This window comes from Meriones unguiculatus, chromosome X (genome assembly GCF_030254825.1).
Source record: "Meriones unguiculatus strain TT.TT164.6M chromosome X, Bangor_MerUng_6.1, whole genome shotgun sequence".
NCBI lineage: Eukaryota > Metazoa > Chordata > Mammalia > Rodentia > Muridae > Meriones > Meriones unguiculatus.
The window spans coordinates 17,416,186-17,477,133 of record NC_083369.1 but is presented as its reverse complement, the minus strand read 5'-3'; the positions used below and the strand labels follow the sequence as shown (position 1 = coordinate 17,477,133).

Below are 60,948 nucleotides of genomic sequence, written 5' to 3'. Positions count from 1 at the left end.
TGTTGCTTTGTCTTGTCCAACTTCTATGTTATAGTTTTTTGTTTATTTTATTGTATTTTGTTTTGTTACACTTTTTGAAAAAAAAATGAATGAATGAGAGAATGAATGAATGAATGAAAACCTAGCCATTAAGGCAAAGGCTAACAACTGAACTGTCACTTATACTTGCTGGGAGAGGCTAAATCAGTTTTCTTCAATAGAGTGACATTGGTTATATCAACCATGCCAGGACAGGCCTCATGTTCAACATATAGTGGACATGACAAGGGTTTTTATTGTTTTTCTTTGTGTGTGTGTGTGCACGCATGTGTGCATGCACATGTGTGTGTATACACACTTTTATTTTGTTACAGGGCTTTTTCCTTTTTAAGCATGGTTTTATGTTGTTTTCTCAGTTTTGGGGGGTTGTTGTTATATTGGGGCTTTGCTTTGTTTTTTGAGAAAGAACTTTAAGTTGGATGGGTAAAGAGGAGGAGAAGTCTGGAAAGACTTGGAGGAAGAGAAGAATATGATTAAAATATATTCAAATTTAAAATGTTTTAAATAATAAACATAAATAATAAAGCATAAACTAAAAATAGATCTTTTGTTTGTTTGTTTTTGTTTTTTTAAATTAATCACAGGTTATTTACTTTGTATCCCAGCCATAGCCCCCTCCTTCATTTCCTCCCAATCCCTCATCTCCTTTTTATATTCTGATTATAGTCCTTACCTTACCTTCTATCCAGATCAACCCATTTCTTTCATTAGAAAATAAACATGAATTTAAGGGATAATAGTAAAACATATGATAAATAATAAGCCAACAAATTTGAATAAGACAAAACAAACAGAAGGAAAAGGGTCCAAGAAAAGGCAAAAGAAAGAAATGCACAAACACACTCTGAAATCCCATAGAAACACAAAAGTGGAGTTAGGCAGTGGTGGTGGATGCCTTTCTCTATTCCCAGCACTTGAGAGGCAGAGGCAGGTAGATCTCTGAGTTTGAGACCGACCTGGTCTATGGAATAAGTTCCAGGACAGACAGGTCTATGCAGAGAAACACTGTCTCTAATAAGACAGACAGACAGACAGACAGACAGACAGATAGATAGATAGACAGACAGACAAACAGACAGATAGATAGAAAATAGATGCCCACAAAGCTGGAAGCCATAATATAAAATTAAAACAACAACAACAACAAAAAAGCCTTGACACATCATTATGAGACAAGAACCCCCAAATGAGACAAGGAACCTCCAAAGACTACATTGAGTTCGTTTTCTGTTGGCCGTTTACTGCTAAGTATGCAGCCTATCCTTGAGAGTAGTTTGTTTTCCCAGTGAGACTTCCTTGGAGAAAACTAAAGTTTCATTTGCAAGTGGCTATTATCAATTAGAGATAATGTCTGGGTTAGAGCATGTGTGTGCTGCCTCAGTCTCAATTCATATGAGCGTTAATCATGTTGATTTAGAGGGTCTTATTTTCTTGGAATCTACTATCCTCTCTGTCTCTTAGTTCCCTGAGCTCTGAGGGGAGGCATTTGATGGAAATACCCTCTTTAGAGCTCAGTGTTCCAAGGTCTCTCACTCTCTACATAATATCTGACCGTGGGTCTCCATATTTGTTCCCATCTGCTACGGGAGGGAGCTTCTCTGATGATGGCTAAGCAAGGCACTCATCTATGGGTATAGCAGAATGTCATTAGGAATCATTTCATCACACATTTTTTTTCTTTTTTATACCATCATTATTTGGTTTAACTGGGCTATCTAGGGGATCCACATGGAGACTGAGCTGCCTATCTGTTACATCTGAGCAGGGAAATGGTTTAGGTCCTCTCCATGCATGGTCCTGGCTGGTGCATCAGTCTCTGCAGGACTCTCTGGGCACAGATTTGTTGGCTCTGTTGGTCTCCTTGTGGAGCTCCTGTCCCCTGATGGTCCTTCTATACACACACACACACACTTCCATAATATTCCCTGCTCTCTGCCCAAAGTTTGGCTGTGATTCTTAGCATCTGCTTCAATATTCTGCTGGGTGGAGTCTTTCAGAGGACATCTATAGTAGGCTCCTGTCCTGTGTTTTTTTTTTTTTGTTTGTTTGTTTGTTTTTTGTTTTTTCTTCATCTGCTTCTGGTGTCTATTCTATTTGCCCTTCTGAAGGAGAATTAAGCATCCTCCCTAGGGTCCTCCTTGTTATTTAGATCTGTGGATTGTAATATGGCTTCTCTGTATTATATGGCTAATATCGCTCATCTTTTCTAGTTCCATTCATTTGCCTGCAAATTTCATATTTTCCTTGTTTTTAATTGCTCAGTAGTATTCCATTGTGTAAATGTACCACAATTTCTGAATCCATTCTTTGGTTGAGGAATATCTAGGTTGTTTCCTGATTCTGGCTATTACAAATAAAGTTGCTATGAACCTCAATGAGCAAATGTCCTTGTTGTACAGTGGATAATCTTTCAGATATATGCCCAGGAGTGGTATAGCTGTGTCTTGGAGTAGCATTATTCCTAATTTTCTGAAAAAGCACCAGATTGAGTTCCAGAAAGGGAAACACTCCTCCATTGCTGGTGAGAGTGCTAACTTGTACAACCACTATGGAAAAGTCCATAAAATTTAACTTCTTCCACTCCCAGAAAAAAAAAAAAGAAAAAGAAAAAGAAAACATCTCTCTTAAAATAGAAGAGCATGTTCTATTTAGGTAGCTCCAGATCTGCTATTTCTTCTTCTAAGTGTGACAAAATCTCCTGCTGGTGTCCTCTGTAAAGATAACTGGCCCCCTTTTGACCTTTTGTTGGAATGGCAACTGGGTCCTTAAAGACTTTAACCACAGGACATTAGTAGCAATTTAGCTGTAACTATCTTCTCAGTAACTTCTGCAACAAAGCTCTACCTGAATGGAAGGAAACCATCTCCAAACTCCATTTTTTTTTTTTTGTTTAATGCCTTCTACAGTGTCCTATAAAAAGTATTAATATCCACTGCATCTCCTTGAATCACTCTAGGATAAAGTGGCAGCAACCTGTAGCCTTTTGAATTCCCCGTAAGAAGAAACTTTTTACCTAAAATATCAGAGACCTTTAATACGGTGTCAAGAGAATGTCCAGAATCAGGTCTAATTATTAGTGGTTCCTCTGTACTTTTGATACTATTAAATATCTCAGGTCTTTACCCCATATTTTCTCACACTTTTATAATTGTCATAACTTTGCTGACCACAGACACAGGCTGTGTTGCTATGTGTTCAAAAGCATCTTTTTCAAAATCATTCCCCTTAGCTAGAACAGAATATTCTGGAACAGATCTTATGTTTCATAGTATTGGAGCAATTCCTAGTACTGTAACTGTTCCTTTGAAGTTAACCATATAAGCAGTCTTTTGAAAAGAGACTCCTCTGAAGCCAAAATCATGTAACTTGTATTCCAGACAATTTAAATTAGCAAAAGTTTCTAGCAAATATTTGGCCAGTATTTTCTTCTGCTGTCTAGCAATTGTGGCCACTATGATTGAATACCAGGACTGAACAGGAATAGTCTCAATTCAATGTATAAGCACACAGCATCCTGCGACTGTAAAGAGGTTTCTTTGGGATGACAGACCACTCAGGAACTTTCATGGGATATGACCGATATAGTTCTAATGAACAAAGAAATGTTTGGCTGTCTTTCCATCTGCATCTTGGCATCTTGGCTGCATCTCTTTCCATCAGTTGCTGGGGGAAGCCTTTCTGATGAAGATTGGGTTAGGCACTGATCTATGAACATAATAATATCTTTAAGAATCATGATAAACTGTAATTAATATATAAAAAATAAAATTTTAATTAAAAATAAAATGAAAGAAAGAAAGAAAGAAAGAAAGAAAGAAAGAAAGAAAGAAAGAAAGAAAAAAAAAAAAAAAGAAAATATCCAAAAAAAAAAAAAGAATCATTGTTGATTTTTTTTCTATGCAGTGTCTCTGGGCTCTCCAACCCAGCAGTGTGGGGCATTGGCTCCCTCTTGTGGTGTGGGCCTCAAATTGGTTGGTCATTCTCACAAATTCTGGGCCACCTTTTACCCCAGCACATCTTGCAGGCAAGACACATTGTGAATCATAGATTGAGTTGGTATCTCATTCCCACTGCTGCGAGCCTAGCCTAGTTACAGAAGATGGCTGCTTTAGGCTCCATAGCATCCAAGTTCAACCAGGTTCCAAGAAGTTTCCACTGTGCTAGGTTTCCATATAATCCCCTAAATGCTCTCCAATTCCAGTCATTTCATCCAGTACTCTCTCCCTCAATTCCATTCCTCACCACCTGATCCCTCTTGTTTCCATTTCCACCTGCCCACAGTCCACCCACAAAATCTATTCTATTTCTCCTTCCTAGGGAGTTCCATGGGCTCCCCCTCCCCCGAGACCTCCTTGTTATTTAGCCTCTCTGGATCTGTGTATTGTAGCATGGGTATCTTTCACTTTACATATAATACCCTCTTATAAGCTATATTTGTTTTTCTGGGGCTGGGTAGCCCCACTTAGGATTATTTTTAGTTCCATCCATTTGCCTGCACATTTCATGATGCCATTTTTTTTAAACAGCTGCACAATACTCCATTGTGTGAATGTACCACATTTTCTTTATCCATGCTTCATTTGAGGGACATCTAGGCTCTTTCCAGTTTTTGGCTATTACAATAAGGCCGCAATGATTATAGCTAAACAAATGTCTTTTATGGTAGGATGGAGCATTCTTTAGGTATATGCCCAAGAGTGGTCTTGAGGTAGATCAATTCCCAGTGTTCTGAGGAACTGCTGTATCGACTTCAACAGTAGTAGTTACATGTTTGCACTCACACCAGCAAGAGTGTGAGCTGTTGCTTGTTGTTATGATCTTAGCCATTCAACAAGTGGAATCTCAGAGTCATTTTTATTTGCACCTCCCTGATGGCTAAGGATGTTGAACATTTCTTTTAAGTGTCCATTTGAGATTCTTCTATTGAGAGTTCTCTATATCTGTACCTTATTTTAAAATCAAATTGTTCTGTTTGTTGATGTCTAGTTTCTTAAGTTCTTTATTTATTTTAGGTATTTGCCCTCTATAGGATGAGGAGTTGATGAAAATCTTTTCTCATTCTGTAAGCTGTTGTTTTGACATACTGATGGTATACTTTGCCTTGCAGAAGCCTTTCCGTTTCATGAGGTCCCATTTATTAATTATTATTTTTAGGGCCTGTGCTATCAGTGTTCTGTTCAGGAAGTTGTCTCCTGTGATCAATGTGATCAAGGCTCTTCCCCACTATCTCTATTACCAGGTTCAGTGTATCTGGTGTTATGCTGAGGGCTTTGGTCCACTTGGAGTTGAACTTTGTGAGGGGTGATATATATGGATCTCTTTGCGTTTTTCTACATGCAGATATCCAGTTACACCAGCAGCATTTGTTGAAGATGTTTTCTGTTTTCCACTGCTTCTTTATCAACAATCAGGTGCCCATAGGTGTGTAGATTTATATCTGGGTCTTCAGTTTGATTCTGTTGATCCACCAGTCTGTTTCTATGCCAGTACCATGCCATTTTTATTATTGTTGCTTTATAGTACAGCTTGAAATCATGGATGATGATACCTCCACATGATCTTTTATTGTACAGGGTTTTTTAAATTTATCCTGGGTTTTTTATTTTACCATATGAAGTTGAGGATTGCTGTTTCAAGGTCTGTAAAGAACTGTGTTAGAATTTTGATGGGAATTGCACTTAATCTATAGTTTGCTTTTGGTAGGATGGCATATTTACCATTAATCCTATCAATCCATGAGCATGGGAGATCTTTCTACCTTCTGATAGCTTCTTCTATTTCTTTCTTCAGAGACTTTATGATACTGGTCTTTCACTTGCTTGGTTAGAGTTACCACAAGATATTTTACATTATTGGGGTGGGGATTGCTTTTGTATACTATCATACCATCTGCGAATAAAGATACTTTGGCTTCTTCCTTTGTATCCCCTTGATGTACTTCAGTTGCCGGGTTTCTACAGCAAGAACTTCAAGTACAATGTTGAATAGGTATGGAGAGCCTTCTCTTCTTCCTGATTTTAGTGGAGTTGCTTTCAATTTGCTGGGTATAGTCTTCTGGGCTGGTATATGTGGTCTCAGAGTATGAAAGATATCTGTCCAGGACCTTCTGGCTTTTAGAGTGTCCATTGAGAAGTCAAGCACAATTGTGATGGGTTTGCTTTTATATGTCACTTGGTCTTTTTCCCTTGCAGCATTTTAATATTTTTTCTTTGTTATGTGTGTTTAGTTTTTAAATTATTGTGTAGCAAGGGGACTTTCTTTCTGAACCAATCTACTGGTGCTCTGTAAGCTTCTTGTACCTTCATAGGTATGTATGTCCACCTTTAGGTTAGGATTTTTTTTTCTATGATTTTGCTGAAAATATTTTCTAGGTCTTTGATCTGGAATTTTTTTCCTTCTTCTATTTCTATTATTCTTAGGTTTGGTCTTTTTATGGTGTCCCAGATTTCCTGGATGCTTTGTGTCAGGAATTTTTTATGTCTAACATTATCTTTAACCAATGTATCTATTTCTTCTACTGTTTTCTTCAATGCTGGAGATTCTCTCTTTTATCTCTTGTATTCTCTTGGTGTTGCATGCGTCTGTAGTTTCTGTTTGCTTATCTAGATCTTCCATTTCCAGAATTTATGCATTTTTGTGCTTTCTTTATTGCTTCTATTCTATTTTCAAGTCTTGAACAGTTTTATTCCTTTCCTTCAACTGTTTGGTCTCTCCCACCCCCCTTTCTTTGAGGTATTTTTTTCATTTCCTCCATTTTTTGTTTGCATTTTTCTCAATTTCTTTAAGGGGTTTATTTATTTGCTCTTAAAGGATGCCTATCATCTTTATAAAGTTGGTTTTAAGATAATTTCCTTGTGCTTCACTGTGGTTCTCCTCCTCCCTGGGGAGCTGTTCTCAACCAGCCCAAGAAGGTAGGAAGAGACAGTTCAACTTTAATTCCAGAGAACAAAGGTTATATACCCCTTGGGGAGTGGATGGGGGGGCTCCAAGGATAGGTGTACATAATTGGTTAAAACTAGGCACTTTAAGGATGCTTGATTTACGTTAAACAGCACGCTCCTATCATGTGAATGGAAACACTGTACCTAGTTATTCTATAGGCACAGGGAGGGGAGAGCTAGCAGTGAGCTGTATCAAAGGCCAAAGCTGTGTCAAATGTAGTCAGGGGCATCTATGTCCGAAAACATTCTCCAGATGAAGTCAGGCAGAGAGTAGGAGGGATAGCTGGGGAGATGGTGTCCTGCATCTTAACGCTAAGCTCAAAATGGCTATCCAGACTGGGAGGACTGCAACCTCAAACAGCAGGGTCCTCCCAACATTTCGGGTGTGTTAAAATATTCAGGGCCTGCTGTGGTAGCTTAGCTGGGTTCTGGTGGTGAAATAATGCCTTGGTTGTTGTTGATTGTATTCCTACACTGGCATCTAGGCATGCGGATTTGTGGCGATTATAGGTCCAGGTGCTGGTTTCTGAGTTTGTCTCTGTTGGATAGGTATTTTGTTCCTGGGTTCGGTTTCCTCTCTGGTCTTCTGGCCTTTGTGCCCTGTGGTTGAGCAGGGGGTTGCCACCCAATTTGTGAGATGAATTTCTGGTAGCCGATGCAGCCTCTGGTCCAGCAAGGGTCTCTGCCTGAATGGCCGTTTGGGCATGGCTATGAAGAGGGTGGGGAAATTAGGAATTAGGTGGGGGCACCGAAAGTATGAGGGTTTCCTTGGGCAAGTGGCTTAACTGGAGTTCTGGTGACCAGAGTGGCCTCTGGTTAAGCATCAGGCCTTTGTTGGCGACTGGGCCACTGATAGGAGGAGGAGGAAAGGAAAGATTGTGGGTAGAGTAGGCAGGCACTGAAAGAGTTAGGAAGGTTCTGTGGAAGGGCTGCCTATGCCTACCTAGAGCTCTGGCAGGTAGTGTGCCCTCTGATTGAGCAGGCATTCTCTGTCTACCTTGAACACAGACAATTTATTGACTGCCCTAGTGACACTAACCAACTAACAGAAAAATACAAAGTAAAAGAGAGACAATCGACAAATCTTTCAGTCTGTGGATTAGGTTTATGCTTAGGTACCTTTTTACCACTTTCTTTGCTTTGTTTTGGAGTTTTATGTAGATAGATAGATAGATAGAGCAATAGATAGATAGATACATATATATATTTGGAGCAGTGTTCAATGATGAATGTGACAAAGAAGGGCCTATTGAGAATCAGGTTTAATTTTCTCTGGTGAAAAAAAAATGTTTAGATTTCTCTGCCTAAGTGTGTGTATGTGTGATATGTTTTGGGGGGTGGATATAGGTGAATACATTGAGAAACAGAGATAGAGAGACAGAGAGAAGTAGAAATACAGAAACAAAGAGAGAAAGACCTGGGAGATAAGGTCTTGGAATGGCATGTCTGAGACTTTAATCACTTTTGTCTTTTTCACTTATTAGTGGAAAAATGCTCAAAATAAAATGAAGTATTAGTTTTGTCTTCAGGCGACTTTCTTTAACAAACTAGCATGAAATTTTCCAACAAATTAAAAGGTATCATTAAGTTTTTATATATCTTAGTACTTCACTGAATCTGTGTCAATGCACTTGCATTGGCTTTTTACATTCCTCCAGCCTATAGGTTGAATTCTCTTTTTCAACAAATTCGTATGTTGCAGTTCTGACCCCAATTATGAGTTTATTTGGAGACAAGGTCTTTGTGAGGCAATTTCAATTAAACAAATTCTTAAGAGTAAGGCCTCAATTATATATGACTATGGCCTTATAAAAATAGGAAAATCTTTTCTGAAAGATCCCACCATTTGCCTGCAAATTTCATGATCTCCTTGTTTTTTATTGCTGAGTAATATTCCATTGTGTAGATGTACCACAATCTCTGTATCCATTCCTCTGTTGAGGGATATGTGGGTTGTTTCTAGGTTCTGGCTATTATGAATAAAGCTGCTACAAACATGGTTGAGCAAATGTCCTTGTTGTGTATTTGAAAGATCATTCTGAGTGAGGTTTCCCAGAAGCAGAAAGACACATATGGTATATACTCACTTATAAGTGGATACTAAACCTATAAGATAGGATAAACATACTAAAATCTGTACACCTAAAGAAGCTGAGCAAGAAGGAGGACCCTGGGGAAGATGATCAATTCTCACTCAGAAAGACAAATGGGATGGACATTGGAAGAAGGAGAAAAAGGAAACAGGACAGGAGCCTACCACAGAGGGCCTCTGGAAGACTCTATGCAGCAGTGTATCAAAGCAGATGCTGAGACTCATAGCCAAACTTTGGGTAGAATACAGGCAATCTTAGGAAAGAAGGGAGAGATAGAAAGACCTGGGAGAGGACAGGCACTCCACAAGAAGAGCAACAGAACCAAAACATCTGGGCACAGGGGTCTTTTCTGAGACTGATACTCCAACCAAGGACCATTCATGGATATAACCTAGAACCCCTGCTCAGATGTAGACCATGGCCGCTCAGTGTCCAAGTGGGTTCCCTAATAAGGGGAACATGGACTGTCTCTGACATGAACTCAGTGGCTAGCTCTTTGACCTCCCTCACCCAGAGTAGGGAGCAGCCTTGCCAGGCCACAGAGGATGACAATGCAGCCAGTCCTGATGAGACCTGATAAGCTAGAGTCAGATGGAAGGGGAAGAGGACCTCCCCTATCAGTGGACTTAGAGAGGGACATGGGCAGCGATGAGGGAGAGAGGGTGGGATTGGGAGGGAATAAGGGAGGGGGCTACAGCTGGAATACAAAGTGAATAAACTTTAATTAATATAAAAAATAAAAAATTAATTAAAAAAAGAAAAAATAGGAAAATCTCTCTCACACTTTCTCTCCTTTCTCCCTCCCTCCTTCCCACATGTGAGCATAGCATGAAAACAACTATCTATAAGATATAACAAGCACTCTCACCAGAACTCAACAATGTTGGCACCCAAATCTCAGACTTGCAGCTCCTATCAAATACGTTTTTATTGTTTAAGCAATATTCCCAACAAGTTTCAGGTGGCCATTTATGTCTTTCTTCAAAACTTTGCTCCAGCTGTCTGTGGGACTGTAATCATATTATTTAACTTTTAATATTTACTGCTTCTAATATCTGCATCCCTAATTATACAAAACATAAATTGGCTCCTTATTTTAATTTCAGGCATTGCCTTGGTAGTTAACTCAGTAATCTAATAATGAGATCCACTCTGCTTCTTCCAGTTTATAGTGGTGGCGGTGGGGGGGAAACGACAGGAATTAGGCTGCTGTTTTACAACCCAAAAGTCATTGCTATTCTGTGGAGGGAATCGGGTAGGGGCACAGAAAGAATTCTGTAATACAGGCTTGCTGTTTTGATAATGGTTTTTATTGATTTTTTTTTTGTTATTTCAAACATTTGATTATTTCCTGCAGCTCCAACATAATTGTTTCAGAGAGATTCTGATTATTTTTGACACATTTGTAGGTGAAGATGAGCCAGTGTTTCCTGTTCTTCCATTTTGCTTATGTTACTCTTAAGCTGCCTTGTCTCTGTCTTCTTCATTGGATTATTGTCATTGTAAACATGGAATGATATTATGAGCTTGATTCTCAAGCTCAGAACCCACATGGTCTAAGGAAAGACTCCCACAAATTGCCCTCTGATCTGCATATACATGCAGTGCATGGGAGCCCACATACACATAAAATAAACAAACAAATGCATACATAAATGTAATTTTAAAAATTAAAAATAAATGCAGACAACAACAGAAAGCACAACATTCAGGAAGCCGAAGCAGTAAGACATCCATCCCCAGGTCGAATTGTGTGGGAGAGTTTGTACCCCAAACTGAAAGAAGGATGGTGACTTAAGCAACCAAGCACAGGGAAGCCCATTTTTCTTCTTTCTCACCGCTGCACAGGGCAGCTCACACTATGGAGCCTCTGCTGGTCCACAGTTTGTGCTGAATCATGGTGGCAAGTGAGGCATTAGGGCAGTCTCTCCCAGTGGTCAGTGTTACCACAATCTATGTGGAGTAATTGTGGCTATAACCCATCATCATCCTGGAGATTTGGGGGTGGGTGGAGGTCACTTCTTGGAGCTGGAATCTCTGTCTATCATAGTGAGCTTAAACATCTTAAATGCCATATTCAGCAAATCTCTAACAAGTTTGGGGAATCATTATATATTAAGTATATATGAGTTGTTAGTGAGGGAAGCAGGGGCTTCCTCTGTCATGAACTCAGTTGACTGCTATCTGATCACTCACCCCTGATGATGCAGCCTTGCTAAGCCACAGAGGGAGAGGATCCAAGCAGTCCTGATGAGACTTAACAAGCTATGGGCAGATGGCAATAGTGGAGAACTCCCCCTTTCAGTGGACTAGGGGAAGGGAATGTGGAGAAAATGGAGGGAAGGTGAGACTGGGGTAGTTGAGGGAGAGGGCTTCAGTTGGGATATATAATGAATAAATTGTGGAAAAAGTATATATGAGCTAAACAATCCTTGCTTGGTTTTTACTTTCTTTAGGCTGTATCTTGAAAACATATACAGGAGGCTAAATAAAGGTTTTTTTTCTGTAATTAATTACATTAGTACTTAGCATGACTGAAAGTATAGTTCCGAACATATTAAAGAATTGATCCTTTATGAGATGACTGACATTAACATGTATGTCTTAATTATCTTTGACAGCTTACAATAAGTTAATAGTATTTTATAAGATTAGGATTTTATAGCTTTATTCCTGTTAACTTTAGTCTTAAAAAATAAATGAAATGCTCAACGTCATTAGTCATAAGGGAAATGCAAATCAAAACGACCCTGAGATTTCACCTTACACCCATCAGAATGGCTAAGATCAAAAACTCAAGTGACAACATATGCTAGAGAGGTTGTAGAGAAAGGGGAACCCTTCTCCACTGCTGGTGAGAATGTAAACTTATACAACCACTCTGGAAATCAATCTGGCACTTTCTCAGACAATTAAGAATAGTGCTTCCTCAAGATCCATCTATACCACTCCTAGGCATATATCCAAAAGATGTTCAAGTACACAACAAGGAGATTTGCTCAACCATGTTCATAGCAGCTTTATTCGTAATAGCCAGAAGCTGGAAACAACCCAGATATCCCTCAACGGAGGAATGGATACAGAAATTGTGGTACACTTACACAATGGAATACTACTCAGCAATTAAAAACAAGGAGATCATGAAATTTGCAGGCAAATGTGGGATCTAGAAAAGATCATCCTGAGTGATGTAATCCAGAAGCAGAAAGACATGGTATATACTCACTTATAAGTGGGTAATAGACCTATAAGATAGGATAAACATACTGAAATCTGTACACCTAAAGAAGCTAAACAAGAAAGAGGACCCTGGGGAAGATGATCAACCCTCACTTAGAAAGACAAATGAGATGGACATTGGATGTAGGAGAAAACAAGTAACAGGACAGGAGCCTACCACAGAGGGCCTCTGAAAGGCTCTGCCCTGCAGGGTATCAAAGCAGATGCTGAGACTTATGGCCAACCTTTGGGCAGAGTGCAGGAAATCTTATGAAAGAAGTGAGAAATAGTAAGATCTGGAGAAGACAGGAACTCCACAAGGAGAGCAACAGAATAAAAAATCTGGGCATAGGGGTCTTTTCTGAGACTGATACTCCAACCAAAGACCACTCATGGAGATAACCTAGAACCCCTGCACAGATATAGCCCATGGCAATTCAGTGTCCAAATGGGTTCCATAGTAATGGGAACAGGGACTGTCTCGGACATGAACTAATTGACCTGCTCTTTAATCACTTTCCCTTGAAGGGGGAGCAACCTTACCAGGCCACAGAAGAAGACAATGCAGCCACTCCTGATGAGACCTAACAGACTAGGATCAGAAGGAAGGAAAGGAAGACCTCCCTTACCAGTGGATGTGGGGAGGGACATGTCTGGAGAAGGGAGAGGGAGGGAGGGATTGGAAGAGGAGGGAGGGAGCTACAGGGAGGATACAAAGTGAATAAAGTGTAATTAATAAAATAATAATAATACCAATTTCTCAATTTAAACTCTTTTAGCATCAAGATAAGCCTTTTAACTAATAAACACAGTCCACAGAGAGACTGGCAACTTTCCTGATCCTTTTATGGTACACCATTACAGAGGATAACAGTTTCTTACATGGCTCAATTTATCAAAATAGCTAAAGCTTAACAACGTTCACAAAGACAAGGAAGGTAGACATACATTTTAAGCCTAAATAGACATTAGATGTGGAGAGACATTATCTAAGCTAGTGGTTTTCAACTTTCACAATGCTGCGACCCTTCAATAAAGTTCCCCATGTTGTGGTGACCCCTAACCATAAAATCTTTCTCATCGCTATGTCATACCTGCAATTTTCCACTGTTTTGAATTTCAGTGCAAATGTCCAACATGCAGGTGGATGTAAGCTACTCCTGTGAAAGGTTCTTTTGACTCCTAAAGGGTCTAGACTTATAGGTTGAGAAACATGACTCCAAACCCTTTGGCAGACTGCTTAAGTCTTGATATATCATAGGAATAATTCAGTCTCTGGTGTTTAATATTTGATGCTCATAGCTGTGACCCTAATTTTTAGCCTCTATCTATCTAACTATATCACATATTAATAAATATATTATAATAAAACATCTTATAAACTTTAAACTTTCATTTAAAGTTAATAATTATTTAAAGTTTATAATTATTATAAAGATGTTTCTTTAAAATATACAGTTTTTCCTTTTACATTTTCTGTAAAAGCCCAAAATTTCTTTTTAAAGAAATTTAAAATTTCTCAACTGTATGTTCATGTAATATCAAAATAAAGTATTTAAAAAACTACTTTAAAAAAGTAATTTCAAAAGTGAAGACACAAGGCACAACTATAATCTGCACAAGGCAAAATGAAGCTCCAATGATGCAAACAGTTCAATGTCTCTAAAATCAATACCACTTGGGTGACTCTTATGTTACAAAGCTTGGCTACCGGCAAGGTACACTCTGGTATATGGACACATGAAGATGCAACTTCAATATCTTACTAAAGAAGGACTGTTTTTCACATCCTGTCTTTTATAAAGCTTGTTTTCAGGATGGGCCAGGAATTATCATACAAAAATCTGTCCTAATCCAAAATATCTTGAGGACCTGTTGTTCTCTCATTTGTTAGCTCACACCATGTGGTTGTCCTTAATCAAATAGGTGGTGAAGACATAGGACATCCTTTCCAAACTTGTCAAAGATGGCTTCCAGCCATGTGGCTGCCTAAGGATGGCAGCAGGACACAGCTTGCTTAAAAATACCATATAGTTCCTTTAGGATTACTTATGCACAGACTTTTAATTATCAACGCCGTGTTGCGAATTTTAGGCTAATTTTTTGTTACAAATAATCCAGATTTTTAACCAGACCCAAATAATGTTTCCATCCCTATTACATTAGATCTATAGGCTAGAAAAGACAAGAGATAAATTCTGAGCCCAGGCAGTGAAACAGTAAGCTTATACATTAAAGAAAGACTAGTCATACAAAACAGGCAGCAAAATTAAACAGTAAGTTCATACATTCAGAGAACACACCATATATTCATACATTTAAAATCAGATCGACAAAACCAACCTTTTGATGTGGTGGGGAGCTGTAAGATTGGCAAGGGAGTGATCTCAAGAGCTGTCTGTGTAAGGGGCTACAGGGTGTGGCTCTGGGGTTGAAGTTTGAGCCAAACAGTAGCATCAGTATGGCAACTGCACTTGATTCAGCCCAGTGGCCTGAGTGGCCACAGTCACGCTCACCCACAGGGTTTGGCATTGAGTTGGAGGATTTTCTTAAAGCTGCTGAGCAATTTTTGAACTTTTGCTTCTATGTTATTGTTTTCAGTTTTGTGTTTTAACGGGATTTCTTTGTGTGTCAATGAGTGTCTCTGTGTCTATATGTATTTCTTGTGCTTTTTTGGATCTTTTACTCTGTTTTTCGTATTCTGGTATGTTTTATTTTAACTTATTGTATTATTGCTTTTCTTTTTTAAAATATCTGTTTTGTTTTTTAAATTTTTATTTTTTATATTAATTACAGTTTATTTACTTTGTATCCCAGCTTATCCCCTTCTCTCATTCCCTCCCAATCCTACCCTCCCTCATCTCCTCCCTGCCTCACTAACTCCACTGATAGGTGAGGTCCTCCTCCCCTATCTGAACCTACCTTATCAGGTCTCATCAGGACTGGCTGCAATGGCCTCCTCTGTGGCCTGGCAAGGCTGCTCCTCCTTTTGTTTCTTGAACTGCTCTGGAACCTGTGGGCAAAGCCTGATTTAATCTTGAAGTTTCCTACCTTGCTTAAATTCAGATTGAGGCAGCTAAGAGTGACCTAGAAAGGAAAGTTTTGTCTCTGTGTAGGAAATCTTCCTTGGGTGCTAGCATCCCCTGAGTGGCTATGACTGTCCAGAACCTACTGTCTATTTATTGGTGATTTGTCCTTGCTTTACCTTGTAGCTCTCAAAAGAGGTATGAATGTACTGCTTCAAAGAATTGTCACCACATATATGAACTCAGGCAGGGTTTTAGGGTGGCAAGAGCAGGGTCTCTGTAGATGGACTGTGGAGTGAATGAGAAATATACCCCCCACATACATACTTTTTCTCCACCCCAGGCTCCCCCGTGTTCTTGCTGTGTATCCTCTCTGCTGCCCTTGAAGGAAACACTGGGTTCTGGAAGTCCTCAGGGCTAATAGGAGAGCTGAAAAGAACATTACTGGAGCACTGGTTACAGGGCTTTGAGTAGAGCTCAGTAGTAAAATGAAGCAAGCACTAGGCTCAGGGTTCCACAAAGTAGCAAACAGCAGCTACAAATATCTTCTTCAAGAGTGAAAAAAAACAAAACAAAACAAAACAAAAAACAGGGCACAATTACAAACTGAACCAAGCAAAACTAAATTCACACATGATCCACACATGATCTTGTGGGCTCCTCCAAGGAGCTTGAATCATTTCTCCAGTTCTGCCTGCTGCAGAGCTTCTCTTCTAGGCTCTGGCTGGTCCCACTACGCTGCTGCCGCTGTTCTTGGTAGTAGTCCATGGTACTGGCATATCCAAAACTGCTGCTGTTCCTTGTTGCAACTGAGCTTCACTTTCACCATAGCCGCTCATAGGTTCTCTTCCTCATTTTAAGCCTCGACTTCATTTCATGACCCTGTCAGTCCTGGGCCTTCAACTGTCGGTGAGGCTGCACCTTCACCAATGGTCTCTCCTAGCTTTGAAGAGTTTCAGTTAGCCTGGGTGACTCCATTTTGAAATGAGGAGCCATCTTAACCGGGAGCTGAACTCAGGTACCTGGAAATATCACAGAATGTACACTTGGCAGAAAACAAAGTTAACTCTCCTAGCAACAGCCTCCAGGAGATATGACAGAATAAATACTTGATAGAAAATAGAGACAATCTCCCTGGCAATAATCAATGAGAGTCGGTTGGGAAAATTCTCCCCAATGTTCCAGATGCAGTTTAGAAGAATAGCAATTGTGATTATGTAAAAGGTCACCTCGCCCCCATGGCTTTTACCTAATCCTGTAACGTCAAAGCTTGCTGTCATGGAAACATATGCCTCCCTGCTTGTTGTCATGGAAACCTCCTGCTTGCAGTCTTTCCCTTTACAAACCCCGCTCACTCAGGGATCAGGGTGCCACGTCTCTACTGCTGTGTCAGTGAGACTTGGATCCCAATTTCGATTGCTCTCGTAATAAAGCTCTCTTGCTCTTGCATCGGGTCATCTCCTGGTGGTCTCTGAGGGTCCCATGATCCTGGCATTGCAGCCTCTCACAGTACCAAGCCTTGGGTGTTCTTCCTGACCTCTTTATGCTTCTAAAACCAGTACTGCCTGGGTGGCTCTTACACTACCAAGTTTGACTGCCAGCGTGAGGTACAACCTCGGCCATTTCAGGAACACAATTTGTACGTGCTGACCCTGAGCAATCACTTCCCTGAAGATTTCACTTCAGTGATGCTGGTCTCTTCTCAATCACTGCTAATTTCTTAGTTCCAGTTAACCAGCATCAATTGTGCCAGCAGCACAAAGGATTCACTTCAGTGTTGCCTGTCTCATGTTAATTGTGGCTGACCAAAATGACAATCTCAATTCAAAATAGCAAATGGCCTTGATAGAGTCTTTAAACCTCCCCCTGAAACTTCGCAAGCCCTTCATCTGCTGCTCTGCTCTCAACATTCTTACCTTCCAAGCTCCCACAGAACATCCCACTGATCTCTCAACCCTCAATGTCTTTTCTAGCTGAAAGTTCCAAAGTCCTTCCATAATCTACCCAAAATATGGTCAGGTCTGTCACAGCAATACCCCACAGTCCTGGTGCCAACATGTTTTAGTTAGAGTTTCTATTGCTGAGACAAAACATCATATCCAAAATGCAAGTTGGGGAGGAAAGGGTTTATTTGGCTTATCCTTCCATGTTGTTGTTCATTATCAAAGGAAGTCAGGGCAGAAACTCAAGCAGCGCAGGAACCTGGAGGCAGGAGCTGAGTATAGAAGCCATAGAGAAGTGCTGCTTTCTGGTTTGCTTCCCCTGGCTTTCTCAGCTTAATTTCCTATAAAACCCAGGACCACCATCACATGGATGAAACCACACAAAATAGGCTTGGTTCTCCCCCGTCAATCAATAATTAAGAACATGACTTTCAGCTGGATCTTATGGAGTCACGTTCTCAGATGAGGTTCCCTCCTTTTACATAACTCCAGTTCTTCTGTCAAGTTAACAGAAGACCAGCCAGCACACTGACGAATCTGCAATGGTTCCACTAGATCATATTCTTACCCGTTAGTATTGCTTTGACCCACCGGCCTTATAAAAAGAATACCTCGTTTTTCTTTACACTGTCCTGTTCTGAACTGGAGGACAAGAAGTGGCATCTATTGGGAAATACTTAATGAGGAAACTGGCAGGGTAGGACATCTCCACAACTGTGAGCAGCTCCTATCATGAGTTGAGAATTAGATGGACTGGTTTTTAACTGAGTAAAGTTTGATGGGTTGTTAAAGGTTTGTTTCCTACATACTTCATAATTTCTGCTAACTGTCGTCCATAAAGGAATCACCTTTAGGGAAAAAAAGGCCCCAGAGGCAATAGAGGAATATATTTGGTATATCAGAAACCCTTCACTGCTGTAGAATCAGGAGAACAAGAAGGGCTAGGCTCTGGAAATCTGAGGTCACACTACCGTGTTCTGAACACTATGGGGGAGTCTCCTTCTAGGCTCTTATTTTGGATGGTAAAGAAGGGTTTGTGCCATCTAGTTTCAGTGCTCCTTGTGCTGCTTTTCTGCATCAGACACAATCCCTTGACCTGGTTCAAGCATCTCCAGGAGGAAAAATAGTATTGTGTATGACAGTGATCGAGGTTGTCCTTGCAGGAATCCACCAGTTGTGCCATGAACCTTTCTATCCTGATGAACCTTGGGACTATTACTACTTTCGTTCAAATCAGACATTCTTTGTGCCCTACCAGGTATGACTTTAGATCTTTCCCCACTGAGAACCCACCCACTCTGTGACTGCCTTTTATGTTAGTTGTTACCCTTGGCCTTGGTTTTAATGAGGGAAGGTAGATATTCTGTTTAAAAATGAGCAAGCAGGAGGAAACAAAGAGAGCAGCAGCTGCTGGCACCCATCCAGACCTGAGGAGTCTGAGAGACCCATGGAAGCTCGGCAGGGTAACGCCGGATATAAAAGGAGTCTGCAGAGCTCCCAGTACCTCCAGAACAACTAAAAGGAAATAAAAGGCAAGTCTTATGGGAAGATGCTTTTAAAAATTGGACTCATTAAATTGGAAAGGCATCTCAGCCAGCAGGCTGGAAGCACAAAGGACACGGCTAATGAGCCATGAGGCAGCTGTGCTGCTTGCCCTGCTGTCAGATGGAAAGCGCAAGGCACAGGGTACAAGGTGCAGAGCAGCAATGCTCCCTACAGCCTACAAGCTCAACAGTTGTGCCTCGTGAGCTATGGGGATGGCTGGCACTAAAGGACAGGGTAGTGTGTGGCAGCCTGGAGCCCCTGCAGAAACATGTCATAGGACTGAATAGGGCTGTTCCTAGGCCTGCTGGCCATCCCCCAACATAGATTCACTGTGGCTGCAACCAATCTTGTCCTGCTAGGAGACAGAGTGTGGGAGAACTGGTGCTGTCTGCAGGCTACAAATGCAAACGCTAAGCCTGGAGAGCCTTGGAGTGGCAGGTATCGAGGGCTGGGAGATGGGCAGCAGCCAGGATCTTGCACAGAACTTGCCCCCAGACACCCTGCCTACCTGCAACATCACCCTGACTCTGGACAACAGCAGAATATCTGAGGAGCTTTGACAATAGCCCAGTATGTATAGTGTTTCAGAAATTAGAAACCTCGTTGCAATGAAAATTTGCATGTAAGGCTGTTTGGGGATCGTGTGTGTGTGTGTGTGTGTGTGTGTGTGTGTGTGTGTGTGTATGTGTGTGTGTACTGTGTGACACACTGCAATTTCCACTGCCACAAAGATGAACAAATAGGAGATGGCTAAGTAGAAATGATAGAGGAACAGTGTTGTGCATGCTCAGTGAAGAGAGCTGAAACTAGAGATGCGGTGACAGGTATAAGAGAAGGCTGTGATGAATGAGGAAACATGTAGTTGCTAAATACGGCTGACAGTGTGATGTGCAGCAGTCTGAAGCTTGGGCAGACTCAGCTTCCAAACACACTGACCAGCTTTATGATCATCCCAGCTCTGAGCAAACTTAGGATGTCCAAAATGAAGAATGGTTCATTTTCTAGATTAGAAATGTTATGCCCAGATTTTAAGGTCCCCCAAGACCACCAGGAGCCAGACCACGTATGCAAGAACAAAGAGCTTTATGCAGGCTTAAGCTCAGTCTCGCCACCATCACCAATGCAGTGGATCAGAGAGGAGAGCCCTGAGCAACTGCACAGTAGGGATTTTACTGGGGTTTGAGGAAGGACTGGGAATTTCCAGCTTAACAGTTACACAATTGGGTGACACGGGCAAGCTTGTTACAAAGTGATTGGCTAACTAAAATAACATTGAGGGAGCTATCTCTAGGCCTCAGGAATGTTAGGTACTTTCTGTGCTATGAAATGTTCTACTACAAGATCGGTGGGCTGCTCAGCACAAATGCCCCACCCTGAGATTAAATACCTTCCCATTCTTCTGGTTATCCTCAGGCTGTTCCTTGGGTAGGAAATCTTATGACCTTGTTTCTGGAATTGCTTACCCTTGGCCTAGTTCCTGGTGACCTTGGGGCGGGGTCACAAGTTCCTGGTGACTTTTGGGTGACCTTGTTTAGGCCTAATTCCTGGTGACATTTGGGGTGTCAAGCCTGGTTCTCTGAGAACCCCTCTTTCCCCCCCAAAAGGTGTCTATAGTCTGTGCTGCCTCTGGAGGTCTTGTTGGTATCCATGGTCTTCTGCCCCAGGCTGTATTGAAGCTCAAGTTTTATGTGGCTCTCCACGGGCTGCCTCTCTGGACATCTGTGGTCTGTGCTGCCACCTGAATCCATGTTGATGTCAATGGGCTAGGCTGTCAATGGGAACGGTATTGGTGTACATGGCCTGTGTTGCCCTGGAGGCTATGTGATGTCTGTGCATGTACTGCAGCAGAGAGTCATGCTGAAAGACCACGCTGAGGTCTGTAGTATGTGCTGATGGCAAAGACCATGGGACTAGCTAACCCAGAAGGAGAAACGGACATGGAGTGGTACTGAACCAAAAGCACAGTTACAGTTGATCACTCTGTGTACTCTATAAAGACAATCTTGTGTTTTCTTTTAAGGTTTACCTGGGAACTTTGCAAGCCTGATAGTTTAATAGTATGTACACATGTAATGTTAATTTTTTTCTGTATGTAGTTTGGGTTCAAATTTCTCTTATTAAGGTGGTGGTAATGTTTTGATATTTCATAAGATGCCTAGATACTTTTCCAGAATGGAAAAGAAAGCTAGAAAGCTTAAGGAAGTTGCAAAGCTCTGAACATCTTATATATGATATGCAAAAAGTCAAAGTTCAGTACACTGATGATAAGTCTCTGATGTAGGGCTCTGCAGGGTAAGGTTGAAGTTGGTCATTTCCAGATGTCCAATTTATTTGTGCTTGGTCTATAATGATAGGCTCCTTTTTCTAAGCAGGGTTTTGAAAGTCTTCCCTGATCTGGGTGATCTCAGGTCTTACAAGGAGTGTTACATAGCTGTCAGGGCAGATTTATAGGCCAGACCCTTTCCTGATAAGGAAACTTCTTTTAAAAGCATCTAGAAATTCCTAGAAATGCCCCTTCCTGCTAAGTATCTTACTCCAGCAGTGTCCTTCAATTGTACTTGGAGATTCCCACCACCCCCCCCACACACACACATAGAATAATTAAGTACTGTATTTTCCTTTTTGTGATAGAACCATTAAGTATCCTGATCCCCTGACCCCAGGAAATCAAACACATCTACCCTCGAAATGCTTCCTCCCTCTGCCTAGGGTTTATATCGCCCTTGATTTCACATGATATAGGCGTACACTTTCTCACTCCAAGACCATCTGAGATTCATCATTTATCCTCCATCAGGTTGTGTCTCACCAGGTCTGCCCTCTGGTCCACTGGGCCTGGGCCTTGCTGGGGCTTTGTCATGGCTGCAAGCCAACTAGACATGGGCCTTGAACCACACGATGACCTCATGTTAAAAGAGCTAAAATGTAACATTCTGTGGAAAAACTTTTCCACACCTCAGTTTACCTTACTTGGGCCTCACCCTAAAGTGCTTTAACTGCCCCTGAGAGAAACAGAATCTCCCTTCTCCATCTGGAAACTGAGTTCTAGGACACCAGCCAAACTCCAGGACCCCACTGAACAGAGAATGACACTTTGCTTAAATCATTGGGGCTACTGATCCAACCTTCATAATAATTACAAGAACTGGATTATTTATGTGTTTAGTTTTTACCCAAGTAGTTAAAAGTACTGACCTTCTGATGTGATCAGAGGTACTAAAAATGAGACTATTTCCCCTCTCACCCTTCAAGATCAAGTAGGACCTGGGGGCATCTCTAAAAAATGTTCTGTAACTGGGAGGACTTACATGTTCTCTTGTTCAGAGAAGCCATGGAAACCTATGATTAAAAACATAAAAAATAAAAATAAAAAAATAAATAAAAAGGCTAGAGGAACAGAGGTTCCTCCAAAACTTAGGTGACTTGTGAGGATTCTAAAGTGACAATGAAAGATTAATTTTGGCTGCATGTGTGGTCTTAAACTTCAGCAGGAAAGTATGGCCAAACAATAAAATTATTGCTATGTTTCTTCTGTGTTTTGTTTTGTTTTTCAAGACAGAGTTTCTCTGTGTAGCCCCAGCTCTCCTAGAACTCACTTTGTAGACCAGGCTCCCTAAAACTCAGAGATTGAAAAGTTTAACTAGCCTGGGTGACTCTATTTTGAAATGAGGAGCCATCTTAACCGGGAGCTGAACTCAGGTGCCAGAATGTGCACTTGGCAGAAAAAAAAGTTAACTCTCCTAGCAACAGCCTCCAGGAAATATCACAGAATAAATACTTCATAGAAAATGGAGACAATCTCCCTGGTAATAATCAATGAGAATCATTTGGGAAAATTCTCCCCAATGTTCCAGATGTAGTTTAGAAGCATGGCAATTGTGATTATGTAGAAGGTCACCTCGCCCCTATGACTTTTACTCAATCCTGTAATGTCAAGGCATGAACCCCCCCCCGCTTGCTGTCATGGAAACCCCCTGCTTATGGTTTTTCCCTTTAAAAACTCTGCTCACCCAGCGCTTGGGGTCCCACTTCTCTACTGCTGTTTCAGTGAGACTTGGGTCCCGAGTTCAATTGCTCTCGTAATAAAGCTCTCTTGCTCTTGCATTGAGTCATCTCCTGGTGTTCTTTGAGGGTCCCATGATCCTGGCATAACAAGATCTTCCTGCCTCTGCCTCCTGAGTTTCTATAATGGTTAAAGAGACTATATTCTCGGGACGTTAGGCTTAAATCCATATGAGATGTTTAGACAACTGATTCTCACTAGAATTTTTCTTAAAAATTCTGCCCAGATATGGGACATAATGACCTTGCCTCAATTAAACATTATAAGAGCTACCTGCAGTCAAGAGAGACAGGCATACTATTTTTCAACCTAAAAATCAAATAGTGGTTAAATTTCTTTTCTTTCCCTCTCTAGAATCAATATTGTATTGATTTCACATGTATTCTAGCCACTTTAACAGCTATCAATGTGCCTGAAAGCAGATGTTGGGTTCATTAATCTCCTAACCAGCCTTGGAACAACTGCTACTGTATGGGACTTTCTCGAAAATAATCACTCTGGGCTATAGTGAAGTAGGCTCTAGCATTCTTTCCACTCCTTCTGCCCTTTTGCTTCTATAGATAGTCCTACAGATGGAGCCCCAGATAGGGTACATGCCAGAATTTTGATACAGCCCCCTAGACCAGCCCCAGGAACCTGCCTCGTAATAGTCCCCTCTCTCTTGAATCTTTATCACCAAGAAGCAGTTTGATGAGTCACTGCCCCTTCTCCTGACAGCACTCAATTCCAGTCTTTGAGAGGAGGAAATGAAGGAGAATTAGGGGATAGAGATATATTCAGAAAACAAAAGCAGGCTTCCTGGGATAGATTCTTCTTGTTCCCAAGATATATTGTGAGGAGAACCTATGGGAGGGAATGGGGGCGGATAGCTAAAAAAGACTAATAGGGGGCTGGAGAGATGGATCAGGGGTTAAGAGCACTGGCTACTCTTCCAGAGGTCCTGAGTTCAATTCCCAACAACCACCTGATGACTCACAACCATGAAAAATGGGATCTGATGCTCTCTTCTGTCAAGCAGGCATACATGCAAAGAGAACACTCATATGCATAAATAAGTAAATCTTTTGAAAAAAGATTTACTTTTAAATCTTTTAAATTTACTTTTAAATCAGGGTGGAAAAAAAAGGGTTCCAGGGGCTCAATAAAATACCAGAACCAGTGTCTATTTAATGGACTTCCAGCCTTAAACTTCTACCATCCTGAATGTCTAAAGCTGTTGTCTGATTTCTTTATACCTTTGTCACTCATTTTTCCCGATCAATCCATTTTTGTTTTTGTTCCAGGAAACAAACTCAGTGATCCCCTAGACAACTGCTGCCACCTCTCTTTTATTACAAAAGGGTTGAAAGAAAACCTCCCACCAAAACAACTTAACAGAGAGGGCTGTAAGCAATACTTTGAACTAAAGAGAAAATGAGGTATACCCAAGGAGATTGTAGAAAGAAAACAAATGAAGCTATAATTAATAAAACAAAAATAAGTTTGAAGTACACAAATATCAAAAAGACTACAATTAATACACACTTTGCAATAATAACTTCAAATATTAACGTTTTTAACTCTCCAATCAAAAGACACAATCTGGCTGAATGGAATACAAAGTAAATTATGTCATGCCTGTACAGACTCAGTGGCAGTAACAGGTGTAAGAGAAGGCTGCAGTATATGGGGGAACATGTCATTGTTGAGAAGGGTCAGCAGGGTTTGTGCAATAGACTAGAGTTTTTGCAGACTCAGTCCTTGAATACACTGACCAGCTGCATGATGTCCCTGGCTCTGAGCAAAGACAGGTGTCCAAAATGAAGAACTCTTTGTTTTCTGTATGGGACCCCCTTGAAAGGCCTCTATGGTCCATGCTACCCCTGGAGGTCATGTTGCCCTGGGCTGTGTTGAAGCTCCAGGTTTGTGTGGATGTCCAAGGCCCATATTACCACCAAAGGTCAGATGGATGTCTGTAGTCTGTGCTACATCAAGAATCTATAAGTGCCCATGGTCCAGGTTGCTGCTGGAGGTCATGTTGATATGAGTGGTATGTATTGCTGTCTGAGGCCCATATTGGGTTTTAGGTCCGTGGTCTTGCTGCAGCTGGGGGCTATGTTTATGTCTGTGACTCATTTTACCACTGAAAGCCATGTGCATGTCTGTGGTCTGTACCTGAAGCCATGTTGATGTCCAAGGGCTGTGCTGCCACTGGAGGCCATGCTGATGTCTGTGGCCTGTTCTTGCCACCAAGGGCCGTGTTTGGGCCCATGGTGCTGTTAAAGCTGGGGGCCATATTGATGTCCATGGCCTATGTTACCACGGGGGCCAGGCAGATTGTGTGGTCTGTGCTGCCACCTGAAGCCATGTTGATATATATGGACTGAGTTACCACCATATGGATGTCTGTGGTCTATGCTGCCATTGAAAACATGTTAATGCCCATGGGCTGAACTGCTGCTGGGGATCATATTGGTGTCCATGGTTTGTACTGCCACCAGAGACCATGCTGAGGTCTATGGCATGTGCTGACTCCCAAAACCATGTGAATGTCTACCAGAAACCATGTGGAAATCTATGATCTTCTGACTGTAAAGGGCCAAGAAAAGCTACTTTTGTAATGGTATTGGTTACCACAGACTCACAATTGGGAATGAAGGACATGGAAGGCTTCTTGTGAGACCCCAAAAAGTAACAGCATATACAGAAAACCATTGAAGAGAACTCTTAAAATTGTGATAAGGATGCTGTAGTGTGGCTCTCCACAACTGATGGCTTCTGATGAAACTGTGGGTAGGGAAGACTGGCCACTGGGAGTTTGACCGTGCTCCAGTGAATATATGGACAACACAAATTGAAGTTGGGTTAGTTTTCTTTTTTTCTTCTGTTTCCTTCTTTTGTTTTGGGAGAGGTAACAAGGGTGTGGGGCAGACCTGGGAAGAAAGGGAATTGAATGTGATTGGCATGCATGATGTTAAACTCCCCAATAATCAATAAAAGTATTATGTTGGGAAACACAATACAACTTTCCATTGTCTATAAGAAATTTGTCTACCCTTTAAAGATAGGGACTGTTTTAAAATTAAATCATTCTAAGTAATTTGCAACCAGGAAGCAAATAAGTTTTGATATCTTAATATCTGACAAAAATAGACTTCAAAGTAAACTAATTGGAAGACAAGAAGAAGGGTACTTCATTCTAACCAAGGGAACAATTAATCAAGAAAGAAATTATAATTCTAAACACATATGCACTGAAAACTGGTGTTCCTAATTTCATAAAAAGTATACTTTTGCAAAATGACAGCCTACAAACTGGGAAAGGATCTTCACCAACGCTATATCTGACAGAGGGCTGATATCCAGAATATATAAAGAACTGAAGAAGTTAAAAAGCAACAAATGAAGCAATCCAATTAAAAAATGGGGTACAGAGTTAAAGAGAGAATTCTCTGCAGAGGAATACAGAATGGCAGAGAAACACTTTAAGAAATGCTCAGGGAGATGCAAATCAAAACAACCCTGAGATTTCACCTTACACCCATTAGAATGGCTAAGATCAAAAACTCAAGTGACAACACATGCTGGGGAGGTTGTGGAGAAAGAGGAACCATCTTCCATTGCTGGGGGAAATATAAACTTGTACAACCACTTTGGAAATCAATCTGGTGCTTTCTCAGACAATTAGGAATAGTGCTTCCCCAAGATCTAGCTATACCACTCCTAGGCATACATCCAAAAGATGCTCAAGTACACAATAAGGACATTTGCTCAACTATGTTCATAAGAGCTTTATTCACAATAGCCAGAACCTGGAAACAACCCATATATCCCTCAACTGAAGAATGGATACAGAAATTGTGGTACATTTACACAATGGAATACTACTCAGAAATTAAAAACAAGGAAATCATGAAATTTCCAAGCAAATGGCGGGATCTAGAAAAGGTCATCTTGAGTGAGGTATCCCAGAAGGAGAAAGACACACATGGTATATACTCGCTCATATAGACCTATAAGATAGGATAAACATACTAAAATATGTGCACCTAAGGAAGATAAACAAGAAAGAGGACCCGGGGTAAGAGGATCAATCCTCACTTAATTCTTTTTTTTTAATCTATGATTTTGTTACTTCTTTAAAGCATTTGGAAGGATGTTTATGAAAAAGATACTAAAAGATAATCAATTTTCTGATACAACTAAATTTTAAAAAATAATTTAAATTGTAAAAAAAAATATGGCTGTAGAAAATTATTGTTCTTGATTCTAAATTATTATCCAAACTTCATTTCTTTTTATTGCATTTGGTTTTGTTTTGTGTTTTCCCTTTTTAAACTTTGTGCTTATTAACTATCAAATTTTGCAAACAAAAAGAAAATTTCATAATAAAATATCCCTGGCCCAGTACTTTGAGATGATATCTATTGTAATTAGGGTTATGGTTCCTGTTGTGAAACAGCATGACCAAAATCAAATTGGGGAGGGAAGGTTCATGTGGCTTATGCTTCTGCATAAGTATTTATTGAAAGAAGTGAGGACAGGAACTCACACAGGACAGGAACCTGAAGGGAGGAGCTGAAGAAGAGGCCATGGGAGGGGGTGCTGCTTACTGGCTTGCTCCTTGTGTCTTGTTCATCCTGATTTCTTTTTATTTTATTTTTATTTTTAATTCTTTACATACATAAAAGAAAGGACTACCAGCCCAAGGATAGAACTACCCACAATGGGCTGGGCTCTCTCCTATCAACCAATAATTAAGAAAGTGCCTTACAGCCAGATCTTCTGGAAGTATTTTTTCAATTGAGGTTCCCTCTTAGATGATTCTAGCTTGTGTCAAGTTGACGTAGAACTATTCAGCACATCTATCATTTCTAAAATAAGTTTAGCTGATAATATTCTACTCTAGGTTACCCTAGCCAAAGAACCACTCCTAGCTACTTTGTTGTTCAAAAGTAGCTGAAGGGGTTATGCCATCCACTCCTAATAACCAAACACTTGCCCTCCAGCTCCTGGTATTGTTCATCCCAGTAACAAGGGACCATAAACACATAACTATTGGGTGGCTACTTAGCAATGATTTTTAGAAAATATAAGGGAGGCATATAGAGGAAATGTCAAAGCAATAAAAATAAAAATGAAGTGACTTTTGTCAACCATGCCTCGAAGTAAATAAGATTGAATTACTGTAAAATAAGGGTTTTTACACATGATCGCCTGATGATAGATATTACGGAGTCTGCACAGTCTGCATCGCTACAATCTTTTACAAAAAGTGCTTCCTGTAAGGATTCTGGCACAGGAACTGTTTATTTAGTCTCAGACGATTGAATGCCACTCTCCGTGGTAATCATTACAAAGGATTGCTGTTCATAATACACAATATAATTTTTTCTGGTTTTCATCTGTACAAACTCTTTTGTCTATGTAGTTCTTTTTCATGTCTTTTTCTTTGTGTATTGAGACAATAGTTGTATATCATATGGAGTACATTACAGTATTATAATACATGAACATAAGCTCTGATAGTCAAACAAAATTGGTAAGCCTTTAAAAACACTTACCATTTTCATGTATTGGGAATTTTGTACTCTTCTTTAAGTCATTCTATTTTTAATACATTTTTAATTTAAATATAATGACATCACTTCCCCCCTTTCTTCCCTTCAGTCCCTCCTATGTTCCTACCCTCCAACTCATTCCAGGTACTCCCCTTACTCACAAATTGATAGCCTCTTTTTCATACATATATGCAAGATTTTTGTACCTTCTTCCACAATGTGCCCTGAGCCACAGGGTGTAGATATATCTACTGGGTTTCGGCTCCCCAGATCCATTGACCCTTGCATTGTGTTGAGTTATTTTCTGTCATGTTTCCCATTTACTGTAAAGAGAAACTTTGGGTGTTTTTTTTTTTTTCTAAGATAGGGTTTCTCTGTGTAGTCTTGGCTGTTCTGGACTCATTTTGTAGAGGAGGATGGCCTCAAACTCACAGAGATTCGCCTGCCTCTGCCTCCCCAAGTACTAGGATTACAGGCATTTGTGTCCCTACCTGGCTAAAATAAACTCTTTTGATGAGGCATGGTAGCTACTTTATCTGTAGGTATAATATAGAATACTAATTAATAAAGCAACAGCTTTTTTTAAAACCCTGCTAGCTTCCAAAATAATTGATACAGAGAGACTATTATTTTTTAAGCATTGGAGCTGGGCAGACTTCATCCCTCTAAGCTATTTCGCTATCTCTCAGCTACACAACCCAAGTCACTTGCCAATAAGTCATCCTTTCTGGGCTACATCTGCTTCACCAGGCCACATCTTCTTAGTCTACCTTTTGTCCCTTCTTCCTCACCTCCTGTCCTCATGGTCTCTCTAAACTAAACTCTAAACTAAACTAAACTCTCTAAGCTAAACTCCACGTACCTCTTTTCTGCCCTGTCATGGGTTTCAGTTTATTAGCCAGTCAGGGATAATTGGGGAACATTCCTTTCATCACATGGGTTCAGGAGATGGCTCAATATTCATAACAATGCCCATGGCAGGAAGTAACCAGATCTCAGGGCATTGAAATCAGCATCTGAAAGCACAGTGCATACGACCCTCCTCCAAACAGCATAATCATAAGACTTATAATTTAGTTAGTTAATAATTTAGAATTATTATGCTGGTCTAGCAAAGTAGAGGTAGAAATTTCCTTTCTAAGATCTGTGAGTGAACTAGCCCCAGGTATTTGCCTAGGTTTCTAGTACCAGTCATGATTTCTGACCTGTTGAGTGGACCTTAAGCATAATAAGACAGCTGTTGGTTACTATCAACATGTGTGTTTCACTATTACAGTTTTAGAAATACCTTGCCATGCTGCTCATTGGTGTCTTTCATGGGTGTATCTGGGTAGGACTGCTGGTAGTTTCCCTCCTACGGCAGCTTTTATAATTCTTTCTTGTACTATAGAAGCTATATCACAGGAAGGAGGTTTTCTCATGACATCCTGCTCAAACAATCTAAGACCTGTGTCCTAAATGAGTATAATCTTCAGCAATAGGGGTTTATCTTCAACTTCTTTTTTTTAACTATTTATTGATTATTTGTGAGTTTCACATCATGTACCTCAATTCTCTTATCTCTCCATCCCCTCATATCTGCCCTTTGCTGTTGCAAACTTCCCCACAAAATAAACACACAGAGAGAGACAGAGAAACAAACAAACAAAACAAAACAAAAAACGAAGCATAGAAAACATCTCATCAAGGAAGCTGTAGTGTGTTACAGTGTGTCTCACAGTGTACCTGTCTCACCACATATATTCACTTATAAATGTTCCTTGCAATGAGTCATTAGTCTGATTCGGGGCTTCTGACTTCTTTGACACCATCAATATTTGATTCTTACCGGGCCTCATCCCAGTTATCCAGTTGTTGATCAGCAAGACCAGCCCTTTCACATATCCCAATCATTCACAGATGACAGAGATTTTGTGGTGGGCAAACACAAAGCCCTGGATCTGGGCCTGGGTGATAGCTGAGTTGCTCAATGCGCCAGCTCTCTCTTACCTACACCACCAGGGCCAGCTCTCCAGCACTGATCCAGCTATGCCACCCAATGTCACCGTTGGCAGGAGGCAGGGTCAGCTTTCCTGCTCTCCTGCACTTGGGGTGGTTCACCTGCACCCACACCTCCAGAGCAAGCTCCACTGTGCCACCCAGTCAAGGCACAGGGCACCCTCTCCCGAGTGCTGTAGCCTGTGAGGGTCTGGGCCAGCTCTCCTGTTCTCACACTCTCAAGGCTGGCTCACCTGTGCCTTGGCCATCAGGATCAGCTTCACATGTTGCCCGGGGCCATGAAGTGCAACATGAGTGCTATAGCCAGGGAGGCAGCAGGTCTCCCAAGCACTGAAGGTGGGGAGAGGGGTTATCACCCCCGCACCCACACCATCTCATGGCCGATAAGTGCAGGGGCCACCTTTCCCTTGCTTTTGTTCTTGGGGATGGCTCACCTATGCCCCCTCCACCAGGACCAGATCTACTGTGCTGCCCAGGTAAGGTTCAGGGCACACTCTCCCAAGAGCTGCAACTGGGAAGGGGGCAGGGTCAGCCCTCCCATTCTCATGACCCAACTATTGAAGATGGGGGGGAGTGTATCACCCCTACACCTGTGACACCTCATGGCAGATGAGTGGCTGGGCCAGCTCTTTCTTGCTTTCATTTTGGGGACCTGCTCATCTGGCCAGTCAAGGGGCAGGGCCTGCTCTCCCAAGTGTTACAGCTGGTGAGGGGCAGAACTAGCTCTACTGTGTTCATGACTCTATGGGCAGCTTTTCCAACTGCCAGAGGTGGCAAAGAGAAGGTGGGGGGGCATCATCTCTGAGCCCGTGCAACCCCATAGCAGACAAATGGTTGGGTCAGTTCTTGCACACTCATGCCCTTGTGACCAGCTCCCCCACCCACCCCCAGGGCCAGCTCCACTGTGATGTCTGGGTGAAGGTCAAAGCCTGCTCTCTTGAGTGCTGTCACTGGTGAGAGGTGAGGCCAGCTTTCCAGAGTGCTCCAGCCAATGAGGGACAGGGAACGTTCTGCACAGCCCCTGGACATCCATGTGGTCCCTGGTGGCTGCCCCAACCAGGGACATTGTAGAGGAATTTTAATTCAGAGCATGGCTGTTTTGGCAATAGATCACATCCAAAGACCTAGGTCTGTGTGATCCAGATGGAATACAAACACACCTTTAATCCAAGATACAGACTCAAGCATATCTGAGGTCAAGGTTGGCCTGGTGTAGAGCAAGTTCCAGGTAAAGAAAAGCTTAGATCCAGGCGTGGTGGTACATGCCTTTAATCCCAAACAATGAAGGTAAAGTTAGTCTGTAGAAGGAAGCACGCTTGTTTGAAAGTTGATGTCTAATTAGAGTGGCAGAAACAGTGACTAATCAGAGAAAGAGCTGACAAGAATAGGATACGCCCAACTCTCAGAAGAGAGAGGAAAGAGAAGCTACTCAAGGGGCAAATGAGCACTTATACCAGGAGAGCTTTACAGGGAGAAAACAAAATACGTCAGCTGGAAGAGGAGTTTGAGCCAGAACAGCTGATTTGAACCAGCCAGCCCAGAGGTCAGAAAGAACAAGTAAGAATGAGGTTATTAAGCACTAAGTCTCACACGCTGAAAATATTTTAGTCCTAGGTTAGATTGTATGGAGGCTAGAGGCTTCCAGAACTAGGCCTGGGTTAGCAGACAAGACAGTAAGCCTCCCAGACAACAATTGAGATACGCAAATAAAGGTATCTTTTACAAAATGTCCCATGTTTTCTAGTGGTAACTTGATCCACAGATATGGACACCAACCCCTGCTGCTGTGTAGCAATGGATCCAAACATGGCCCTCAGCAGCAGCTTGGTCTGGGACCTCATCATGGCCTCAGGTGGTGGGGCTGGCCGCGCATAACAGGCTCCTCTTTTCTACCCTTGAGTCTCCGGTTCCATCTCTCTTCATCATGCTCAAGCTGCTTCACTTCTCTTTCTCACCTATCTGTCCGCCACATACTCACACACTGGGGTAGCTTTTGCAACAGGCTGGACACATGGGTAGTGGGCCCCTGGGTAACATCCTCTGGCAAATGGGCGTCCCTGGAGGGCAGGGCTGCGGGTGGCGTGACTGTCCACGGGTCTCTGTCTTCCTCCTCCAATGCTGCAATATGTGGTGATAGGCGGGGCTCTGCATGTCTACGGCCAGACTCAACTTGGGGCAAAGGACAGGTCTGTGAGCATCTCTCCCACCCATACTATGTGGCATATTAGTCTGCAGGTCTGTCTTCTGCCTGCTGTGCTGTGCTTCCTGGGCTTGATTTGATTTGATTTGGTGAGTCCTAGACATAAAAGAGCTTTGGCGATCAAGCCAGGCATCAAGCTAGGATGAACAAAGGACTGCCTTCTGCTTTGCCCCTGACTGATACAAGAACAACACCACCAACAAGGGGTCTCTCCGCCTGTTGCCAGGGGGCTTATTTTCAACTTCCAATAAGCAACCAAGGGTAACAACACTAGCTTGCATTTTTTAAATATAATGTCATCGTTCCCCCTTTCCTTTCCTCCCTTCGGCACCTTCCATGTCTCTGTCCTCCAATCCCTCTCCTGTACTCCCATCACTCTCAAATTGATACCCTCTTTTTCATATATTTTTTTTCTTATTTCCTGTTCTTCCGTGTTGCTCCCTGAGCCACTGGTGCTGGGTCTTTGATGTGCATGAATGCACTGTGTCTCAGATTCCCAAGATCCGTTGATCTGTGCCATTGTGCCAAGTTGTGGGTTTCTGTGGTGTCTCCACTTGCTGTTGATTGTTTGGGGAATAACTTGCACTACCCTGACCTATCACTAGAAAGGAGACCTCTGATCCCTGGTACTGGAGTGTTGATGCATCTCTGGGAGCATTTTCAGACCAAGTAGCATGCCTTCAGTTGTATATGTGTATACACATACACTTATATTTGTTGTGTATAATTTTAGGTGAATATAAAACATTATGATTGCTTGAATCCTTATCAAAAAACCGTGTAGTGATTTTTCCTTTCTCCCTCCTTTTTCTTCTGTATTGACCACCCTTTCACCCTCCTCAGTTGGAGCCTTTACCTAGGTTTTCCATTCCCCATTTCGAATCACCTGTATTCTGCCATTATCTTCAAAAGCTCTCCACCCCTTCTCCTTGTATACTTTCCTGGTTTCTGTAGTTACTCTGTGTTATAACTCAATTTTGAAGATATGGAGCTAGGAACAACAGATGAAAGAGAATATGCAACATTTGTCTTTCTGTGTCTCAAATACCTCACTCAATATAATCTTTTCCAGTTCCATCCATTTACCTGCAAGTTTAATGGTTTAAATTTTTTTCACAGATAAATAGTATCCCACTGTGTAGATGTACCATATTTTCATTAACTATTCATCAGCTGAAGGACATTAAGTTGTTTCCATTTCCTAACTGTTTTGAATAACGTAGCAATTAACATAGCTAGGCAAGTGTTTGTGGAGTAGTAGATTAGTATGTTGAGTTTTTCGGACATATTCCAAGGAGTAATATAGCTGGATCATTTGGGAATTTTAGTGTTCTTTTTTTAAAGAATTTTTTATACCAATTTGCAGGGTGGATGGACAATTTTGAGATCCTACTAATGGTGATGAGAGTTCATCTTTTCCCCAAGCCAGAATTTGCTGTCAACAGTTTTGATGATCTTAGCTATTCTGACTGGGGTGAGAGGAAATCGCAGAGTTGTCTTAGCATTTCCCTAACTGCTAAGGGTGTTTTTGAGTTCTTTCTCAGCCATTTTTATTTGTTCTATTAAGAACTCTGTTTAGCTCCTGTACTGACTAGTTCTGTTTTGTTTTGGTTTCTTGTCAACTTGACACAAGATCAAGTCATTTTAGAAGAGGGAACCCCAACTGAGAAAAATTCTTCACAAAGTTTACATGTAGTCATACCTGTGGTGTATTTTCTTGATTGATGATTGATATGGGAGTTCTGCGATCGTTGTGGGCGGTAACATCCCTGAGATGGTGGTCCTGGGTACTACAAGAAGGCAATCTGAGCGAATCATGAGAAACAATCCAGTGAGTAGCAGTCCTCCATGCCTTCTGCATCAGCTCTGTACCGAGGATCCTCCTTGAGTTCCCTGAATGATGAGCTACAAGCTATACAATAAAATCAATCCTTTCCTCTATGAGTTGATTTTAGTCATGAGGCTTGATTACAGTGATAAAAACCCTAACTAAGACAGATCTTTAGCCCATTTTCAAATTGGCTCACTTCCTTGACTGTTTTCCAACTTCTCATATATTCTGGATACTAATCTTTTGTCAGATGGGTAGGTGCCAAAGATTATCACCCACTCTACGGTATCTTCTTCACTTGGTTCATTGTCTCCATAGCTATACAGAAGCTTTTAAGATTTACGAGGGCCCACTTGTCAGTTGTTGCTCTTAACCCCTGGGCAAATGGAGTCCTATTCAGAAAGTTCTTACCTGAATCTATAACTTGTAGAATAACACCAATATTTTCTCTCCTTTTTATTTTTCAAGACAGTCTCTCTGTGTATCCTTGGATGTCCTGGAACTCACTTTGTAGCCCAGGCTAGCCTCAAACTCAGAGATACACCTGCCTCTGCCTCCCAAGTGCACTGCCTATACTTTCTTCTAGCAGTTTTAACACTTACGATTTCAAATTGAGGTCTTTGAACCACCTTGAGCTAATTTTTTTGTGCATTGTGATAGATGTGGGTCTGAATTCATTCTTCTGTATGAAGGCATGCAGTTTTCCCAGCACCATTTGTTGAAGAGTCTGTCTTTCTCCAGTGTATATTTTTACCTCTTTATCAAATATCAAATGGCTGTAATTACAGGTAGTCATGAAGTAGTTTACTTTATTCCATTGATCTATTGTCTGTTTTGTAGCAGTATTGTTTTTATTAGCATAAGATAGCTTGACATTTGGAATGGCAATTTCACCATTATTAGTATTTTTGTTCAATTTTTTTCCTAGGGTCTTTTGTGGTTCCATATGAATTTTAGGAAAGTTTTTTTTTTTCTATGAAGAGTAAAATGGAAATTTTGAATGGGATTCTGTCAAATCAATAAATGGCTTTTGGTAGAATGGTCATTTCCACAATATAATTTCTATAGATCCCTAAGAATGTAAGGTCTTTCCATTTTCTATTGCCTTTCTCTCTTTCTTCAGAGTTTTCATTGTATAATGTAGTGAGATCTTTGGTTTCTTTTAAAACCCAGTTATGTTGTTATGTGAAATGTTTTTCTTTTAATCCCAGGTATCTGATATGTGGCTGCTTCAGATTGTCCACAACTGCTAACTATGATTTGTCTCATGCTCTAGGAGGGGGTGGTTTTGCCAGATGAAGTACTTTGTGTGAGTGTGTGATGTTTGGAATTCTGGGAACTTTTCAGAGAGTATAAATGCCAGATCCCCAAGAGGGATGGGGGCACTCCAAAGAAGAAGGCTGCTGCTTCCTCTGCTTTTGGTTGCTGTTTGTCAAGTGATCATGAGCAAAGAGATGAGAAGTTGGAGATATATTAGCTTTGAAGATTGGACTTACCCAAGGAATCAAACACCCTTGATCAGCAGGAAGTAGTCTAAAAAGGTCTATGACCTTTTCCCTTCTACCCTTCTTTCTCTCCTACCTAGTATTAGAAGTTGGAAGGGATTGGGTTGGAGAAGGGTGGAAACATACGAACCAAATAAAATAGCCAAAAAAAAAAAAATGCCTTCTGTAGAGACCATTAATCTCCTTGGTTAGGTTTACTCCGAAATATTTTATTTCCTTTGAGGCTACTATGAATGAGAGTATGTCTACAGTCCGTTTCTCTATATCTTTATAGAGAAACATATAGAAAAGCTACTGTTCTAGAGAAAAGCTATTGGGTTTTGCAAGTTACTTCTATATCTCACCAATTGGCTGAACTTGATCATTTCTTCAAGTTTTCCGGTAGAATTTTGGGGATCTCTTAAGTATAGTATCCAGTTATCCCATTTGGATCCCTTTAAATTTTTCTTCTCTTGTTTTACTCCTCCAGCTAGTACTTCAGGCACAATATTAAAAAACAGTGGTGATAGTGAATATCTGTGTCTTGGGTTTTGTGTGTGTGTGTGTGTGTGTGTGTGTGTTTAATTTCAGTGAGATTGTTTCAAATTTTCTCCCTTTAGAATGAGGTTGGCTATAAGTTTCTGTCTTGGCCACTTTTCCATTGTTGTGATAAAATGTCATGGCCAGAGCAACTTATAAAATAAAGTATTTAATTTGGAAAAGTGTTTGGAGTCCATGACTATCACGTTGTGAGGCATGGCAATAGGCAGGAAGGCATGGCACTGGAGCAGTAGCTAAGAGCTCACATCTTGATACCCAAGCAAGAGGCAGAGTAAGACAACTGGGAATGACCTGGGCTTTTGAAATCTCAAAGTCCACTCCCAGTGACATACCTTCACAAACAAGACCATACCTACTAATCCTTCCGAAGTAGTACCACTAACTGGGGATCAAGTATTCAAATGTAGCTTATGAGGGCCATTTTCATTCATACCACCACAGATTCTTCTTATGTTGAGATATATTCCCACTGGTCCTGCATTCTCTAGGATTATCATAATAGCATGTTCTATTTTGTCAGAGGCTTTTCTACACCTATTGAGAGGATCATGTGACTTTTATTTTTAAGTCCATTTACTGGATTACTACATTTATTGACTTCCATATATTGAGCCATCACTGCATATCCAGAATAAAGTCAATATAGTCATGGTGGATAATCTTTCTGATGTATGTGTATAGTCTCTTCGGGAGTATTTCACTAAACATTTAAAATCTAAGCTCATTGGGTATATTGACCTATATTTATTCATTTATTGTTGTGGTTTACCTGGTTTGAATAGCAAGAATTTGTAAGTGTGATTCTGTTTTTATATTTTTAGTAGTTTAAAAAGATCCTTAGATCTTTTCTGAAAGGCTGGTAGGAGTCTCCTGTGAATCGATTTGGCCTGGATAGATTTTTTTAGTTGCAAGGTTTTTATTACTATCTCATTTCCTAATTTGTTATGGATCTAGTTAAGGTGTTGATCTCTTCTTACTTTAATTTTGTGGTTTGGCTAAATCTAGAAATTCATCTTTTATTATTAGGGTTTTTTTTTTAGAGTTTACATAAGGGAGTACAAGTTTTTAAAGTATTCCCTTATTATATTATTTTTTTGTTTTGATGTCTGTTGTGATGTTTCCCTATTCATTTCTAATTCTGTTAAATTGAGGTTTCTCTTTCTTTCTTTTGGTTAGTTGGGCCAAGAGTATGTTGACCTTACTTGCCTTCTCAAAGAACCAGCTCTTAGATCGCTGATTCTTTGTATTTGTGTCTGTTTTTTAATATTGGCCCCAATTTTTATTATTTCATGCCATCTACTGGATTTGGCTTTGGAGAGGTTTTTCTTTTTTCAAAATCTTCAATTTCATCGTTAATTCATTTATTTGTTCTCAATTTGATTTTTTCTTTTTTAATTAATTACACTTTATTCACTTTGTATCCCCCCATAACCCCTTCCTCTTCCCCTCCGGATCCCACACACCCTCCCCCTTTTAACGCATGCCCCTCCCCAAGTCCACTGATAGGGGAGGTACTCCTCTCCTTTCTGATCTTAGTGTATTAGATCACATCAGGGGTGGCTGCATTGTCATCTTCTGTGGCCTGGTAAGGCTGCTCCCCCCTCAGGGGGAGGTGATCAAAGAGCAGGCCAATAAGATTATGTCAAAGGCAGTCCCTGTTCCCATTACTATGTAACCCACTTGGACACTGAACTGCCATGGGCTACATCTATGCAGGGGTTCTAGGTTATGTTCATGCCTGGTACTTGGTTGGAGTATGCATCTCTGGGAAGACCCTTGTGTTCAAGTTTTCTGGCTCTGTTGCTCTTGTGGAGTTCCTGTCCTCTACAGATCTTGTTATTTCCTACTTCTTACATAAGATTCCATGCACTCTGCCCATCAGTTGGCCATAAGTCTCAGTGTCTGCTTTGATAGTCTGCAGGGCACAGCCTTTCAGAGGCCCTCTGTGGCAGGTTCCTAGCTTGTTTCGTGTTTTCTTTTACTTCTGGTGTCCATCCTCTTTACGATTCCGGATGGAGATTGGGCATCTTAGTCAGGGTCCTCTCTCTTCATTAGTTTCTTTAGATGTACAGATTTTAGTAGGTTTATCCAATGTTGTATGTCTATATGAGGAGTATATGCCGTGTATGTCTTTCTGCTTCTGGGACAGCTCACTCAGGATGATCTGTCCCAGGTCTCACCATTTACCTGAATATTTCATGATTTCCTTAATTATCATTGCAGAGTAATGCTCCATTGTGTAGATGTACCACAATTTCTGCATCCATTCTTCAGTTGAGGGGCATCTGAGCTGTTTCCAGCTTCTGGCTATTACAAATAAGGCTGCTACAAACATGGTTGAGCAAATGTCCTTATTGTGTACTTGAGCTTCTTTTGGATATATGCCTAGAAGTGGTATGGCTGGATCTTGAGGAAGCACTCTTCCTAGTTGTCTGAGAAAGCGCCAGATTGATTTCCAGAGTGGTTGTACAAGTTTACATTCCCATCAGCAATGGAGGAGGGTTCCCCTTTCTCCACAACCTCTCCAGCATGTGTTGTCACTTGAGATTTTTATCTTGGCCATTCTGATGGGTATAAGGTGAAATCTCAGGGTCGTTTTGATTTGCATTTCACTAATGGCTAATGAGGTTGAGCCTTTCTTTAAGTGTTTCTCTGCCATTCAATATTCCTCTACAGAGAATTCTGTTTAGCTCTGTTCCCCCTTTTTTTTTTTAATTTTTTTATTTAACTTTTATTAATTACACTTTATTCCTTATGTATCCCCCCCATAAGCCCCTCCCTCCTCCCCTCCCAGCCCCACCCTTCCCCCCTTTCTGCATGCATGCCTCTCCCCAAGTCCACTAATAGGGGAGGTCCTCCTCTCCTTCTTTCTGATCTTTTTTTTTTCTTCTTAATGCAGTTTATTCAGGAACCTTGAACAATCTTCTGACCCTTTGGAAAACCAGCCCACAGCTTAAAATAGCCTCTGGGTAGCCAACCCCAGCGTGCCTCGTGGGCAATGCAGATAGGTCCACATACATGGAAGTAAGCCAGATCCTCAGCCTTAGACAAATATGGAGTTGTTTGTGACAGAAAGCACTCACCATTGGGAAGGTGTAAGGTGGAAACCAGCTCCCTCTTTAAGGCGCGGCATTATGCAGCTCTCTACAGTTCCCCCTTTTTGTTTTAGATGCATCAGGCAAGAGTAGAGGTCTGATCTCTGATATTAGAAATAAATTGGGACTTTAAAATGAACCAATGTTCATTTAGGTGTCATCCACCCAAAGAGCATCAGACCCGTCCGATACCTTTTTCTCAGAGGCGGGACCTGGGGCATCAACCCGCATGCAATCAGACATGCTCTTCTCTGGGTCCAAAGCGGCTGACCCTGAGTGCAGTGCTTAGCCTCGCATCCTGAGCGTAACATTTTAGCTTTTTATGGTAGCCAACCATGCTTGGGGAGACTGTCCTGCTTCAATGGCTGTAAGGCCTGAATGATCATGGCTGCATTATACTGTTGTGAAACACTAATCTTGCATATACACCACAGGCAAACCAAGGGGACCAACACCAGAAGGCCTGCTAACGCTCCCATGCCCGCCCATTCCTTCAGATGATTCATGGCTGCAGCAATCCTTGATGATAATCCTGTGGCTAGTCCTGCGTCCACTCTGGTAGAATTTACCGTGACAATGGCCACCCTCAGCTGCTCCATCGTAGTATCGAATTCTCCAGTCCAATTACCTCAAATATAGCTAGACAATTGTTTAGACAGATTTGCAGCATGGGAAAAATTCTCATATCGTATGCTAGTGACACAAAGTCCAGCATACTTCCATTGACAGCCAAGTTGAGCGATTTGCCATAGGGTATCAATTTGCTCCTGCAAGAGGTCAATCCTCTGATTGAACACCATCAAGTCTCCTTTTAGTTGAGCATTAATTCCTTTTTGTATTTCTAAAGCATGAGCCACATTGGCTAAAAGATTATTTAGGGTCTGAGCAGTCTGCATAGTATGACTCATGGCTAATGCCGCGGTGGTAGCTCCAATAGCCGCCAATGAGATGGCAGTAACAATGGCGGCTGTAATTCCAAGATCCCTTTTCTGTCTGAAGAGAGTCATAGCGTGAGGGGCATCAACGGGCACAGGCACCCAGCGAGGCATGTGAGTAACCAGGGCATACCTAAATTCACTAGCATTCTGGCATTGGGCAAAAAAGCAAGTATCATTACCACAATTACTTGGCTCTATCTGGCTAACAATGAATAAAAATGGGGGTTATAAACAAACAGGTGTGGACTTATAGGAAATATTATGAGAAGCCTTAACCCCCTCGTTGGAACATCCTGCATCAGTTCTAGAACTAGCAGTGGTGGTGTCCGAGGTCTGAGTAGGTTCAGGAGACCATTGCCCCCAGGGGCGAGACGTGCTCCATGTAAATTGACTAACTCCATGTTTTCCTCCACTTCTGAAACTCATTTAAGGTTCTTAAATTATCTTTTCTTTGTTTTCTTTTTTTTTAATTTTTCATCAGTTACACTTTATTCATTCTGCATCCCCCCATAAGCCCCTCCCTCCTCCCCTCCCAATCCCACCCTCTCTCTCCACTCTGCATGCATGCCACTCCCCAAGTACACTGATAGGGGAGGTCTTCCACTCCTTTCTGATCTTAGTCCATCAGTTCACATCAAAAGTGGCTGCATTGTCCTCTACTATGGCCTGGTAAGGCTGCTCCCCCCCAGGAGGGGGGTGATCAAAGAGCAGGCCAGTCAGATTATGTCAGAGGCAGTCCCTCTTCACATTACTATGTAACCCAATTGGACTCTGAACTGCCCGGGGCTACATCTGTGCAGGGGTTCTAGGTTATCTCCATGAATAGTCCTTGGTTGGAGTATGAGTCTCTGGGAAGTTCCCTGTGTTCAAATTTTCTTGTTCTGTTGCTTTCTTTGTGGAGGCCCTGTCCTCTCCAGCTCTTACTATTTCCCAGTTCTTACCTAAAATTCCGTTCACTCTGCCCAACAGTTGCCCATCAGGCTCAGCATCTGCTTTGATAGTCTGTAGGGCAGAGGCTTTCAGAGGCCCTCTTTGGCAGGTTCCTAGGTTGTTTCCTGTTTTCTTCTTCTGGCTTTCAAAGGCCCTCTGTGGTAGGTTCCTAGGTTGTTTCCTGTTTTCTTCTTCTTCTGATGTCCATCCTCTTTGCCTTTCAGGATGGGGATTGACCGATTTAGGTGGGGTCCTCTCCCTTGCTTAGTTTCTTTAGATGCAGAGATTTTAGTGGGTTTGTCCTATGTTGTATGTCTATATGAGTGAGTATATACCGTGTGTGTGTTTTTGCTTCTGGGACAACTCACTCAGGATGATCCTTTCCAGGTCCCACCATTTACCTGCAAATTTCATGATTTCCTTATTTTTCATTGCTGAGTAATATTCCATTGTATAGATGTACCACAATTTCTGCATCCATTCTTCAGTTGAGGGGTATCTGAGCTGTTTCCAGCTTCTGGCTATTACAAATAAGGCTGCTACAAACATGGTTGAGCAAATGTCCTTTTTGTGTACTTGAGCCTCTTTTGGATATATGCCCAGGAGTGGTATGGCTGGATCTTGAGGAAGCGCTCTTCCTAGTTGTCTGAGAAAGCGCCAGATTGATTTCCAGAGTGGTTGTACCAGTTTACATTCCCACCAGCAGTGGAGAAGGGTTCCCCTTTCTCCACAAACTCTCCAGCATGTGTTGTCACTTGAGTTTTTGATCTTGGCCATTCTGATGGGTGTAAGGTGAAATCTCAGGGTTGTTTTGATTTGCATTTCCCTAATGGCTAATGAGGTTAAGCATTTCTTTAAGTGCTTTTCTGCCATTCGATATTCCTCTGTCAAGAATTCTCTGTTTAGCTCTGTTCCCCATTTTTTAAGTGGATTACTTGGTTTGCTGCTTTTCAGCTTCTTTAGTTCTTTATATATATCGGATATTAGCCCTCTGTCAGAAAAAGGGTTGGTGAAGATTCTTTCCCAATCTGTAGGCAGTCGTTTTGTTTTGATGACGGTGTCCTTTGCTTTACAGAAGCTTTTCAGTTTCATGAGGTCCCATTTATTGATTGTTGCTCTTAGAGCCTGTGCTGTTGGTGTTCTGTTTAAGAAGTTGTCTCCTGGGCCAATGAGTTTCAGGCTCTTCCCCACTTTTTCTTCTAACTGATTTAATGTGTCTGGTTTTATGTTGAGGTCTTTCATCCACTTGGACTTTAGTTTTGTGCAGGGTGATAAGAATGGATCTATTTGCATTTTTCTACATGTAGACATCCAGTTAAACCAGCACCATTTGTTGAAGATGCTATCTTTTTTTCCATTGTATAGTTTTGTCATCTTTGTCAAAGATCATGTGACCCCAAGTGTGTGGGTTTATTTCTGGGTCTTCTGTTCAGTTCCATTGATCCACCAGCTGGTTTCTATGCCAGTAGAAACCATGCAGTTTTTATAACTGTTGCTCTATAGTACAGCTTGAGATCAGGGATGGAGATACCTCCAGAAGATCTTTTATTGTAGAGGATTGTTTTAGCAATTCTGGGTTTCTTGTTATTCCATATGAAGTTGAAAAATTTTCTTTCCAGGTCTGTAAATAATTATATTGGTAATTTGATGAGAATTGCATTTTATCTGTAGATTGCTTTTGGTAAGATGGCCACTTTTACTCTGTTAATCCTGCCAAGCCATGAGCATGGGAGATCTTTCCATCTTCTGATATCTTCTTCTAATTCTTTCTTCAGAGACTTGAAATTTTTTTCATACAAGTCTTTGACTTCCTTGGTTAGGGTTACACTAAAGTACTTTATGTCATTTGTGGCTCTTGTGAAAGGTGTTATTTCCCTAATTTCTTTCTCAGCCCTTTTGTCTTTTGTATGCAGGAGGGCTACTGATTTTTTTGAGTTAATTTTGTATCTGGCCACTTTGCTGAAGGTGTTTATCAACTGTAGGAGTTTCCTGGTAGAGTTTTTGGGGTCACTCAGGTATAGTATCATATCATCTGCAAATAATGATAATTTGACTTCTTCCTTTCCAATTTGTATCTCCTTGATCTCCTTCAACTGTCTTATTGTTCTAGCAAGGACTTCCAAACTATGTTGAAGAGATATGCAGAGAGTGGGCAGCCTTGTCCCTGATTTCAGTGGGCTTGCTTTAAGTTTCTCTCCATTCAGTTTGATGTTGGCTATAGGCTTGCTGTATATCGCCTTTACTATGTTTAGATATGTGCCTTGTATCCCTGATCTCTCCAATATTTTAAACATGAATGGATGTTGGATTTTGTAAAATGCTTTTTCAGCATCTAGGGAGATTATCATGTGGTTTTTCTCTTTCAGTTTGTTAATATGGTGGATTACATTGACGGATTTCCGTATATTGAACCACCCCTGCATACCTTGGATGAACCCTACTTGGTCATTAGTGGATGATATCTTTGATGTTTTAGCAATTATTTTGTTGAGTTTGCAAGTATTTTGTTGAGTATTTTTTCGTCAATGTTCATAAGGGAGATTAGCCTGAAATTCTCTTTCTTTGTTGGGTCTTTGTGAGGTTTAGGTACCAAGGTGGCTGTGGGTTCATAGAATGAGTTTGGTAATGTTCCTTCTGTTTCTATTTTGTGGAATAATTTGAAGAGAACGGTAATTAGCTCTTAGTTGAGGGTCTGGTAGAATTGTGCACTGAAACCATCTGGTCCTGGGCTTTTTTTGGATAGGAGACTTTCGATGACCGATTCTATTTCCTTGGGGGATGTAGGACTATTTAATTGATTTACCTGGTCCTGATTCAGCTTTGGTAAATTGAGTCAATCAAGAAAATTATTGATTTCATTTAGATTTTCAAATTTTGTGGCATATATACTTTTGAAGTAAATCCTTTTTTTTATTTTTTTTATCAGTTACATTTTATTAACTCTGTATCCCAGCCGTGTCCCGATCCCTCATTCCCTCCCAGTCCCTCCCTCCCTCCCTCATCTCCACCGTGCCCCTTTCCAAGTCCACTGATAGGGGGGACCTCCTCCCCATTCATCTGATCCTGTTTTATCAGGTATCTTCAGGACTGGCTGCAAAGCCCTCCTCTGTGGCCTAACAGGACTGCTCCTCCCTTCGGGGGTGGGGAGACCAAAGAGCCAGTCATTGAGTTCATGTTAGAAATAGTCCCTGTTCCCCTCACTTTGGGCCAAATTGAAGTAAATCTTAATGATTGTTTGGATTTCCTCAGTGTCTGTAGTTATGTCCCCCTTTTCAATTCTAATTCTGTTGATTTGGATAGTTTCTCTCTGCCTTTTAGTTAGCTTGGCTAAGGGTTTGTCTAACTTGCTAATTTTCTCAAAGAACCAACTCTTGGTTTCATTGATTCTTTGAATGGTTTTATTTGTTTCTAATTGATTGATTTCAACCCTGAGTTTGATTATTTCCAGACATCTACTTCTTTTTGGTGTGCCTGCTTCTTCTTTTTCAAGGGTTTTTAAGTGAGCCATTAAGTTGCTTGAATGAGCTGTCTCGAATTTCTTCTTGAAGGCTGTTAGTGCTATGAACTTTCCTCTTAGTGCTGCTTTCATTGTGTTCCACAAATTTGGGTATGTTGTGTCTTCATTTTCATTGAGTTCTAAGAATACTTTAATTTCTTTCTTTATTTCTTCCCTGACCCAGCTGTCATTTAGTAGCAAGTTGTTCAGTTTCCATGTGTGTGTAGGCTTTTTGCTATTTCTGTTGTTGTTGATGTCCAGCTTTATTCCATGGTGATCAGACAAGATACAAGAGATTATTTCAATATTCTTATATCTGCTGAGCCTCACTTTGTGACCAACTGTATGGTCTATTTTGGAGAAGGTTCCATGAGGTTCTGAGAAGAAGGTAAATTCTTTTGTGTTTGGGTGTAAGGTTCTGTAAATGTCTGTTAGGTCCATTTGATTCATGACCTCTGTTAGAGACATTGTTTCTTTGTTTAATTTCTGTTTTGTTGACCTGTCCTTTGTTGAGAGTGGAGTGTTGAAGTCTCCCACTATTAATGTGTGGAAATCTATGTGTGGTTTAAATTTTATCAATGTTTCTTTTACAAATGTGCGTGCCTTTGTATTTAGAGCATAGATGTTCAGGGTTGTGATGTCTTCCTGGTGGAATTTTCCCTTGATGAGTATGAAGTGTCCTTCCCCATATCTTTTTATTAATTTTGGTTGAAAGTCTATTTTATCAGATATTATAATGCCTACTCCTGCTTGCTTCTTGGGTCCATTTGCTTGGAAAGCCGTCTTCCAACCCTTTACCCTCAAGTAATGTCTATCTTTGTGACTTAGGTGTGTTTCTTGTATACAACAGATTGCTGGGTTTTGTTTACATATCCATTCTGTTAGTCTGTGTCTCTTTATTGGAGAGTTGACCATTGATGTTGAGAGAGATTAATGACCAGTGGCTGTTAGATCCTTTGATTTTGATGTTTGCTGTGGTCATAAGGTTGTATGCTTGGTTGCTTTTTGTTTTACTGTAGTGAGGTTAATTATTTCCTGTGTTTTCTTGGAAGTAGCTAGTTTTCTTGGGTTGTATTATCCCTTCTAGTTTCTTCTGTAATGCTGGATTTGTTTGTAGGTATTGTTGAAATTTGCTTTTGTCATTGAATATCTTGTTTTCTCCGTCTATGAGAACTGAGAGTTTTGTTGGGTATAGTAGCCTGGGCTGACATCTGTGTTCTCTTAGGGTGCCGGCATTTTGTCCCCCCCTCATTTTGATTTTTTAAATAAAGTCACTTAGAGCCAAAAGTTTCCCTTGTAGGACTGCTTTAAATATGTTCCATAGGTTTTGTCATGTTGTGTTTTCATATTCATTTAGTTCCAGGAATTTTTTATTGCTTTCTTGATTTCTTCTTTGACCCATTCACCTTTCAGTAATGAGCTGTTTAATCTCCATGATCCACAAAGTCATGAAATTTGTATATGCACTAGAGAATTCTTTTCTGTCAATTTTAAGTGTTATTGCATTGTGGTCAGATAGGATAGTCAGAATTATTTCAATTTGTCCATATTTGTTAAGAATTGTTTTGAATCAGTGGCCAAATAAGGGAATAGACTACAGAGGCTAGCTTCATGAATGTAATCTAATAATTCAGAAAATGGGAGAAAAGGGTAATGCGCAAAACCTGTCGGCACCATGTTGGCCATGCTTGGGGCCGTAAGAAAGCCCTTTAGTGACCTGTATATTGGACAAAGTATGAGCACTGTAATTACCTATAATGAATTGATGTTATCTGTGTATTTAGTTCCAATAATACAGTTTTCAAGATGTAGTATACACTGTAATTTGGTGCATAAATGTTAATAGTAGTAATGTCTTCATGGCTAATTTTTCCCTTGATTATAATCATGTGTTATTATTTATTTCTTCTGATTACTTCTACTTGGAAGTCTATTTTATCAGATATTAGGATAGCAATGGCTGCTTGCTTCCTGGTCCCTTCTGACTGAAGTACTTTTCCTACGCCTTCACTCTAGGGTACTGCCTATCTTTAAATGTAAGATGAATTTCTTGTAGACAACAAATATATGGATATTTGTTTCTTGATCCATTAAACTTTCATGGGGGCCATTTATCTTTTAAGTTATTAAAAGGTATGGTTTTTTTTCCTTTTTTTATTATTATCACTTATGAAAATTAATTCAATTTGTATCCTGGTTGTGGCCCCCTCCCTCGTCTCCTCCCAATTTCACCATCTCTCCTTCTTCTCCCCCTATGCCCCTCCTCTAGTACACTGATAGGGGAGGTCCTCCTCTCCTTCTATTTGATCCTAACCTATCAGGTTTTATCATGACTGGTTACATTGTCTTCCTCTGTGGACTGACAAGGCTGTATCTTCCAAGGGAAGATGATCAGAGAGCCTAACACTGAGTTCATGCCAGAAAATTCCCTGCTCCCCTTACTAGGGACCTCAGTTGGAGACTGAGTCTATGAGCTACATCTGAGGCAGGGTTTTAGGTCCTTTCCATGCGTTGTCCTTGATTGGGGTATCATTCTCTTCAGGGCCCCCGGGCTCAATTCTTATGGCTCCGTTGTTCTCCTTTTGGAGCTCCTGTCCCCACCAGGTCTTTCTATCTCCCCCTTCTTTCATAAGATTCCCTGCACTCTGCCCAAGGATGCCTTAATCAGTAGAGTTTTTCAGAGGCCCTTTGTGGTAGGCTAGTGTCCTGTTCCCTGTCTTCTCCTGCTTCCAATGTGTATCGTTTGTTCTGAATGAGGATTGAGCATTTTCCCTAGGGTCTTCTTTGTTGTCTAGCTTCTTTAGGAGTAGAGATTTTAGTATATTTATCATGTATTGTGCGGATAACATTCTTCTGTAAGTGAGTATATACTATGTGTGTCTTTCTGCTTCTAGATTGCCTCACTCAAAATGATCTTTTCTAGTTCCATCCATTTGCTTGCAAATTTCATGATTTTCTTGTTTGTAACTTCTGAGTAGTATTCCATTGTGTAAATGTACCACAATTTCTGCATCTATTCCTCCGTTGAGGGACATCTAGATTATTTCCAGATTCTGCCTATTACAAATAGAGCTGCTATGAACATGGTTGAACAAATGTCCTTGTATACTTGAGCATCTTTTAGGTATATGCCTAGGAGTGGTATAGCGGGATCTTGAGGAAGCATGCTTTCTAATTGTCTGAGAAAGTGCCAGATTGATTTCCAAAGCGGTTGTACAAGTTTGCACACCCACCAGCAATGGAGGAACATTCCACTGTCTCCACATCCTCTCCAGCATGTGTTGTCACTTGAGTTTTTGATCTTAGCCATTCTGATGGGTGTGAGGTGAAATCTCAGGGTTGTTTTGATTTACATTTCCCTGATGGCTAAGGATGTTGAGCTTTTCTTTCAGTGTTTCTTTGCCATTTAATGTTCCTCTACTGAGAATTCTCTGTTTAGCTCTTTTTTACCCCATTTTTTAAATTGGATTGTTTGGTTTGTTGGTGTTTAACTTCTTAAGTTCTTTATATATTCTGGATATTAGCCCTCTGTCAGATAGGGTTGGTGATGATCAAAAGGTATATTTTTATTATAATCATTTTGTTGTTTTCTTGTTTTTGGTGGCCTTTTGTCTTTCAGAAATTCAGCTTTGTCTGTTTTCTTTCTAGAGTCTATTAGGTATGTTCCTTCCTCTCTTCATCCTGAAGTACTGCTTCCTGTACTTTGTTTAGGATTAAAGCCGTGCTGTGGAAAGGGAGGCATTCTGGTGTCTGTGCTGCTACCAAAATCTGTATTGATGCCCATGATCCAATTTGCTGCCAGAAGCCATGTGAGGTCCATAGTCTGTGCTGCCACCTGAGACCATGTTGCTGTTCATGATCCTTGTTACTACCAGAGGACATGTTCACATCTATAGCCTGGGCTGTCTCCTGAGGCCATGTTTATTTTCATGGTCTGTGTTATTGTTAGAGGTTACACTCATGTCTGTGGTCTGTATTTCCTCTAGAGGCTATGTTGATGTCTGTAGTCCCTGTTACCACTGGAGGCTATGTTGATGATGTCCATAGTCTGTACTGCCACTGGAAATCATTTTAGTGTATGTTGTCCGTGCTGCCGCCAGAAACCATGTTGATGTCTGTGATCAGGGCTGCCTCAGGAGACCATGGTGAGACCATAATCTGTGCTGCCACTGGAGACCATGTGGGTGTCTGTGATCCATGTTGCTGCCAGAAGCCATGTTGAGGTCTGTGGTCCATGCTGCCACTGAAACCCACGCGGAAGTTCGAGGCCTATGCTTCTACTGGCTGTTTCAAGCAAGGAAGCTTCTTTTGCAGCAGTGTTGATGACTTGTAATTGAGAATGAGAGACATTGAAGGTTTCTGGAACAACCTCCCCCCCTCCCCAGAAAAAAGAAACAGTCCAGATAGGAAGCTATCGACAAGAGTTCTTAAAGATTGTGGTGAAGACGCTGAAGTGCACAGTTGATGGCTTTTGGTAGGGAAGAAGGTGGGGAAGTACACAGTATCTTTAAGGGGCTGGCCACTGGGGGTTTGACCATGCTCCAAAGAGTATATGGGAAACACAAATTGGACTTGGTGTAGGGTTTTTTTTTTGGGGGGGAGGGTACAAAGGTGGGAGGGTGAGCCTGGGAAGAATGAGAAGTGAGTGTGATTGGGGCACACAGTATAAAATTCACAAGTAATCAATTAAAAACTATTATGTTGGAAAAACAAATAAAAATTCTGCATCCTGGGTTTTATCTAAGTCATTCCCATTATTCTATAAGACTGCTGGGCTTCAGGTGGATAAATACTGAGTTGATCTTTCCTATTGTTTGTGTTTTTGAAATGCAATTTGGACAAGAGCACTTCTCTTACTAGCTCTGTGTCAGATATGGACACACCAGCCTGAGGCAGATCACAGGATCTGTGGGCCAAGATGAGCCTGAAGGCTGTATGTGGCTGAGATAGAATGAAGTCAGGCAGAAAGGGGGATGGGTTGGATTGCAGGATGTGCTTTCTGATCCAAGCATGGAGTTTGGAGGTAGATCTGGAGTTTTGAGAAGGTGCATGAAAGGGAGGATTAGGTGGAGTCACCTGCCTAGACCCTGATACAGGTGTGCAGGACATGGCTGGGCAAAGTGTTTAGATAGGCATGCAAGGGGCCTTTAGACTGTGAGCAGGCAGCATGAGTAGTAGCCAAAACCCTGTAGGTTTTAGGCAATGCAAGTAGGGGTAGCTATACTAGGCTGTGATATTAGGTATGGGATCCAAGCCAGATCTCAGGATTTGGAGAGGTTATAGGGTGGAAAAGATTAAGCATGCTCTCCCAACTAAGTCATGGCACAACATTTGTAGGAGCTGGCTTGGCAGAGAAATTGGATATAGCATGCAAGGGGCTTGTTGGTTGTGGGTGGGAAGTGTGGGTCATGTCTAGAGCTTGGAAGTTGGGGGTAGCACAAAGTAGCAGTGGCCATAGTAGGCTTTGACACTGGACCCAGGCTAGATATGGGATCTGGAGAGAGTTGAGGGGAGGGAGGGTCAGGCAGACTCAACTGGAATGACCTTGGTGCAAGATGTGAATCATCTACCTGAGCACAGTCAGAGGTTGGATGTGACAAACAAGAACTATGTAGGATGTGGGCAGGTGCTGTGGGTATTGTCTGGAACCTGGAAGTTAAGGGTTGCACCAGCAGGGGTGAGCATACTAGGCTGGAGCCTCAACTATCTTTCTTAAACAGCTCAGGCCCTCCTTCCCAGGGACGCCAGAAGGAACAGTGGGTTGGACCTCCTGCATCAATCATTAATTAAGAAAATGTCCCATAGATGCACCAATAGGCCAATATGATGGAGGTAATTCCTGAGCTGAGATTACCTCTTCCTAGGAGACTCTAGTTTGTGCCAAGTTAACAAAAACTAACCAGTACAGATGTCTTTACTTATGAGTGATTCCAAATATTTAAAGAATAAAACTCCTAGAGAGTGAAGAACTCCCAGATATGGTGGTGCATATCTGTAATACTTGCAGGCTGCAGGCCTGAGGCAGGAAAAAGCATGGATTCAAAGATAGTCTGGATACAAAGTAAGGGACAGTATCCTAAAAGGAAGGAAAACTCCTTAATTTGCTTCATGAAGACAGTGTAAAATAGATACCAAAACAACAAATACAAATTACAAGAAAAGAAAATGGCAGATCAGTATCCCTTAAGGGTGTTGGCATTAAAATCTTCATCAAGGGGGATCCAAGATGACGGTTCCGGAGGACACTGTGTCTGAGGAGCAGGACAGCAGTAACTACACAGTGACTAACAGACCAAAATCTGGGACCTAAAAAACCAGCAACTGTGTTTCCCAGGTGAGAGGAGACCCCACAATGTGGGAAGCAATCAGATTCAGGTCACCCAGCTAAACCCCAGAAGAGTTCTCAGGTCCTGGCAGGCGCTCAGTCACCAGCCCAGAGCCACAAGCCTATGTGCTCTGATCACAATTCCAGACTGAACTGTGGGCCCCATAACACCAGAGACTGGGTTTTCCTGTTGGGAGGAAACCCCATGGTGGTAGGAATATAAGGTCCAACCTCCCAGCATTCAGCCAACCCCTGACCCCCAAAATGTTCTAAAAAAAAAAGTTCCATGGTTCCTGCAGGTGCCCTGTTACCAGTGCAGAGCCACTCGCCAGAGCCTCCATGCTCTACTCACCATCTCAGGCTGTGAACCTCAAAACACCAAAGACTGGGTCTCCCTGTCAGGAGGAAACCCCACAGTGGGAGAACATCAAGTCCAACCTCACCATACCCAGCTCTGGAAAAGTTTTCTGGGTACCCACAGGTTCCAGGCTCTGGCCTCCTGCCCCAGGCATAAGTGCTGCGCTCATCTGCCACTAATTACCACTTGGGTACTGGGCACAGATCTCCAACCTAAGACCTACAGAAGCCTGGGATCCAAGGGATCAGCTCTGAGATACTGCTCCAAGGCACAACCAGTATCCCTAGCTAAACTGTCAAAACCACCAAACTCCCTGGTTCTTCACGAGGGCTGCACACTGCAAATACAGTGTAAGAGCAGCAGCAGCAGCTCACTAAATTCAGAGCAAAAGATCCAGCAGCAGAGCAACTGTCTCCAGGACTTTTCCTGGTAAGGGGAGAGACCCCCTGAATACTCACGACCTCAGTTACCACACAGGTCCATGTGCCTGAGGTGAGCTGTGGTAATACCTGATAAGCACCAGGCATTCGATGACCATACACAAAAAGCTGAGGAGGCCCTTTTCAGGAACAACCATCTTCCTGCCAAGGGGATTCTACCCACCCCAGGATTCCAGGAGACACCAGAAACTAAAAACCAACACCTGAGACAAGCAGATGGGTAGAGGCCAGTGTAAGAGCACAAGCAACAAAAGCCAAAGCAATATGGCATCTCTGGAACCCAGTTATCCAGGAACAAGGAGCTCTGGACATCCTATCATAAGTGAAATTCAAGAAGATGACCTTACATCTATGCTTGCAAAGAGGATAATGGAGGAAACAAATAAAACACATAAACAAATAGAGGAAGATAAAGTCAAATAGATTATGGCCATTCATAAAAAATACAAGAAGATGCAGCCAAATAGTTTGGGGCCTTCAGAGAAGAAATAATTAAGTTACTGAAAGAAATAAAAGAAGAAGAGGAATGTTCAAACAAACAGGTGAAGGAAAAACAGGAAAATACAGTCAGACAGGTGAAGGAAATCAACAAAACAGTTCAATATCTGATGATAGAATTGGAAAAATTAAAGAAAACACAAAGAAGGAAATCAGGGAGAGGAAGAACTTAGGGAAGAAAACAAGAACTACAGAGGTTAGCATAACCAACAGACTACAAGAGATGGAAGAAAGAATCTCAGGTGTGAAAGATACAATGGAAGAAATCGATGTATCTGTCAAAGAAAATGTTAAATCTAAAAATCCCTGACACAAACTGTCCAAGAAATCCAAAACATGAGAAGACAAAGCCTAAGAATAATAGGAAGAGAGGAAAAAGAAAGATTCCCATCTCCAAAGCCCAGAAAACATTTTCAACAAAATCATAGAAGAAAATTTCTCCAATTTAAAGGAGAGACCTATAAGCATACAAGAGGCCTACAGAACACCAAGTATAAAGAACAAAGAAAAAAAAACACCAAATATAAAGAACAAAGAAAAAAATACTAAAAGCCACAAGGGAAAAAGTCCAAGTAACATATCATGGCAAACCCATCAGAATCACACCTGACTTTTCAACAGACTATGAAAGCCAGAAAGTCCTGGACAGATATCATGCATACCCTAAGAGAACACAGATGTCAGCCCAGGCTATTATAACCAGCAAAACTCTCAGTCCTCTTAGATGGAGAAACAAGATAGTCAATGACAAAAAAAAAAAAAAAAAAAAAAAAATTCAACAATACCTACACACAAATCCAGCGTTACAGAAGATACTAGAAGGAAAAATACAACCCAAGAAAACTAACTACTTTCAAGAAAGCAAAGGAAATAAATAACACCACTACAGCAAAACTAAAAGTAACCAAGCATACAAACATACTACCATAGCCAACATCAGTGTCAAAGGATCTAACAGTCACTGGTCATTAATCTCTCTCAACATCAATGGACTCAACTCTCCAATAAAAAGACACTGACTAACAGAATGGATGCATAAACAAGACCCAACAATCTATTGCATACAAGAAACACATTTAAGTCACAAAGATAGACATTACCTGAGAGTAAAGGGCTGGAAGATGGTTTTCCAAGCAAACGGACCCATGAAGCAAGCAGAGGTACTCATTCTAATATCTGATAAAATAGACTTTCAACCAAAATTAATCAAAGAGTTGGAGAAGGTTACTTTATACTCATTAAAGGAAAATTCCACTAAGAGGACATCACAATTCTAAACATCTATGCCCCAAATACAAGGGCACCCACTTTGTAAAAGAAACTTTAATAAAATTTAATCCACACATAGATCTCCACACATTAATAGTGGGATTTCCCATCCAGCAGGAGTTCAACGAGTTCCTAAGGAGAGGCGAAAAAAATGAAATAGAGACAAGGAGACACAAAGAATAAGAGCAAGTCTATAGTCTGATCTCACCCTCATTTATTTGAAAAATTTCACACAATTTTATAGGGAGAAGGCAGGAAGGGAAAATGTGTCAGCAATATAGTTTACAAAAACATAACAGGGTGATTAATGATGATGCAGAACACCACAAGAATGTTTATTAAAAGAGATACTACAAGAATGTCAGCTAAGATATCTCAAAATGTCTAGCCTGACACACAGATGTCTCATAGGTTCCAGAAACATAAATCTCTCACCTAAGACCTTGATGCAGCTGTCTGTATCTTTCCACTAGCTGGCCTGAGCTCCCGGCAGTGGGACACTTCAACACCCCACTCTCAAGGACAGGTGAAAAAAACAGAAATTAAACAACACCAAAAAAAAAAAAAAAAAAAAAAAAAAAAAAAAAAAAACGCAATGTCTCTAACAGAGGTCATGAAACAAATGGACCTAACAGACAGCTACAGAACCTTTCACCCAAATACAAAAGAATTTACCTTCTTCTTAGCACCTCATGGAACCTTCTCCAAATTAGGCCATTTAGTTGGTCACAAAGCAAGCCTCAACAGACACAAGAAGATTGAAATAATCCCCTGTATTCTATCTGTCCACCATGGACTAAAGCTGGACCTCAGCAACAACAGAAATAGCAAAAAGCCTACACATGCATGGAAACTGAACAACTTGCTACCCAATGACAGCTAGGTGAGGGAAAAAATAAAGAAAGAAATTAAAGTCTACCTAGAATTCAATGAAAATGAAGACACAACATACCCAAACTTATGGGACAAAATGAAGGCAGCGTTAAGAGGAAAATTCATAGCAATAAGTTCCTTCAAGAAGAAATTCAAAACATCTCATTCAAGCAACTTAATGGCTCACCTGAAAGCCCTAGGGAGGAAAAAAAAAAAGAAGCAGACACACTAAAGAGGAGTAGATGCCTGGAAATAATCAAACTCAGAGCTGAAATCAATAAATTAGAAACAAATAAAATAATTCAAAGAATCAATGAAACCAAGAGCTGGTTCTTTGAGAAAATCAACTAGATAGACAAACCCTTAGCCAAAATAACTAAAAGGGAGAAAGACATTATCCAAATCAACAAAATCAGACATAACAACGGACACTGAGGAAATCCAAACAGTCATTAGGTCTTACTTCAAAAGCCTATATGCCACAAACTTTGAAAATGGAAATGAAATGGACAATTTTCTTGATTGATTCCACTTATAAAAGCTGAATCGAGACCAGGTAAATAAATTAAATGGTCTTATATCCGTGAAGGAAATAAAAGCTGTCATCAAAAGTCTCCCATCCAAAAAAAAAAAGTCCAGGGCCAGATGGTTTCAGCACAGAATTCTACCAGACCTTCAAAGAAGAGCTAACACCAATATTCTTCAAACTATTCCACAAAATAGAAACAGAAGGAACATTAACAAATTTATTCAATGAAGTCACAGTCACCTTGGTACTGAAACCACACAAACACTCAACAAAGAAAGAGAATTTCAGGGCAATCTCCCTTATGAACATTGATGCAAAAATACTCAACAAAAATACTTGCAAACCAAATACAAGATCACATCAAGGACCAAGTAGGCTTCATTCCAGGTATGCAGGGGTGGATAAATATATGGAAATCCAGCAATGTAATCTACCATATAAACAAACTGAAAGAAAAAAAAAACACATAATAATCTCCTTAGATGCTGAAAAAGCATTTAATAAAATCCAACATTCGTTTATGTTTAAAGTTCTGGAAAGATCAGGGATACAAGGCAAATACCTAAACATACTATAGGCAATATACAGGAAGCCAATAGCCAACATCAAACTAAGGAAAGAAACTTAAATCAATCCCACTAAAATCGGGGACAAGGCAAGACTGTCCGATCTCTCCACATCTCTTCAACATAGTTCTTGAAGTCCTTGCTAGAGCAATAAGACAATTACAGGAGATCAAGGGAATTCAGTTCAGAAAGGAAGAAGTCAAAGTATCACTATCTGCAGATGCTATCACAGTATACATGAGTGACCCAAAAATTCTACCAAGGAATTACTACAGCTGATAAACACCTTAAGCAAAGTGGCCAGATACTAAATTAACTAAAAAAAAAAAAAAAATTCAGTAGCACTCAAAAGGGCCGAGGAAGAAGTTAGGGAAAAAACACCCTTCATAATAGCCGCAAAGGACCAAAGACATAAAGTACCTAGGTGTCACTCTAACCAAGCAAGTCAAAGACTTGTATGAAAAAAGCTTCAAGTCTCTGAAGAGAGAAACAGAAGAAGATATCAGAAAATGGAAAGATCTCCCATGCTCATGGCTTGGCAGGGTTAACATAGTAAAAATGGCCATCTTACCAAAAGCAATCTACATATTCAATGTACTTCCTATCAAATTACCAACACAATTCTTTACAGACCTGGAAAGAAAAATTCGCAACTTCATATGGAATAACAAGAAACCCAGAATAGCTAAAACAAATCCTCTACAATAAAAGATCTTCTGGAGGTATCTCCATCCCTGATCTCAAGTACTACAGAGCAACAGTAATAAAAACGGCATGGTACTGGCATAGAAACAGAATGGTGGATCAATGGAACCGAACAGAGGACCCAGAAATAAACCCACACACTTATGGACACCTGATCTTTGACAAAGATGCCAAAACCATACAATGGTAAAACGATAGCATCTTCAACAAATGGTGCTGATCCAACTGGATGTCTACATTTTGAAAAATGCAAATAGATCCAAACTTATCACCCTGCACAAAACTGAAGTCCAAGTGGATCAAATACCTCAATATAAAACCAGACACACTAAACCTATTAGAAGAAAAAGTGGGGAAGAGCCTAGAACTCATTGACACAGGAGACAACTTCCTGAACAGAACACCAACAGCACAGGCTCTAAGAGCAACAATCAATAAATTAAACCTCAGGAAAATGAAAACCTTCTGTAAAGCAAAGGACACTGTCATGAGAATGAAATGACAGCCTACAGATTGGGAGAGGGTCTTCACCAACCCTGTATCTGACAGAGGGCTGATAGTCAGAATATATAAAGAACTCAAGAAGTTCAACAAATCAAGTAATCCAATTTTAAAAAATGGGGTACAGAGCTAAATAGAGACTTCTCAACAGAGGAACATGGAATGGCAGAGAAACATTGAAAGAAATAAATGTTCAACATTCTTAGCCATCAGGGAAATGCAAATCAAAACAACCCTGAGATTTCGCCTTACACCCATCCGAATGGCTAAGATCAAAAACTCAAGTGACAACACATACTAGAGAGGATGTGGAGAAAGAGGAACCCTCCTCCACTGCTGCTGGGAATGTAAACTGGTAGAACCACTTTGGAAGTCAATCTAGCACTTTCTCAGAGAATTAGGAATAGTAGTACTTCCTCAAGATCTAGCTATACCACTCCTAGGCATATACCCAAAATATGCCCAAGTATACAACAAGGACATTTGCTCAACCATGTTCATAGCAGCTTTATTCATAATAGCCAGAATCTGTAAACAACCCAGATGTCCCTCAATTTAGGAATGGATACAGAAAGTGTTGTATATTTCACAATGGAATACTACTCAGCTATTAAAAACAAGGAGACCATGAAATTTTCAGGCAAATGGATGGAACTAGAAAAAATCATCTTGAGTGAGGTATCCCAGAAGCAGAAATACATGGTATATACTCATTCAAAAGTGGGTATTAAACATATAATATCGGATAAACATGCTCAAATCTGTTCACCTAAAGAAGCTAAGGAAGAAGGAGGAACCTGGGTAAGACGCTCAAACCTCATTCAGAAAGGCAAAAGAGATAGATATCAGAAGAGAGAGAAAAGAGGGAACAGGAAAGGAACCTACCACAGAGGGCCTCTGAAAGACTCTACCCAGAAGGGTATTAAAGCAGATGCTGAGACTCATAGCCAAACTTTGGGCATAATGAAGGGAATCTTATGGAAGAAGGGGGAGATAGAAAAACGTAAAGGGGACTGGAGCTTCACAAGGAGAGCAACACAACCAAGAAAATCTGAGACTGATCCTCCAACCAAGGACTATTCATGGAGATAACCTTGAATCCCTGTATAGATGTAGCCCATGACAGTTCAGTGTCCAAATGGGTTGCCTAGTAAGGGGAACAGGGACTGTCTCTGACATGAACTCAGTGGCTGGCTCTTTGATCACCTCCCCCTGGGGGTTGGCAGCCTTACCAGGCTACAGAAAAAGACAATGCAGACAGTCCTGATGAGACCTGATAGGCTAGGGTCAGATGGAAGAGGAGGAGGACCTCTCCTATAAGTGGATTGGAGACGGGGAAGAGGGGGAGAAGAAGGAGGGAGGGCACGATTGGGAAGGGATGAGGGAGGGGGCTACAGCTGGGATACAAAGTGAATAAATTGTAATAAATAAATAAGTAAAAAAAATATCTTCATCTAGTAGAAACAAATTAAATTCAGTGACCACTAAAAGATTGTGGACTAGATAGGTGACTCAGTTTAGGAGCCCTTACTGAACAATTATGAAGACTGGAGCTTGGATCTCAGCACTCATGTAACAAGACAAGCATATACTGCATGACTGTAACCTGCATTGAAGCAGACAGACAAAGTATTTCTGGCACTCACTAGCTTCTGGACTATCAAGAAAATGTGAGCTAAGGGTTTGGCAGGTACCAGCTTCAAAAGAACAGGTGGGGAATAATAAAAGAGGATACCCTTCTGGACTTGCACACAAATATACACACATACACACACACACACACACACACAAATAAATTAAAGAAAATCAAAATTACATATTCTAGGGAATTTATTCCTGTAATATAGAAATTATTTGATATGCAATGATTAATCAATATGGGGTATTAGATGAACAGTGAAAGACAAAAGTCACATCATCTCAGTAGAAGCAGGAAGAGTCCTTATCAAAACTCAATATGCTTTCATAATAAAAACACCCTATAAAACAAGATAGAAACTACTATGAATATATTAACAATATTGTGACAAGCACACAGCTAATATCATTTTCAACAGTGAGAGATTACAAGCTTTTCCTCTAACACAAGGAAGGATAGTTATGTTCCTTTCACCACTCTAAGTCAATGTGATATTAGAATTTTAGTTAAAATAGGTAAGCAAATCATCAGAGAAGCTTCCTTCTGTAGTACATGGGAACAAATACAGAAACCCATAGCTAGACATTATGGAGACAGAGAGAGAGAGAGAGAGAGAGAGAGAGAGAGAGAGAGAGAGAGAGAGAGAACCAGAGACAGAGAAATAGACAAAGAAAGAACTTGGAACACACAACTCTAAATGGGATGTCTTCATCAAACCATCAAACCATCAAACCCCTCCCCTCAGAGGTCAGGGAACCCTGAGGGAGAGGAGATGGAAAGAGTGTGAGAGCCAGAGGGGATGGAGGATACCAAGAAAACAAGGCCCTCTGAATCAAGTGAGAAAAGCTCACATGAACTCACTGAGACTAAAGCAGCAAGCACAGGGCCTGCAAGGTTCGGCATCAGCCCTTCTTCATGTCTCTTAGGGTTTCCAATTTACTCATTTCATAGGATTCCCGATTGCATCAAAGAGTGGATCTGTGATTCTTGTGAGTTCTCTTGAGCTCTTTTCCTTCTCTTGGTTTGTCTTCTCCAACTTCAATGTGATAGCTTTGGGTTTATCTAATTATATTTTATTTTGTTTTGGGTTTTTTTTTTTGTTATCTCTTTGAAGCCCATTCTTTTCTAGTGAGAGACAGAAAGGGAGTGGATTCAGATGGGAGGTGAAGGAGGAGGAACTGGGAGGAGTATAGGGAGAGAAAACTAATCAGATATATTGAGAAAGGGATCTATTTTTTAATAAAATGGAAGAAATAAAATAAAAGAAAATACTTAGGCAAAAACTGAAATTCAAGGCACCCATACTGAAAAGAGAAAAGTAAATGTATAAATGACAGGATATATATGGAAACTCCTAATTATTACACAAAATACTACAGAATTCAGTAATGTTCTAATATACAATCAAATGGTTGCATTTCCATGCACTAACAATGAACATTTTAAGAACTAAATCAACCAAAGCAAATTCCACAGTTTAATTTATGACAGCATTCGAAAGAATAAAATGTTTGAGAATTGATTTAATTAACAAAGCAGGAAACTCGTACACTATGAATTCTGAAACAGTACTGAAGAAAATTCAGTGAGATATAAATGGAGACATCCCATGTTCGTAACCTGGAATGTCCTGTATTGTGAAGATGACAGTGCGACCAAAAGCAGCCTAGTAAAGAAATTCAATCACTATAAAAATATCATTGATAATTTTCTAGTAATAGAAAAAAACACCCCAAAGATCACATGAAGTCCCAAAGAACGCTTAAATGTGTTAATAAGCTTGAAAATAAAAATAAATGTATATGACTTCTACTTTCTTTTTTTTACATTATTACAATAAATGTATTCTTTATAATTGATTCTGTTATTTAATTCTCTGGATTTCAATTTAGAAGTGAATAATAGTAAAATAACAGACACTTTGTAGAGCAAGGTTCTAGTAAGCAGAATATAATAGTATTGTGAGAGCCATGATCTTCACTTCCTCCCTCCTTTATCCCAGTCTTAAAGTCTTTACCTGCGCTTCAGTCAGTCTTTTTTTTTAATTTTTATTTTTTCTTATCAGTTATATTTTATTAACTCTGTATCCCAGCCGTGTCCCGATCCCTCATTCCCTCCCAGCCCCTCCCTCCCTCCCTCATCTCCACCGTGCCCCTTTCCAAGTCCACTGATAGGGGGGACCTCCTCCCCATTCATCTGATCCTGTTTTATCAGGTATCTTCAGGACTGGCTGCAAAGCCCTCCTCTGTGGCTTAACAGGACTGCTCCTCCCTTCGGGGGTGGGGAGGCAAAGAGCCAGTCAT

The 60,948-nt window shown here is 40.8% G+C and overlaps 1 non-coding gene and 1 pseudogene across 1 annotated transcript; both read right to left on the bottom strand.

Moving 5' to 3' along the window:
- Window positions 1-2,687: 2,687 nt before the first annotated feature.
- LOC110542036 (nicotinamide phosphoribosyltransferase-like) lies at window positions 2,688-25,156 on the bottom strand (annotated as a pseudogene).
- A 7,538-nt stretch (window positions 25,157-32,694) lies between these two features.
- Window positions 32,695-32,839, bottom strand: LOC132650220 (small nucleolar RNA SNORA48). The gene has a single exon (XR_009588603.1). It is a non-coding gene; the product is annotated as a small nucleolar RNA SNORA48 (small nucleolar RNA).
- Between the last annotated feature and the right edge of the window lie 28,109 nt (window positions 32,840-60,948).